At 30.3% G+C, this 64326-nt stretch overlaps 2 protein-coding genes across 6 annotated transcripts; both read left to right on the top strand.

Annotated features, from left to right (window-relative positions):
- The first annotated feature begins 41018 nt into the window (after positions 1-41018).
- Positions 41019-45835, top strand: LOC129304566 (external alternative NAD(P)H-ubiquinone oxidoreductase B2, mitochondrial-like). The gene is made up of 10 exons (XM_054944265.1): positions 41019-41293; positions 41951-42230; positions 42695-42901; positions 43180-43430; positions 43657-43879; positions 44007-44111; positions 44413-44685; positions 44899-45020; positions 45145-45264; positions 45369-45835. Exons 1-10 carry the CDS (start codon positions 41205-41207, stop codon positions 45454-45456), a joined length of 1758 nt encoding a protein of 585 aa, XP_054800240.1. The 5' UTR covers positions 41019-41204; the 3' UTR covers positions 45457-45835.
- Positions 45836-56211: 10376 nt separating this feature from the next.
- Positions 56212-62321, top strand: LOC129306191 (transport inhibitor response 1-like protein Os04g0395600). Of its 5 annotated transcripts, none has more exons than XR_008592172.1 (5): positions 56215-57398; positions 59746-60238; positions 60594-61387; positions 61748-61933; positions 62103-62321. XR_008592172.1 is itself a non-coding variant. In XM_054946642.1 (5 exons), the coding sequence occupies exons 2-4, from the start codon at positions 56896-56898 to the stop codon at positions 61347-61349; spliced, it is 1752 nt and encodes a 583-aa protein (XP_054802617.1). In that variant the 5' UTR covers positions 56215-56669; positions 56804-56895; the 3' UTR covers positions 61350-61387; positions 61748-62321. The 5 variants fall into 5 exon arrangements, 4 of the variants coding, with proteins under 4 accessions (XP_054802618.1, XP_054802617.1, XP_054802616.1 ...); XM_054946642.1 differs by having other exon boundaries at positions 56215-56669; positions 56804-57398; positions 61748-62321; XM_054946641.1 differs by having other exon boundaries at positions 56215-56669; positions 56801-57398; positions 61748-62321.
- The last annotated feature ends 2005 nt before the right edge of the window (positions 62322-64326 follow it).

The raw sequence follows: 64326 nt of genomic DNA, 5'->3' as shown, positions 1-64326 counted from the left end.
ATACAAGTTTAGTTAAACTTATTAAACTCATTAATTTTTTTAGTTAAGGAAGTTAAGTATATATTATAAAAAAACTTAAAATGTAAAAACTAATATTAATAAAAATGAAAACAAAAAATACCAAAAATAAGTTTCCTATTTTAAATTTTATATTTTTTATATATGATAATTTATCAATGTAAATGAATTTAATTCCAATGATTTATATTTTAAATATATTTAAATTAAATTATAATTATATTTTAATAGTTATTTATTAATGGGGGTAAACTCTTATGAGTTTACAATCCGAGTTAGCGATTCAAATTTATACTCCTATCATGAGTTTACTTAAACTCATGAATTTAACAATTTTGATCCCAATTCCACAAATCACTTGAAAAATATGGCTAGTAAATATAAAATAATTTAGGAAAACAAATTGACTATGATATTTCAAGTTTAAAAATTTATAACTAATTAAATGTTGATTAAAAAACCTATTCGAGAATGCCAAAATTTTATCTTCGCAATCAAATGACAAAGGAGATAAATTTTGGAGGTATAATTTATTAAATTTATTTTATAAACTTATTAAAAAAATTAAAAAGTGAAAAGGTTAAAATGCTCCTATAGTAAAACTACTCCATTGATTGGAAAGTAAGTTTATCTAGTAAATTAGGTGAGGTTCCAGGAAGCTTAAAAATAAATTATGTACAGTATAACTTTTAAAAAAATTAACTTATATTGATTGATATCAATAATTTATTTTATCATGCATATTAATTAATTAATTTCTTTGAAAAAAATTGATTAATTAATTTATAATTAATGTGAACACTATCATGTTGATGAAATGTAAAATATCAGTTGGGTAGAGCATAACTCATAAATAAATAAATTAGGTATTCTTATTTACCAAAAAAAAAAAAAAAGGTATTCTTAGTTGGGCTCCGTTACATGACATGACACATGTGGCCATGAGGTACTTTAGATATTAAGCACACAAATTGTAGATGGCATGTTGACATTGGAGAAAAAGTGACGGTGAGGAGGGGAGAGGCTATCCCATGAAAGATATGTAGGTTGTCCCCGAAAAAAAGAAGAAGATATTTCTTGTTAATGTACTCCTTCCGATTCCATTTTAAAGTTATGTTGTAAAAAATTTATTTAATTTTATTTATAAATTATGTATATCTTTTTAAATAATATTTAAAAATATTTTTAAAATTACCCTACAACAAATTAAAAAAAAATAATATAGCATTACTTTGTAAATTTATTATATAGAGGCATATTTAAAACTCTGCACACTTTTATTTTTTATACTTTTTTGTATTGATATTGATGAGGTTGGTAGAAATAACTTATAAAGATAACCGAAAGAGTATAAAACAATAATATATGAAATATTATTTTTATTATTCTAATCAATTAAAATATTATTATAATCTATCTAGAAAATTTTCATTTTATTTTCATAGTATATTATAAATAAACCAGTCAACAAATAAATAAATAAATAAAGAGGAATGTGATTGGCAAAGAGGCATGAATAAACAAGGTGGTTGAAAAGTTGGAAAGGAAAGAGACTGAACACTTGAAAGGCAGAGACCACACCCTACCACGAGCTAAAGGACCATTTTATTGAGTCCAACCCCAATGACACTGCTCTTCACTTCACTTTTATCATCACATTCCAACAATCTTTAACAACACATTCAATGAATAGTTATTACATTTGATTGCTAATTTTAATTGTTTTTTAATCATATTTCAAATCAACTAGGCTTGCAGCTTTCAAATAGAACCAAACATGTTAATTAATATATCATATAGAGTTAGATAAACGAGTCTTGCTGCATTTTGTAGGTTTATAGGTTTAAAATAGTTACCAATCTTGCCATAAGTTTTAATAGATGGGAGAAAATTCAATAAGGTGTGGTAGGAGAGAATTCGTTTCCAAACACAACATGCCTCTTATTTGATGTATTAAGATAGGCTAACAAGCAAGTCATGAGCAACTACTTATCCACCTAAGAGGCTAAGACAGTCTCTAGCTTGAATGATATTATAGGGTTGTTTTTCTTGATATATTTCTAAATTAAGTTGTTGATATTTTTTTAATATTTCACTGTTTTGATTTTGTTTAAAATTTCAAATTGATTCTTAACTTAATATCATGTAAAATAATGTATAATTATTCATCATTCTTACTTTTTTTAAAAATATATTTTTATCATAAAATTATTATTCAGATAAATGTATTTTGATTGAAGGCAAAATATATCGTTGTTAATAAGAATTGATTTTATGTATTTTTAATTGTTTTTGTTAAGCCCTTTCTATATCAGTCTAAGGCCCAGGTAGACCCAAGTGTTCACGGGCTTGGGCCAGGCACCGGCGGCAGACGAGCAACCCAACTCATGTGAATTTGAATGCTTCTTTTGAATTTTGGAGAAATTTGAGGTATCTAGCTGTTATGTTCTGCCAATTATGGCATATGACTAGTAAAGTTTTTTTCGGGTATATTTTATATATATATTTATTTATGTTTTATGTTGATATTGATGACCAATTAGTAATTAGCCACTGCATCATGCTTGCAATAATTTATAATATGATCTCCTGGCAAATGTGTGTTTGTGTGTGTGTAATAAGACTTAAATCCTCTGAATAAACACATCTGCTTGAACAATATATTGTAAATAATCAAAACCAGAAATAATGTTGTAATCGTAGTATAAAAGAAACTATTCTGTTATGTATATTTTTTTCAACTAGAAGATTATTCAGTTCGTACTCTCATTGTAGTTTATTTTTATAATTGATTGATATATGCACAAATAGTTGTAAATTTCACACAATAATTTATTTTCTTATTCCCTTAATTCCTTTCTTTTTTCCCCTTTTCTACTAATAACAAGATGTTCACAGATCAAGGAACACTAATTCTACCTAATTTGGATCAAATTAAAGAAGAAATAGTATTATGTTCTTCAGAATCAATGTTTGAACATTTTAATTAATTTATTTTAAATTATTATTAAAATTAATTAAGTCTTAAGCACCTTGATTTATCAACAGGGAAATGCCTCAGAAATCAAAATTATAAGCTTCGTAAGGGAGTTATTCTTAATTCTTGCGTATAAAAAAAGTTACATAGGAAGGAATTGTTTTTTATTTTTAATATTCGAATGGAGATTGAATTTATAATATACTTATTGTCCATATATGAAAAACCAAAAAGAAGAAGTTAAGTCATTTGATATTAATTCTTATAACATTTTTTAAGAAACTATAACATTATTTTAAGTTGTGAATGGCCTTGTCAAAGTACAAAATCTAATACTGGTAAAAAAAAAAAAGGTACAAACTCTAATTTCCAACTAATTTTTAAGTCGATTATTGTATTTATATTGATAGAAAAATCTATCGTATATGTGGATATAAGTTTTGAAGTTCGGTCTCTTTCTCTCTCTAAATTTCTTCTTTTGAGAAATTTGACCAATTCAAAGGATGAATTCAAATTTAATTTCAAGAAAAATTTAAAAGTCAATCTTCGTATTTTCCACGTAAATGCATTAAAATTTATCTCAAGTAAAATTTAAAGATTCAATGTTGTTATTTTCCAAGTAGCTGTTTTAGTCAAAAGATGGACCAGTAATATTGACATTGGCACGTAAATAACACTCCGTCTAATTTTTATTATAGGATATCTTTTGAAATGTAATTTAAATTTTAAATTTTTATTTAAATATAAATAAAATTAAAAAATCATTCTATTTTTAAACTGAGTTAATAACTTAATTATTTTTCTTTGATTTCAATGTGGTAATTAAAGTTATATTATAATAAGGACCGGACAAACATAAAATGAGAAAAATAAGCAAGTGATTTTTGTTTGGTGAACTAATGTGATTAACTACAAGCATTTAAAATGGTTATGATTCATGTCTTCTATATTTATTTGCATCAATCCCTCGAATTTGAACCTCTTCTTTGGCAAGATTTGAACCTACAATCTTATAGGTTATAAATCAAATTTTTATTAACTGAATCAATTGTTGACAATGTTTGAATTATCCACTCATTTAAGGAGAATTAAGTTTTTTCCACCTGATTTAATCATTGTTCGTAAAACAAACAAGCGTGAATTCTATTTGAATTAGATTTAGTCATTTTGAGCATGACAAAAGTTAAAAATGTATGCATTTAAACAACTTTGTTGGTAAATATGTATTTAAAATATTATTAAATAATATTGTTTAAATTATGCAGGGCTGCATTGGTTAAGAAAAAGGTGAAAATTAATTATTTTATCCTCATAATTTTAACTTAATTATAACTTAATTCTTGAACTTGACTCAGTATAACTCTGTTTTTTTTTATAATTTTAATTTAATTTAATTTAATCGTTTAACTTTGACTGACTACAACTTAATTGTTATAGTTTTAACTATTTAAAATGTTAGTCTTTATATCTTGAAATAAAATTCTAAAAATTCAAAATTATATTGATATTTAGAGACTAATTTAAATTAATAAAAATTTTAATTTGATAAAGATTATAAAGATTAATATTTTAAAATAATTTTAATTTTTCTATTTTTATTTTCTAAAATATAAAATTTAATATTTTAAATGATTAAAATTATAAAAACTGAATTGGAACGAATTAAAGTTTAAAAATTAAGTTACAATTGAATTAAAACTTTAAAAAATAAATTATAATAAGTTAAAGTTTAGAGATTGTATTATAACTAAATTAAAACTACATAACTAAATTATTAATTTTTTCAAAAAAAAAAAGTTAAATTGGAGACCATTAAATTAAAGGCATTCAAAGTTGGCAATGAAGAATTATGCTAAGGAGCAATTGCATGTGAGAAAGGCTAGGTATCAGTGTTTTAGTTTTAGATAATAATAATAATAATAATAATAACAATAAAAAAAAATAAACCCACTAACCACGGTCTCTAGAAGTTTAGAAGGAATTACGCTGTGGACCTTCTTTCTCCGAATTTATTAATTTATTGCAGTCCCTTCACCGCCTGATGAGGTCAATCTAGGAACTCAGAAGTTGATACATGGAGACTAAAAATGAAATATGACAATAAAGTAGGGGACTAAAATTAATTCTTTTTTTTTTTACTGAAAATATGCAATTCATTAATTAAAAGTGATTACAAAAAAATCTTTTCAACTATAATATAAGGCATTTTTTAAAAACCTTACCTTATTCAAAATATAATGCATTAGAATTTATACAACTTTTATATTTGTTTTACTTATACTCTTATTTCATTTATTACTCTTTTTGAAAAAATTATGTATTGAAATTTTAATTACTATTACTAAAACTTTTATGTAGAATATTTAATAAGAGTATAAATAAAAATATATAGATATTTTTAACAATTTAATATTTCAGATTTCAATTAACATTGCACTTAATCTCCATCATCTGGTTAGGTCAATCTACACTTTGTTTTCAATGTCTAGAGAGAATCAGAGAAATTAATGAAGTTTGCAGTGAAAAATACTCCTTGTTCACATGATAACAAAGCATTATTGAAATTGTTCAAAATATTTATTACATTTATGTATATGAATTCTTAAAAGTTATAAATATAAAATTGGCAGTATATCTATTAAATTAAATTAAAATATACTTCTTTTGATTTTATTTATAAGGCACAGATAATTTTTTTAAAAAAACACTATTTTTGATCCCACACTTTGCTTAAGTTTTGATATAGGTCCATACACTTTTTTTTTTGTGTTTTAAGTCCTTACTTTTTTTCCTTCTACAACGTTGATCCCTACATTTTTATAAGGATGTTGATGTGGCACAAATAGTGTTAACAATGCTAACATATCAATAAACATTGTTAATTTTGTACTTACTTGTCAAATTGATACTAGCATGAATTTTTTAATGAGTTAAAAAAAACCTACATCAAATTAAATAAAAAGGCTGATCTGGACTATTAAATTTTAGCTTATTAAAAATCTATGTCAACATCTTTATCTTATCTAATGTTGGTTTTTTTAAAAATTTTTACTTATTAAAAAATCCATGTCAACATTTTTATTTCATTTGATATAGGCTTTTTTTTTTTTGCTTATTAAGAAATCCATGTCAGCATCAGTTTGACACGTAAATACAAAGTTAAAGGTGTTAATTGAACATTATTAATACTGTTTGTGCCATGTCAACGTCTCTATAAAAATGTAGGGACCAACATTGTAGAAATAGAAAGTGTAGGAACTTGAAATATCGAGAAAAAAGTATAGGAATCTATATCAAAATTTGAGCAAAATGTCAGATCAAAAGTAATATTTTTCTTTTTTCTTTACCTCAATTAAATGTTAGAAAGAGAAAAATGTGTTGTTAAATATTTATATTTAATAGGGATAAAATTAAGAACTTATTAAATTTTGGGAAAATACATCTATGAGTTCTCATAGTTTGCATCAATTTTTAATCAAGCCCTTATAGTTTTATTTATTGAAATTAGACCTTTATAGTTTTACATGTTAAGTCCATTAGCCCCTAGGCCATTAACACTATTTAAAAAGTTTGATTTGGATAATAGAGTGCTTAATCACCATCATCTATGTGGATTAGTAATGCCATGTAGATCAATTTTGCCTAGCTAGATTCTTGAAAAAGTTTAGTTGACTTTGCACTCATCCTCGTCTAGGGGATATCGCATCGTTGTTTTATTGAGTGTGGTCGTCTTTGTAATATTACATGATTAACTCAACTAACTTAATTGACTGCGATGGTTACCTCGTTTAAGTTATAATTTCTTCAATTATTTCAAACCTTTGAGAATTCAAAAGTTACCCCCTAATACTTGCTCCCCAAGCTCACAATGAGCTCAACAACTGTGTGACTAAGTTAATTTACAATTAACAACAACCAATATAACTAATAAATCAATAAAAACACCAATTTCCACTCCTAAACTCACACTTTCACTATCAACGATCCCAACCACAAGTTCAACTTCAATTTTAATCAGTTTATTAGCTATTATTAGCTTCATTTAGCTTTTAACAACTTAAATAACAATAATTATAACTCCTTATAATCCAATTTCTTCCTCAAAGAGCCTAAGGTTTGACAAATCATATAAATCCAAATCCAATGACCAAATCATCAGTACCCATTGTTTTAGGAACATAATCTAACTTCCAAAAACTCTATTTAACCTCATTAATTCAGCCATAACTATCAAAAATTTAAAAAAAAAATTCAAAGATTGAAATGAAGAGAAAACTAGGAACCTTAACCTTAAAATAGAGCTAAAAGGGAAGAGGAAGGATAGGGGAACTTACCTTAAGTGATTCCTAGCTCAAAGATGCCCCAAAACACTAAAGAATTCAAGCCCTATCAAAGCTCCACCTTCTCCTCTACCTCCCTCTTTTTTCTCTTTGTTTTCTGCGTTTTTCAAACTTTTATAATGCAAAACTAATGTTTCAACTAAGGATGATTGTGCTTGTTATAATCATGACCAGTCATGGTCAAAGCTACTAATCCAAATTTGCTCCCTCTATCTATGACTACGAATGGTTATCTCCAATGAAAGACTTAACTATAGACAATTATGAATAGAGAGCTCTCTCCTCTTTTAGGGACGCACATCCACATGCAGTAGTCACCTATTGGGTTATAATTGCGGATGGTTGTATACAAAGACCCAAATTCCTCCTTAAATTTACTTTTAAGCCCCCAAATCTTACTTCACTTTACTCCTAACCCATTCTTACTTTGTTTTATGTCCTTAATTGACCTTGATTAATTAACTAAACCTAAAAATTAAAATTTAATATGTTACAATCTTGTTCATGCTTTCTAGTTTGTGTGTTCTTTCTCTCTGTCTATTTTTTTGATTATCATCTTCTTTGCACTTGCTAAGTCCATTTGCTTTTGTGCATTCTCTATTCAAGTGTTTTTTTTTTAAATTTCTGTATGGTTTTTTGTTATGTAGTGGTGTTATAATCTATTAATGTTTGTTGGCTACCACGTGTCTCTTCTATTATCTTACCCTTTTTCTCTTTCACCTTCCTTTATTCTTTTGGTTTTGTTTGTTTTCAAGGTCATACCACTGTTTAACAATTTATTTATATCAATTTTTAATTTTCCTACCATTGATTTAATTCTAGTTGTGAATACTACATTCTGTTGATAACTCATATACTTATTATTGGTCCATCTATTTTTGTAGCTTCAATTATAGTGGTTTTTTTTCCTCCTTCCTTATTTTGATTGAATCCTCCTTCTTTTGGCTTTTGATTTTGACATGTGGCTTTGAAGGTGTAGACACATATACTCATGCCTGCATATTTTTCCTTTAATAAGGAAACATTATATATTTGAACTTGGGTTTTTCAATGAGAAACAAGAATTCATAAAATTCATTGTGATAATTATATATCTTATACTTTAGATCTTATAAAATTTATTGTAATCAAATCAAAGCTCTCATATTACATAATTTACAAAATATATGTTATGTTTACTTTTTTTACCCAATGTATCCTAGTTGTTTCATGGTTGACTAAGTTATATTCAAGATATTTAAAGAGGAAGTTATTGAAAGCAATGGCTAGTTTTTAAGTTTGAGCCATACCTAAGGACATTGTTCTTAAGAGCTACTTCGCCACATTAGTTTATTGTATGAAAGCTTTTTAGGATTAAACAAATTCATCTTGCAAAGTAAGGATACAAAATAACAAAAGCTAACAAAAATAAACCCAGACAGTATACCACAACATGAAAGAGGAGGAGAGAATTGACTTAAAAACTCAAGAGTCAGGCATTGGTCTCATAAGGCTCTTTGGTATTTATAGACACAAATCAATTGCACTCCCAATTAGCCTTAACACACAATTAAGGAGCAGTTGTAGAAACAAAAAGCCACATTTTATAAATTAATTTTTCAATCTTGAAAAAAAAAACATGGTAAAAAGAACCTAATGCCTTTTTAACTTGAGTGCAAAGGATGAATAAGTTTTTTTCAACTACAATTACCCTACATAGGCTTATCTCATGCATGTGAGTCCATTTCTCCTTCAAGTCTATTTACTTACCTATTTTATTTCTTAGCATATATACATTAAGAGCTCTCCTCATATGAGCGTTATGAGACTTCTCTTTTTGACACTTTTATACAACAATTACAATAATTCCCTACATATGTCAAAAGGATCATTGTTATCTGAATTATTTACATGGAATATGATCATTTATAATCTAGTGTCTTTTGACTATGAACTAGACCTAGACTAATACAACTTAGTACATAGAAATGTTAGTGAAACCATGTTTCTATGAACCAACAAATCTTAGGCATATACTAGAAGCCTTATTAGTTGGGTTATAACCTTACAATCTCGCATGTTAACAATAGTTTTGCACATGATTAGCTATGCACACTCCTGATTTTAACAAATGTTCTAGAGGTTTCACCATAATCTCATAGAAGCAGCCCCACTTCACATTTATATAAGTGTTTTCATCTAGTGTACCTATAATAAATACACCATCTATAAGGACTATGAAAATCATTAAGAGCTTTTGCTCAACCTCTAATCAATGCATTCTAACACTTTACTAAGTCTCAGGAAGGGACAGAAAATTTAGTGTTAACAAAACTAACAAGTGATCTTTTCTTACCCATTGAACTTTCTTCATGGTATCTCCAATTACAAAGGTTGGGTTTTCATCACCATTAATTTTAAATAGGCTTAAGTTTCATTCCCTTATATGTTTCAATAATAAATTTCTTTCCCATGGACTTAGTTAATAGATCAACCAGGTTTAACCCTGATCTTATATAATCGATTGAGATAACCACATCTTTAAGTAGCTTCTTTATAATATTATGTTGCAATCGAATATGCCTACCCTTACTGTTAAAGGTTTTATTTTTTTTAGTCGTTGTTATCATAGATTGGCTATCATGGTGTAGAAACACTGAGGTATAGGCTTTTTACTTATTAGAATACCTGCTAAGAAGTTTTTCAACAAGTCAGCGTTAGTTCTAACTAGTTTTATAGCAATAAATTTAGAATCCCTCAAGGATTTTGTATTAATTGTCTGTTTTATAAACTTTTAGGTTACTACAACAAGACTAAGAATTAATATATAACCATTAGTGAATTTTCTCTCTTCTGAATCTAAGATTCAATTAGCATCATTGTATCTTTTCAACACATAGGGAAATCTACTATAGAATATACCATAATTTATGGTACCTTTCAAATATCTCAAAACTCTCACTAGAGCGTCTTAATGTTTATTGCCTGAATAGTAGGTATATACGCTCAACCTGCCTATAGCATAAGCTATATCAAGCTTGCTAAAATTGATCAAATACAACAGGCTCCTGATAATCTATACATATTCAAATTGAGCAACTAGGTCACTCTTATGCCTTTTTAATTGCACACTTGAATTATAGGGAGTACTCAGAAGAGCATTTTCAAGATGTTTAAACTTTTTGATAATTTTCTTAAAAAAATGTTCTTGAAAAAGTAAAATCCCATTATTATTCCTTATGACCTTCACACCCATAATCACTTTGGTTTCACCCATATCTTTCATATCAAAATTTGAAGAAAAAAACCTTTTAGTCTCATTTATAACATTCATATTAGAGCCAAATATTAGCATGTTATTCACATATAGCATATAATTACATAATCATTATTTACAAGCTTTATATAAACATATCTTTCTACTTCAACAATAGAAATGACCATTTGTCAAAATTTGATCTAGTTTTTCATGCCATTGTTTAGATGCTTATTTTAATCTAGACAAAGATTTAACTAGTTTACAAACTTTATTTTCTCACCCAGGGACCACACATTTCTCAAGTTACACCATATAAATCTTTTCTTCTAAATTACCATTCAAAACTGCTATTTTCAACATCCATTTAGTGAACTAAAAAGCTTGTAAATAGAAGCCAAAGCAATAAAAATTCTTATAGAAGAAAGTTTAGTTATTGGATAAAAGGTATTAAAATAACTAATATTTTCCTTTTGCGTAAAACCCTTAGCCATAGACTTGCTTTATATTTATTAATTGAACCACTTGGAAAATACTTTTTTCTTAAAAATCCATTAATGCCCAATTGCCTTTGCTCCTTGAAGCAAATATGCCAAAACTCAAGTTCTATTCTTCCTTAGGAAATCAATTTCAATATCAATTGCTTCTTTTCAAAACTTAACATTAGGAGAAGAAATAACTTTATGAAAATTCAATGGTTCATCTTGCACCAAATAAGTATAAAAATTATCTTCAAAATTTGTTTCTTTTCTTTGCTTTTTACTTTTTTTTAAAACCAAATCCTCATTCAAATTTTATTCACAAGCATAATTCCCAATTTTTAAAGGAAAAATTGTTTAAAAAAATTCAACATCTTTAATCTCAACAACTGTGTTATGATCTAAAACATCACTCTCTGCATAGCTAATAAACATGCAATTAGAATTTTTAGAATCAATTTTTCTCTTTTGAGAATCAAGTAATAAAACTTTTACAAAATACCTCACACTTTCAAATATTTCAAATTTAGGGTAAAACTTTTTCACAATTCATAAGGTTTTTTCCTTAATTTCTTGTAGTGTATCTTGTTTTGTAAAAAAACAAACAGACAAAATAGCTTTACTCCACAAATTATCAGGTATAGAAGAACTCACAAGTAAAGCATTCATAATTTCTTTCAAAGTCTTGTTTTTCCTTTTTACAATACCATTAGACTCATGTGAGTACAAAGAAGTTACCTCATGAATAATTGTCTCTTTCTCACAAAAATCATTTAACAAAACATATTCTCCCTTCTATTAGATATGACTCTTTTTATCTTTTTATTCAATTGATTTTCAACCTCTGCCTTATAGAAAAGGAATTTTTCAAAAGTCTCATCTGTATTTCTTAACAAATATACCTTGGTATATCTTAAAAAGTCATCAATAAAAGTGATATAATATATTTTACCACCTCTAGTCATGTTTTGTTTCAAATCACCTAAATTAGTGTGAGTCAAGGAAAGCACGTCAGTTTCTCTTTGAACAAAAAAAAGAGTATTTTTTATTTTGTTTAGTTTTTGCACACACTTCACATTTTCCAAAAATATCATTTTTAATTTTAAAAAATTAGGCCAAGGCTTTGCATTCTTTTTGTATAACCCTTATTAACATGACATAATCTAACATGCCACAAATCAAAAGAATCAATCATGAAAATAGGTATATGCTTAGAAGACACATTGTTATTCATTTCATCAACATTCAAAACAAAAAATCCTTGATTACAATACCCTTTTCCTACAAACAAATAATTCCTTAACATTACAATCTTGTTAGATTTAAATGACATTTTAACCCTAACTTTTCCTAACAGAGCAACTAAAATCAGGATTGCTTTAACTTCAAGCACATGTGTAACATCCTAAATTTATAATTTAGAAACTTATTTCTTATTAGAAGTAAATTATTAAAGTAGTAGATTAATTGAATAATTAAGATTTTTGGATGGTGGATTAATATTTTAGCTTGTTATGCTATTAAATGACATTACAAAAAAAGGTAGTAATAGTGACGAATTATTGCCATGGTTTTTCTTAAACCATGGTTAATTTAATATTTAAAAGCAAAAAATAGCGGGTAATGGGCAATGACATCAGTAAAAGCCATGTTTTTATAAAAAACGTGACTCAGAGCCACCTTTTTTAGTCATAAAAACATAGTTTTGAGCCACATGTTTGCAGAAAAATGTGGTTGGACCACGTTTGTGTCAGAAAATCCAACCACGATTTTTGACATAAATGTGGCTCAGAGCCATGGTTTTCTAGAAACCATGGTTGAGAGCCACGGTTTTTCTAAATTCTCTTGCCCCCCTCTGAGAATTTCATATTCATGCGCAATGCCTTAGAAGTCACCTCTTTGTATTTTTTTTGTTTTTTCTTGTTCATTTTATATATATTTTTATATTTATTATATTTTATTATATATTTTCAGGGATTTGAAAAAGTTCTTTAAGTCATCAATTTGACATTTCACTCCTCATTTTTGCTGTTCTATTCACTTTTGCTGCTCTGCTCACTTGAGGTAATTTATTTTTTATTTTTTAGTATATTTCATTTTTTAATTATATAAAATTTTATGGATGATATTTATTAGTTTATTTTTATTCTGCATTTGATAACTATAAATTGAATAAATTAAATTTTATGGATGAAATATGACATGAATTTATGTAGTAATATTTTGTTAGGTTTAAATTTTTATTTTCTATATAGAATGATTTAAATGTTATATTAATGTTTAAATTAAATTTATTTAATGTGGTTAAATTTATGATATGCATGTTGAAATTTTTATTTACATTATTTATATTTATTTAACTAATAAAAAGTATGTTGAAGCTTTATGTAATTATTTTATTATTTTATATAGAAAATGGATAAATCTTGGATATCTAAACTTCACACCACAAGAGAATATATGAATGGTTTGAAAGGATTTTTAAATTTTGCTTTTGCAAATAGTGGTATTAAGGGTAAAATTATTTGTTCTTGTCCTGAGTTTAACTTTAAAAAATGGAATGTTTGACAGGAGGTTTGAAACCATTTAATTGCTAAACCATTCCCTTCTAGATATATATGTTGGGTTTTACATGGTGAAAAATGTAAATTCAGAAGAACTACTTCCAGTGGTCCAGTTAACATAGAAAATAGAGAACAAGAAAATGAGACGAGTAATCATATTCATGAATTAGTTTGTGATACATTTGGGGTGCAACAAGAAAGTGAAACTTCAATTCCAATTAAAGAGTCATCATAAAATCAAAATCAAAGGATGAATGAAGAGATGAAAGAATTTTTTGAATTGATACAAGATGGGCAAGAGCAATTATATGATGGGTGTGAGAAATATTCAAAATTATCCTTTTTAATTAGATTGTACCATATTAAATGTTTGTGTGATATAAGCAACAAAGCTTTATAAATGATTTTGAAATTATTAGCAAAAGCCTTTCTATTTGATAAAATTTTCTCTTCATTTTATGAAGCAAAAAAGACTATTATCAAATTAGGATTGGAGCACACAAAAATTGATGTTTGTCTAAATAATTGTATGTTATATTGGAAAGAAGATGACAAAAGAGAAACCTACAAAACATGCAATACATCAATATGGAAATTGATATCCAAAAAGAAAAAACAAGTGAAAAACTTGTAAAAATTTTGAGATACTTTCCATTAAAGCCATGATTGCAACAACTGTTTATGTCATCTAAAACTGCAAAGCATATGAGGTGGCATGTAGATGAAAAGAATGTTGATGGTTTGATGAGGTATCCAAGGGATTCTGAAGCATGGAAAAATTTTGACATGACTTATCCAAATTTTGCTTTAAAACCTCAAAACGTGCAACTGGCATTAGCTATTAATAGTTTCAATCCTTTTAGAACTTTGAGTAGTACTTATAGTATCTGGCCAGTGGTTTTTATGCCTTATAATCTTCCCCTATTGATGTGTATGAAGCAAGGCTTATTCATACTTTCAATGATAATTCTCGAACGAAAAGCTCTAGGAAATGACATTGATATGTATTTGCAATCCTTAGTTCAAAAACTTTTAATTTGTGGAATGTTGCAGCGGAAACATATGATTCTTACTCCAATAAAATGTTTAGGATGTGTGCAGCACTTATGTGGACAATTAGTGATTTTCTTAGTCTTGGGACATTGTCTGAATGGAATGTTCATATAGGATTAGCATGTCCGACTTGCAATTTTGATTGCTCATTATTTCAACTATCTAATCGTCAAAAATGGTATTTTATAGGTCATCAATGCTTTTTGAATGGTACACACAAATTTAAGTTGACTCGTGCTTGATTTGATAGAAAATCAGAGTTGAGAATGCCACTTGAGGTTTAGTCAGGGCGAGAAATTTTAAACTAAGTTGAAAGTATTAATATGATATTTGGCAAGGGTAATGAAGAAAGATCTAAAAAAAGGGCTCAAAATTTAAGTGGTAAGGACTCTCAATAGTGGCATAAGAGAAGTATATTTTTTGATTTACCTTATTGGTCAAATAACATGCTTTGCCATTGTCTTGATGTGATGCATATTAAGAAGAATGTTTGTGATAATATTTTTTTCACATTATTGAATGAGCCTGGTATTAAAAGATCATTTACAAGCATGAAAAGATTTGAAAGAAATAGGCATTAGACTAGATTTGTGTCTAGATGATAATGGAAAATTTCGTCCAGCCAAGTTTAGATTGAGCAAGTCTAATAAAGATGTCTTTCTTAGGACATTAAAAAATATCACCGTTCTATATGGATATTTGAGTAACATTTCTAGATGCGTTGATTTGAGACAACAGAAGATTGGGGGGCTAAAAAGTCATAACTCTCATGTTTTGATGCAGCAATTGCTTCTATTAGCAATGAAAAATACTCTTCCAAAAGAAGTATCAACTGTGCTAACTGATTTGTGTTTTATTTTTAGAAAATTGCGTGAAAAGGTTGTGAATGTGAATGATCTTGACGAGCTTCAAAGTCAAGTTGTCATCACTTTATGTCATCTAGAAATGATTTTTTTCCTCTTTCTTCACTATCATGGTCCATTTAATTGTGCACCTTGTTGAAGAAGTCAAGCTTGGAAGTCTTGTGCAATATTGATGGATGTATCCTGTAGAGAGGTAAGTGAAAAATATGTTTGTTTGGATATCTAAAAAATATGTTTCTCTTCACAATACAACTATACATTTATATTAAAGTTATAAATTATTTGTAGGTTATTGGGAAAATTTAAATCATATGTTCAAAATAAAGCTTGGCTAGAAAGTTCAATTGCAGAAGGTTATGTAAGTGAAGAAATATTATTATTTTGTTCTAGATATTTAGAGGAAGTTGAGATAGTTTTCAATCGCCCTCATCAAGTCGATGATGAACCTATTGTTAGTTCTTCTGCACCTACTATATTCCCTTTGGTTGAAAAATATGTGGGGGGATTTGAATATTTTACTCTCACTCCAAAGAGAGATTACAAGCACATTGGCACGTGCTTACAAATTGTCGAGAAGTGGATTTGTTTGTTAAGTAAGTATTTGATGATAATGTTTTTTTAGTGAGTTTATTATTTTAGAAAACAATATTAAGTTATTCTTAATACAAGGAATTTTGAAGAGTTGTAAAAGGAAATTGCTAAATAGAACTCGATCATCTCTTGAAGTTGATAAGAGAGTTCATAGAGAATTTGTCGATTGATTTTCTCATATAGTAAGTTTATATTTGAATTGTTTTATTTAATTTTTCTTTAACTTTGTGGATCAACTAAGTAGACGTTTATGTTATTAGATATAGAACAATTTGTTTGGTTCATACTCTGTTGATTTAAAATTTCTTGCTGCTAGGCCCCTTGATTCTGCATGAAGATTTACTACTTATAATGTAAATGGATTCAAATTTCGCACGCTTCAACGTGAACAAGGACTTGCAACACAAAATTATGACGTGTTTGGAACATTTGACACAATAAGTTATCTAAGTAGCAGTGGTGGTGATATGCGCTTTAGTAGTGTAGCTTATTATGGAAAGTTAGTTGATATAATTGAACTCAATTATTAAGAAAGATTTACAGTGACATTATTCAAATGCAAGTAGGCCAACACTTCCGATCGTCGAGGGATCATTACTGATGAATTGGGGATCACGTTAGGTGATTTTTCTCGATTAATACACATGGGTGATCATAAGGATAATGAGCCGTATATTTTAGCATCGGAGGCCCAACAAGTTTATTATGTTGAAAAACTGGAATATAGTTGTACACTTGAAACCAAGAGATATATATGACATGGGAGATGATGAAAATAATTGCCATGATTCTGAACCTTTTCATCCTTGAAACCTAGAAGAGTTATTTCCTTGTAGTGAAGCTCATATGAATTTATCTAGGTATATTTTAAAATATATAAATTTATTTATTTCATATTTTTATTTATTTAATACATTTTAAATTCTTTCTTTGTAGGGAAGAAGAAGATGAACAGGTAGAGAACATGAGTTAATATGTGTGACAGTACCTCCGATCTTGACTACCACCCTATGCCAGCTCATGATGTTAGCCAATCATTTGGTATTTTTGCTGGTGACCAGACCATGTATGGTAATATGCCTTTTAACCTGCTGTCACCCACAGATGATAGATTCATGCTTGATGCTCTTAATGACTATTTAAATCGAAGCCAAGAAGGGACACCCATCTAACAAGAGGAGGTATTTGTGCATCAAGAGGAGCTTAAGGAACAAGAATCTATGCAGAGACAAAGGCGTACTCATTGTGGACAAGGTTCCTAAAGAAGAGGATTTTAAGTAACGGTTATAGGTATTTAAAGTCAATATTTTTATGTACATTTTCTTGTTTTTTTCTAATAATTTATTTTTAGAGGAAAGTGGAAACACTTCCACTCAATGTTTGAAAGCAAAAGATGTGTTTTTGCTTAAAATGGTGAAAGAATTCACGTAGAGTGGAACACACTTAATCAACCAATTGGAGATGCTAGCGGGCTCTTGACAAGTGTTTTAGGAATTCTTGTGATTAATTACAATAATTTTTCATTAAGATATCCTGATTGGCGCAAGGTTCCTTATACAATGAAAGATCATGTTTATGAAAATATTGTCAAGGTAATTAGAAGAAGAATGATGTTTCTTTTTGTAATTATCATTAATTAATATATTTTATATATCTTATGTAGGCTTATTTTTTGGTTGATGATTTCAGGCACAAAAGTTTATTTTAAAAGTAATGGGAAAAAAGTGAAAAAATCAAATATGATTTGTAGAAAAAAATCAAGATGGTACTAAATCAATAGAAGAATTGAAGAATGTTGTGCCGAGTGGTGTCTCTAAAGAAGATTGGGCAATATTTGTTGATCATCGTGCAAATCCCAACACTGAAGTAAGATTTTATTTTTAAATAATTTTTTCTCAAAATAAAATATATTTATTAATAATAATTATTTTCTATAGATGATTTCACATAAAAATATTGTAAGTAGGGATCATTTGAAAATTCACCATACGAGTAGAACTCTCAGTTTTGCAAGAAGAAGGGGTTATATGGTATTTTTTTTAATTTGTCATATCGAACATTTATATAATATATATATATATTTATTCAATAATAGAGATATTATTTTTATAGAAAGAAGAAGATGAACGACAAGTGAACTTTGTAAAGCTTTACAAAGCAAATCATTTTAATAAAGAGGGCAATCTTTTCAATGAAGAAACAACTGCAACCATTGTTAGATAATAATTATTTGATTAACAATTAATAATTCAAAGTTTTTCTAATTTTTTTTTTTTAATTAGGAAAAATAAAGAATATGAAAGTCAGCATTCATCAAATTCTAGTGTTGGTAATGATATTTTACTATAAGGTTTAGGCCTAAATCATTATGGACGTGTGAGGGAATTGGGATTAGGTCCAACAGCGACACAGGTATTCGTACATTCTTGATCAAGTCAAGGTACATTAGGCCCTTTTCCAGAAAATGAATTTGATCAAATGAGAGTAAGGATATCACAAGTTGAGGAGCAAAATAAAAGATTATAAGAAGAGTTGGCTTTAGAAGAGAAAGGATGGGTTTGGAAAGAGAAAGAGAAAGGAAAATGGAAAGAGAAAGGGAGGAACGATTTTTAAACATGCAAAAGGAAATGAAAGAAAGATTCATACGATCGATGGAAGAAATGAAATGCAAATGCAACACTTTAATTTAGTAATTATGCTTAACTTGTTTTATTTATACTTTCTTTATCTTATATTTTCTAATGCTACCTATTTGTTCTTATTTGCAGAATTCATCTTCCAATGCTAGTCCAAACAATAAATTAAATATGATTTTGAACAATTCTTCAGACTCTTTTCATGGATGAATTTTCTTCTTAAAATAATTATTTGTAAAGAATTAATAAATATTTATTTCTTTTATTTTCTTTATGTTTAACTTTGTTAAAACTTTGATGAAGAATGTTTTTATTAAATCATTTTTTCAGTTATAATATTCTCCTTATAGGTATGATAGCATATCAATAATAATATAAATTATTTTTTTGTCAGGAATAATATATAAATTGTTTGTATTAATATTAACAACATAACTTTCACAATCTTATACTTAAATTTTGTTTAAAAAATAATTTTTTTATTAAAAATATAAGATATTTATTATTATATAAATATTGTTTGGTTAAAATTACTATTATAAAAAATTAGCTTAACAAATATATAAAAATCATATAATGATGATTATGTTAGAGTAATTTAATCACAATCATTACTTCTGTACAGTATAAAATAAATAATTTTTTAATAATTAAGACTAATTAATTTGTTAGAAATTAATTAATGAGTTATATTAATATTATAAATTTTATTAACTTAAATTTACAATTAAACTATATAACAACACTTAATAATATAATAATTTTTGTTGGGAAATTTAATTATTTTTAATTATTAATAAAGATATTTTATTTTATTGATATAAACTAAAGAATAAAACAATTAAATTAAATTATTTTTTAAAATTAATATAAAAACGTGGCTCAAAGCCACATTTCCATAAAAAAACATGGCTTATAAATCCACGTTTTTTACGAAAAATGTGGCTTTATTTGTTTTTATATATACGCCCGTCTGTTTTCATTTGTGCTCGCCTTTTATTTATTTCTTATCATGTCTCATCTTCTCGGGTTCTTGATATCCTCCGACTCTCTCTCTGTTTTTTTTTTTTTTTTTCATGTAAGTTATTTATGATTGTATTAAGTTTCTTTATTTCGTTTCTTACTTTATTTTGTAAGTAAATTTTTTATTTTATCTATTTTTTATTCTATCTATCGTTTTCATTTTTTTCATTTGTTTTAAATTTTCTAATTATATTTTTTTTCTATTTTACAGGTTGGGAAATCTTATATATTAATAAGATATTTAAAATATTGATTAAAAATATTTTATAAGTAGAAACAAAAATATATACATCAACCAGTAACAAAAATAATTTAAATAATTTGTATTAATAACCTAATCAAAAATAATTAAAATTTAATTATCAAAAACAATTTGAAATTAAGTTGTGTGAAATAATTTTTTCAAAATATTACAAAAAAATAATAATATAATATAATAGTGTGTAGTATTTAAATAGTTCAAAAGCTTGTGAAAAAGATTTAAATTTTTGAAAAAAAAGTTATGAAATTTTATTTAATGAATAAGTCAGTAGCCACGTTGAACGTGGCTTTAATATAATAATACGTAATATTTAAATTTTTAAAATTTTTTTAAAATATATAATTTGCTGCTAAAAATGTTATTAATTTTTTCAAATAAAAGCAATTAGCCACGTTTTTCCACATTTTTTGGAAAACACGACTGACGTCTGACAATAAATAAAGTTAACAATAGCCACTTTTTTTTTTAACAAAAAAAGCATGGCTTTAAGCCACGTTTTTTTTTTTTTTAAATTGTGGCTTGTTTCTTGCTACCATTAAAATTAAAATAGTCACATTTATTTTCAATTGTTGGTATGAAACTTTGCCATGTTTAAAAAACGTGGCTACTAAACAAATGAAACCATGGCTAAATATTGGCTTGGTTGTAGTGTGAGTAGGATCGAGTGAAAGAATTGTGATTTGAAGTGATTCGTTTGAGTAGTGGTGAGATTTCCTTCACTATGTCATAGGTTGCGGTATACATAGCACATACCATGGCATATGGTACAAAAATTTAACTTTAAGGATGTGGATCAGATCATGGAAGAAGAGGAAAAAGGGAACAAATGTACAAGAGAGGAAGAGAAGGAGATAGTCTTTACTAGGGCATGAGATTTTGGAGCACTAGGAGATATTTTCTACTTGTCAGTTACTGAGTAAGTTTCATACCATCCTATGCTTCCATTATACTATAATTTCTCTCAGTTTATTATATAGATAAATTAAATTGAAAAGTTTTGAAGGGTTATTTTTTATCCTTTATAATAAAAAGATTCTTGAGAATTAAACTAATATTTTGTGATTGGTTTGAGAATTAGGGTTAAACTTTGAAGTTATAACCTTAGTTTAACTTAAATTGCTAAATTGAAAAAGGGTGAAAGTTTGGTGTGAAATATATTGAAGCTATTAGAAGTGACAAAGGCTTAAAGAGAATGATTAGGATATTATATGGTTAAGTGGGAATGATTAAGAAATTAATTGTGATAATTAGTACTTGTGAATAATATGATAATTGACTAATAATGCTCATTTGTGTAGATTGACATGCTTATGGGTGACTCGAGTTAGTGGAAGCTAATTGCTTAACAAAATACCATAGGTAACCCTTTTTAAAAACAAAAGGGTTAAGATAACATAATAATTTATCATATTTATTAGCTAATTTAACTGTTTATAAGTGAATGTGTAGTATCATTTACATGATTTGTAATCATTTACATGATTTGAAAACTTGCATGACCTTACATTGAAATTGATTTGAATTACACAGTATGTTACTAAAGAATTATTTGAGAAGTTAAAAAGAGATAAATGATTTTTATGTTATATAGGTGGGTGTGTGGATATAATCGAGAATTGTATATAAAAATGTGTAAAAAGGCATGATCATTATAGAGGTAAAAGTTCACCCTTATGTGAGAATAGTGTGAAATATCATATGATATTTAATTTTCTTAGTTCCCGACGGAGTGCAGTGTTGGAGAATTTTTCTCCTTAGTGTCTATAGGGGCATAATGTTGAAGACTCTCTCTCCTTAGTACCAATTGTAACACTGTAAAGATTTTTTTTAAAATAATTAACTCACTATGGTAAAAAAGTGTCTACCATGATAAACAAAAGTTAACTAATCTTTTTTTTTTTTAACAATTCTATAACTTAAAACACTATGATAGTTGCATAGTAGAAAAAGATAAAATATAGTTTTAATTCACTTTTTAAAATAACTACCATAATAGAAAATAGGAACTACCATGATAGAAAGAGTTAAGATAAATAAGTAAGTCTATTATGGTAAATAGAATTAAACTCTTTAAATTGTCATTTTCAAAATTTGAAATTCAAAGCAATTAAAAATAAAATAAGTGTGAAAGACCTAAAAGATTCCTTTTAAAATTAAAAATATGATAAACATAATAGAATAGGAAAATAGAAATACTTATGTATTTTACAATCTTATGACCACCTATCAATACTTTCAAATAACATAAAAATAATTTTTAATACTACTAATATACATTTACAATTATAGTTGAGTTACAGCTACCCAATACATTTTACATCAATAAATTCAATATAAAAGTATTTAATAATTGACTTAGGTTTGCACAACACAACATCTCAAATAACTTTTTAACCTCTGACATGCCATTAAGCCAAAATCACATTTTTCCAACCGTATACTCTCGACAAGTGCAAACCACAAACCAATAATCAAAATAGACAATTTAATCAATTTTCAAAACAAATCATTTATATGGCCTCATAATCATGTCATTGCAAACCATCCAAAATAAACTAGATATCAAAATTACAATCATCCAAGGTTTACCAAAAGTAAAAATAATTTGAAAGGCATGATTATATTATTACATTCATATAATGGTTAATAAACAAAAAGTCCTAGCATTGACAATATAACATCATTAAAATCATAAATCAAATTACCTAGAAAAGATAGCGGATCTACACCACTACGTCTCAGGGGCTTCTCCACATGCTACTTATGGCTCCTCTCCTAAAAATTGTTAATCACATAATAACACTCAAAAGTCTCAGTAACCAATGCCAACTCATGATAATATATGCAAATAGTTATATGTGTGCTTGCTAAGTGGAGAAACAACAATTATATAATTCCAACAAAAGTGTAATAGATATTGTAATGCATGACAAACAACTATTCTTATTTCCCTCCATTAACCTCAAGCCAAAACCCTCACTCAGTGTCAGATTACCAAGCTAAAGTTATATAAATCCTAACCCTTACAAGCCACCTATTGAGCCTCCAATAAGGGTGTATCACTTGGCACAAAAATATAACAACAACAAGTCTCTTAACATCTCCCACAAGAATCAAAGAATTACATATGAACAATGTATAATTATACAACATTACAATTTTTATAATTTTTTCATTGTCAATAATATTACAACATGACATCTCACTTGACAAAAATAATTCAAAATATATATTCACAATTTCACAATTTTTTCATAAATATAAGAAATAATTTCTTAAAAATAATTTATAATTTTCTCAATAACCATACAATTAACATGAAGTAATGCTAATAACAAATTAAAGCATGATTACCTTGTGACTTTTTTAATAAATTATTCCTTACAAATTTTTTTCTACCATAACCTTCACTAACAATACAATCTACACAAAACATATTATTTATAAATATTAGTTTTAATTATTAAAATCAATAAAACAACTCTAATCATAGAGTTAGAGATTATAATATAATTCACAATCCCATTATAATATAATTCACAATCCCATTAGTAATACTAGTCTAGAGTTAGTACCCTCAAGTAAAAGTCTAACTCATTTAATCGTCAATAAACACTAATAAGTTAAAATTAACATTTTAACCAATTTTTATTATCAAAATTCTATTTGTTTATTTTATAAATTCACACTTAAAAATACTCAAAAATTGCAAACTTGGTCTCAAGCCTTAATCATTATTCTATAGTCTTAATAATTAGTTTCTCATCTTAAATAATTATCTAAACATACACAAATTAACTTATATTTTCATATTTAATAAAAATCTACCTATACAAGTTTAGGGTTTAACTCATAAGCTTCAAATTTAAATTCCATCAACAAATTAATACCCTATAACATTTATTATACTACAAACAACCTTAATGATTATATTTATTTATCATAAATTCATCATTCTTTCAAATCTTAAATTTATCACCATCACAAAATCAAAAATTAAAGATGATAGATGACTAAAAAATTTTTTTAAAATACGTATATAATTTAAAAATATTTAAAATGTCACTCAAAATATTTTACTACGGAGCCTTAAATCAAACCCCTCTCACCGTATCGCGCAAGCCCTAATGTTTTTTTTTTTTTTTTGTTCTTCTTTGTTAGAAAATGCCGAAGAAAGGAGAAGGAGATAAAGAATAAGAGGTGTGCGGGAATTTTAAATGGCATGGGCCCCATATCACCCCCCCCCCCCTCTCTTTCTTTTTTTTTAATGCATATGTACACCTTACACACACAGACAACGAGGATATATATATATATATACACACACGTCCCCCACCCCCTTTTTTCCCCTTTTTTATTTATATTTCCTTTTTTTATTTCCTAATAATAATAATAATAATAATATCTAAAAATCTTAACTTAAAATTATATTTCAAATTAGATCCAATTATCATTTTCTAACTAATTTACTTATCTCTAAATATTTTTTAAAATTTCTATTAATCCAAATTAACTATTAAAATTTAAATTAGGATGTTAAACTTATACGGGTGCAGTGTTGGAGACTTACACTACTTAGTATCTGTGAGATGCGATGTTGGAATAACAACACCCCGATTGTGTGTGTGTGTGTGTGTGTAGGGGAAATCTAAAGTCTGGAAGTGGGATAGAACACACTTGGCCAAGTGATTATACCATTGAAGGTGTGCTTGCATTAATGTGTACATGATTGGTTTAGTAGAGCTTATGGGTTTAGTTGGGGGTGATACGAATGCTTGGATGGATAGGATAGTCATGTGTCTGAAAATGGTTTTATGAAATAAATATATTGATACACACACTGTTTTGAATATGATGATGATAATGATGATGATGATAATAATGTTTTGTTTGCTTGTCTATAGTTATTCCTATTAATAGATAGATGTAAATTATTTTGGTTATTAGGACCTTATCACACCCCGTGTTTATTATTTTATAAGTTCTCATAGTGAGAGGACGAAGGGAAAAGATTCATGCTAGGTGTAGTGGTGCTACTACTTAGTTATTGGAGTTTGTGTAATAAACTTGTTGGATTGTAAATATTAAATAATATAAGTTGCTATAGAAATGCATTAGCATATTTTGATGCACTTATGTGAATGTTGTGAGTGTATCTTAACCCTATGATGTGAAAATGTGTGAAATGATGTAAAACGTGACAAGGAGAGCTAAGATACAAATACAAGTGTATGATTGTGTGTTTGATGTAACATCCTGATTTTTTATATAATAAAGAAATTGTGGAATTTAGGTTTCGAGGAAAAAAAATGATAATAATAGGAATTTATATTATTTGAGGTTATTTAGAAATAATATTATGGTTAGGTATTTAATTATGAATTTAAAAATTTAAATTTAAAACCACATAAGCAATATTTAGTTAAGATATAATACATAAATAATTTTTTTTATGTGTGTGTTTAAAAAAAAAAAGAGAAGGTAGAAGGAACAAAAAAAAGGGGTGGAAGGTTGTTGTTTCTAAGTCCCACATTGGTTAGATGAGGAAAGAGAAGAGGTGCCTTCATGTATAAAAAGGAGGGGGTGTGTGCATTAGGAAGCATGAGAGGCTAAGATGCAATTTAGAGAAAATTGCAACTTTTGGCCCAAAGGTTTGAATAATTAAATTCAAACCTATAGTTTTTTTTAATATAATTTTGGGACTCACAATCCCATTTTTATATTATTTTTCTCTCTTCCTCTCACGTTGCTCGGCGTTTTCTCGCAAGGGAGGATTATTTTCTTTTTCTTCAGGTATGTTCTAACTTTCCTGTTTAGATTAGCATTTAAAAATTTATTTAATTACAAAATTAATTTTATAGTTATTTTCTAAATAATATTAGCTTTCTACTGATATGATTATTTTGTAGGATAGAGTAAATATTTTGATTAGGATTTTTTTATAGGATAGTTAATCTGATGATATGATAGATTAAAATATAGGTTAAAACTCTTAGGGATATAATAAATATTATAGAATATTTTCTTGAGGTTGAAACTCATGTTTAAGAATTTTTGAGTTAAAATCTAGATCTATATGGTTGAATTTATGTGGAATCTGAGATGTAGGGATAAATCTCTGATTATTAAATATTTATTTAAGTATGAATAGGTATTTTTGAGGTTATAGAAAGGTGATTTGAGGTTTCAGGATAATTCTAAAATTTTTAATTTATTTTTGAACGAATTTTTAGAATATAGAATGATGAAATTGTGATACTAGAAGTGATTTGAGGATAAAAAAAAATAGTTTATTAGGGTACGAGAATTTTAGAAAAGAATTTAGAAAGTTAAATGAGGCATAAATTTTAAATTAGTATTAATATGGATTATAGATCTAAGACTTTCTGACTCTTTAAATTAGAGTTATTTATTTTAATGTAAAATTAATATATAGTATTGTGAAATAATTATGTAGATTATATTGACAAAGATAGTGGTGAAAAAGGAGTTGTGAAGGGGAACTTGTTATTCAAGACACAAGGTAACCATTATTAATGTGTTGTGATGAGTGTGTTTGTGAATGGTTATGTGTTGTTTTGTTGTTTGGAAAAATTATGAATTATTGAAAATAAATACTGTATATACTTGTTTGAAATTATTGCCAAGTGGGTTAAAAATTTATTTTTTATTTATCATGATGAGATATTAGTGTTCGGATATATTCCTGTTTGGATATTTGAATGATGCATGACTTGTCAGGGTATTTTAATGTATGGTGTTAATGGGAATTTCTGTTCGGTTAATTATTACCACGTGGTAAGCCCTCATTGGACCCAATGAGTGGCGTGTCGCTTGGTCCAACTCACCTTTGGCCGGGTGATTTGGCGTCCGAGCATGGTGAAAGGAGGAGATAAGGTGCAGTCATGCAATTAAATACTTGTTCGGTTTGTTTGAAAATATTGTTTGGTTAAATGTTTTGTGTGCCCACTTAGCAATCGCATGATTAGTTACATCCGCATGCATCATTACATATTAATTTTTGGTTACTGGGACTTTTAAGTCTCATTCCCCGTGGTTAATATTTTTACAGGAGCGAATCCAGCCGAGAAAGCACCAGAGGTGTAATTATGGTGTATGAGACACCATCTTTTACGTTGCCTCTTATTTTGGATTATACAATGTATCTTGTGCCAACTTAGGACATATCTTGTCTATGGAGCATGTAAACTCTAATCCTTTTTATTAAATGCATTTATATGTCCAAGAGGATTATGTCTGTCCCTTTTGATTCATGACCTAATTTAAATAACATGCTATGAGGATCATGTCTGTCCCTCATGGTTCTAATTGCTTTTTGAGATATTTTAAGACCTGTGGTATATTGTCTTGGATGTATCATGGTAGAAATTTTTCTACCATGATAAGGGTATGATAAGGGTTCAATGAAAAATAATGATTTGTTGAATTAATAATTTGTGAAAAATTGGTTTGTAAATTTGAGGGTGTTACATTTGAAGTGCTTGAATGCTGGAAAGTTGGCTATATAGATGATTTTGTGAAAATAGGCCTTGGTGTGTGTGAAAAAGTGCGATTGGATGGCCAAATTAGTATATGCATGTGATCTTGATGATATGATTAATTAATCAAGTGTTAAATGTCTCATTGGATGTTGTTAAGGCTTTAAAAGGGGCTAATGATATATAATTTGGATTTGCGATGCTCGAGTGATTGAAAATGACATAAAGTAATCATTTTGCACCCAGATGTTCAATTTTCAAATAGATTATCAGATTGAAATGAAACCTTTGTTATTAATTAGATTATCAAATAAGTTTCATGTGGACATTTGAATTATTATAATTGGACATCGTATGTAAAAATGGTGCATGTTGGAAGTTTGCATTTGTCAAACTATTATGACAACAAAATCTATCATGTGTGTTGCGGCATATGGTCCATTTCACCTAAAACTACTGTTTTCTCAAATGTAGTATTTATGCATTTTTAAATGCCTTTATTATGCATAAATATGTATATTTGGATGGTTTGAATTGTTTTCAAAAGATTTTTAGGATCATAACTATTTTAAAATAACTATTTTTATATTTTTAAAATTTGAGATTTATGGTAAATTAGAGGTTTGAAGACTTCTAATTACCTTGGAATGGTATGAGTAGATAAGTTTAGTAATATTAGGAGGACATTACAACATGCAGAACATCATTCAAAGCCAGAGTCTTTCCTGATATGAGGTTTAAGATTATTTTCCCTTTTCTTTGAACTTTGACAGTATGGGAATCAATGAGGTAAAATGGTCTCCCCCTTTCCTTTACAGAATTGTAGGAGGTAAACATCTCCTAATTAGTACATATATTCCTAGTAGCATTAGAGTTTACCACCCATTTCTTCACATCAGAGATTAAGAGAGCTTAAGACACCACCGCAACAATGATGTTATCATCACTGTTATCATCTCTTTAAACCAAATTTGTATTTAGCTTAGGAGGATTATCACGATTTGCTCTCCTTTTGCATTGTGCTGCATAATGTCCTAGCTTGCCATAGACAAAACAATCTCCTTTGTTCTTGAAAAAGAGGTTAGAAGAATTGGGTTTATAATCATATTTTTTATTCTTTTTCTTATCTTTATTTTTAAGAGTCATCCCTCTTGCTGTGAGGCTTTGTCTCCACTAGATTATCTTTGGATGTCATTTCATTGCTTCTAACTGTATGAATAGCCTCAATTGGTGTCTTCGATTATGATATGAGTAATCAGGTCAGTCAAAGACAACATGATTCTATTTGTGTTTTGGTTATTGCTTGTAGTCATTCCACAATTTTGGCAGCTTCTCAATAAGGATCTGAGTAACAAACTCATAGATTAAATTGATATTCTCAACATAAAGTTCCTCTAGTAGCTTATGATACTCATATATCTGCTCCTTCACATCTTTGTTTTTGGTCATCTCTCATTTATAAAAATTTCCCATGACAAACTTTGCTTCATAGCATCCTCAATAGTATACTTTATTATTAGCGACTCCCATATCTCATTGACTTCCTTATAGATACAATAGACATCGAACAAATTATTAGATAAAGTGGTAATGATAGTGTGTTAGCATACCTTATTTTCACATATCCTACTAGACTTTATGTTTCTGAATAATGATAATACTCCTATATCTTTTTAAATGTTGGCACAAAGAAGGTTAGCGAGAATGAAAGTTTGAAGGCCAAGGATGATAGTCTAGTAGGCACACAAATTGAGGATAGTGATGAAGTGGAGTTGAATGATGATTACTTTAATCAATTATTGATATTGATATAGTTGAGCATGTGGGAAAAAGGTAGTGAGAATGCTTCTAATATGGTAGATTTTTAGCATGTACAATATAATATTGTACTTTTATTTGAGTTGCCCAACGAGAACATCCTAAATATGCTTTTTAATTTAGAGGATGATGAGGTTTATGAAAAGTATGTCAAAAATGATGAGAATAATAAGCTAATAACAATGAGCGGAGTTTGAATTTAAGTTGGGAATGGAGTTTACATCGATCAAGCAATTTTAAAAGGCTCTTAGGGAGTATTGTTTACTGTATGGGTATAATGTTACATTCATAAAAAATGAAAGGAAAAGATGTCGAGTTAAGTGCAAGAAAAAGTATGGGTGATTGATACTTGTAAGCAAAGATAGGGGCTTTATGACCTTTGGGATAAAAATGCTTGGACCAAAGCATACTTGTAGGGTAACATTTAATTCAAGATTGGCTATATCACAGTGGGTTTTAGACAATATAGTTGATCACATGAAGTTGAATAAGAATTTGAAGTTAGGTGATGTGGTTTAGATTATATAATTCAACCTTCAATCAATAAAGCATTTTGAGCTAGAAAGATTGTAAAGAAAACAATTAATGAGGGAGATCACAAAGAAGAATACAACAAGTTGATAGACTTTTGTAATGGATTCAAAAAGAAAAACCTAAAATCTACTTGTGCTCTTGTCACTTATAATTCATACGTTGACCACCCACATGTCTTTGAAAGATTGTATGTGTGTTTAGAGCTAGTAAAAAAAGTTTCATGAAAAGTATGTAGGCTAATTATTGGATTGGATGGTTGCTTCCACAAGGGCACAAATGGAGGTGTTTTTTGGTGGCTATAACCTATGATTCCAATTATCATTATTTTCCTCTAATTGTAGCAATTATTAAGACTATAAGTAAGGATTCTTAGACGCAGTTCCTAAAAAAATTATTTGATGATATTGGAAGTATGATCGAAAAGAAATGGATTTTTATCTCAAACCAATATAAAGTAATATTTTTAGTTAATTGTTTAAGTGCAAAGTGTGTTGTAATAGAATGTTACTAATGAAAATGTTTTAATTTCGAGGATTAGTTCAAGCCTTTAGAGATTTGCTTGAAGAAGTCAAACATAGATTTTGTGTAAGACACTTATATGCCAACATTAAGTCAAGGTATGGTAGTGGAACAATGATTAGGGATTTAGTAATATGAGCAATGAAAGCCACTTACCCCCTACTTGGAAAGAACTTATGAAATAATTGCATAATGTGTCAAAGGAAGTGCACGATCACTTGATGACATTTCCTCCTTTTTGTTGGATGAAATCCCATTTTTTTACGTATTCAACATGTGATATGATAATGAATAATATATCAAAGTCTTTCAATAGTTGATTATTAGAAGCAAGAGAATTTCCTATTGTTGGTCTTCTTGATTTGATTTAAATATGTTAGATGGATAGATTTGCAGAGAATCAAATCAAAGCTATAAATTATCACGGAAAAGAAATTGTATACCCTTGACCCCATAAAAGGATTGATAAGGAAGTTGAAGAGGTAGAAAATGGATACCAAGATGGGCAAAAAATGATAAATTTGAAGTTCAATATAACAATAAAAGGTATATTGTGGATCTAAAAAAGAAGACTTCTGAATGTCAATAGGGGCAATTATCTGGAATTTCCAGTAGGTTTTTGAATAAATTATCTTTTTTAAAAAAAATTGGTTGATCTAAAAAATCAAATTTATATCATTTTTCCTATGTTGTAGGTATGCTATCATTTACATATATGAGAAGCGTGAGGTAGGGGTGTTCAATCTGGACCTGTCCCGATTGGCCCGGTATCGTCCCGATCATATCAGGACGGGTCTTGTCCTGGCCCGAAAATAATTGAGATGGGACTTTACGGGACGGGACAGGAAAGGGGTTCGGGAAGGGACAGGACACGGGATTACCATCGGGACGTCCTGTCCCATCCCGAATATTATATATATTATTTTTTATTTTAAATATATTAATTATATTAATATAATTTATACTTATATTAATTATATCAATTATAATTTTAATACTTACAATTCTTATTTAAAACTAAAGTGTTTTTATATTGATAATTTTAATGGCATGGAGTAAACATAGCGATATCTTTTTTATAATATATAAATTATATTAATATAATTTATTCTTATATCTATCTATATAATAACTTTTATTTATAACATATTTCTTGCTTATTTTTAGAAGAGTAATTAGCTTAGTACATCTTCACTAAAGTAGAAGAACAATTATTTGATATTGTGTTTAACTTGCCTGTTGTTGCTAATCTTATAGCATAAAGACCACTTGTATTTTTTATTATAATATGTAGTTGTGATTAATATAATTCAATAATTGATTTTAAATTATTGTTATTTATGTACTTATGTTATTTTAATTTTAAACTTAATAAATTATATAATTTAAAATTTTAATGAACATTATTATCTAGATCTTTTTTCGATATTATTTCATTTATCGAGACGACGGGACGTCTCAATCTTGTCCCAGTCCCGTCCTGACTCTTAATGGGACGAGACGACTTTCGAGACGGGACGGGACACGGGACTAAAATTCAGTCCCGATCTTTTTTCGGGACGGGTCTCTTCCCATCCCGTCCCGTGAACACCCTTAGCATGAGGATCCACATGAATGTATGAATGAATATCTTACTTTAAAAAAATATGAAGAATGTTATAGTCCTATTATACAACCTATCAATAAGAGATGTGGGATGGAATTGAACTGGAACCTATTGATCCTCCAACATTTCATAAGCACCCTAGTAGACCTAAAAAGTGATGGAATAAGGAGAAAGGTGAGCTAGCACATCCACACAAAATTAGGAGAGAAAATATAAGCCTTAGGTGTCAAGTTAGTGGGAATTATGGTCATAGTTGAAGAACATGCAAGCAACCATAACTACAACTTTTTTCAAGTAGTTAACATCCACAATAAAAGCAAAAAAACAAGCTCTTGCTACAAGCAACTAACCTCCAAACCAAAAAAAAAAAAGCAAACAAGCCTCCACTAAGCAACTAACCTTAGACTCTTTTACATATGTAGCATGCTCTTTTGAAACTTTAAACTCTTTTAAATATGTAGTGGAGCCAGTACATCCACACAAAATCAGGAGAGAAAATACAAGCCTTAGGTGTCAAGCTTATGAGAATTATGGTCACAATTGAAGAACATGCAAGCAACCATACCAATAACCTTCTTCAAGTAGTCAACATCCACAATAAAAGCATAAAAACAAGCCCTTGCTACAAGCAACCAACCTCCAAACCAAAAGAAAAAAAGCAAACAAGCCTCTACCAAGCAACCAACCGTAGACTCTTTTAAATATGTAGCCTGTTCTTTTGAAACTTTAAACTCTTTTAAATATATAGCGAGCTCTTTTAGAAATTTAGACATTTTTTAAATATGGCTATGCATGCCAAGCAATAGCTAATTTAGACTTTTTAGTACAATTAATGTGAAGTTAAATATTTTATAATATCTTTTTTATGAATTAATGGTGTTATTCTAATTTTTAAGAGCTTCATGTAGACTTATATATATTTCTTTAGTTAAATCTAAATAATCGTTGAAGTATCCCTTATTGATATATATTAGTTATAATTTTCTCACCTACACATTTTATTTGAAAAAATAATTTAGCTTTTATTGAAATTCTACATAACCATATATAATGAATTTTTTTAATACATGAATGGAATTGCAGCACTAAAAGCATACTAGCATTATTTGAATTGGTTATTGGATTTCAATGACAAAGAGAAGAGACTATGGTGAAATCTACAAGTTAATAATTCATGACATGATTTGTATACACATAGATAGATACACACACACACACACAATTGATAGACAATATTAGTCCTTTCTTCATAACATTGATATGAGTATTTTTTTTCCCTTTGTGTCAGAGGCTCCATTCTGTCCATGATCATTCTTTTCAATGTCTTATAATATTACCATATGTTTTTTTTTTGGCTAAAAATTGCTTGGTAAGTTTGCTTTACTAGAATAGGAAGAAATGGAAAAGAAAAAAAGCATTCAAAATCCATACACCTCTCTTTGATTTGCTTGAAATACAATCATTGCACTATTTGTAGAAGTCATTCAACTTTGAGATTCCATGATTCATATACAATAATTTAATGAGTATATTAATACACTCAACTCATTATCCAATGTATTCATAGGCACTAGCTTGTAAGCTAGGCAATCTTCTCATTCTCATAGTATCTGCAAATTAAATGCATAAATCTTAAGCTAATAGAATTAAGTTGCTACAACTGTAATATCCTTCTTCTTCTAAACCATGATTAACTTTAAATCCCAAGTAATTAAAAAATTGAATTAAGATAGATAACATTATATCAAATTACCAATGGGTGAAAAAGTTGGGATCTCAAGTTTAAAAAATTAAAACTATTATCAAGGTATTTCAAATAGACAAATTAGAGTTCACAAATATGCAAAAGCATGGGATCGTTTTAAATATGAGTGCACTTACTAAAGAATTTGAAAATAAGATAATTTTAAAAAATTCTTAGGTGTGCCCATAGCTCGTGGCACCATATGCCGTGGTGCAATTGCACAATTTTTTATAATAAATTCTACTATCAATTTGACAGCTTTTGAGAAAACTTTCAATGTGCCTTAATTCTCCGTTAGACGTCTGATTGACGTGAATTAGGTGTCTATATAAAGCTCTTTTTAAGCTCTAACCAATGGCTTTGGTTTCATAATTAAATTATTACTCAATTAAAATTTGAACACTCATTTCAAAACTTGTACTTTTTCAATAATTTTTGCAAAACTAAGTGTCTAATTCATTTACCAAAAGCTAATAACCATTGACACTCATTTGATCACATGAAAAACATTAAAACTAACTCGTGCAATATACCATATCACTATAAACACTTATAGATCACAAGTTTATTACTTAACCCCTTAACCTCAAAAACATACAAAGGAGAGTTTAAGCACATTTTCATCAAGTAATCCATAATCAACACATAATATGCTTAACTCTCATTTATATTAGTATTTTGGCCCTTTCACATATAACACATATCATCAAATTACTCTTTAGGGCCCAAAATACACTTACAACTCACAAACACATAATGCAAGTAAGAACAAAAAATGGATAAAACCTAGTTGGCAATTTAAATTGTCAAATACACATAACTAGCTCAAAATAAAGAGGTATACTAAAATAGGATCGCAATCTTAAGTCTCTAAGTGCTTTCTTCTATTTGATCCTCTTGAGCTATTCTCTGTAATATTGAAAATAGTGGGGTGAGTACAACCACTTAGTAACAAAGGTTTAACTAACTCATACTAATGCATTTCAATTAGTTTAAATATAAGTGACAAATAATATCAATTCTCCAAACCATGTAAAACATTTGAGAGTATAATAAATTCACACTTCCAAGCATAATAGCACATACTTGGAAAATAATACTTTTTAACAATTTTCATATCAAAGAAAATTTGTCACATGTTTCATTGACAGATACTCGAAAGCAATTAAAACTCAACTCATGATTATTATCATTAGGATCACAATACAGACAATCATGTGCCCTTACTCACTATATGCATGATCACACCTTCCTTAAATCCTCCTTATTCCTCTGACATAAAACTATAGGCTATAACACAATGGCATAGCCTACAATCCATGACTTCCTTAACCTAAACACTTGTGAGGGGATTACTGACTAAGGCACACTCAACTCACTTATGAAACATGGTTTTCTCCATTTCTCACACTATAGGGTGTCATACACCCTAAACTAGCTTTCTCATTGAACCAATGGATAGCTAGTTAGGTTTGAGTTCCTTGTTGAACTAGTGGGACAATTTCTCGATGAACAAGTGGGATAATATGAGTATAATCAATCTGGGCAAGCCATCACTCGGATGGAGCCCCTACCACATGAATTTAATTCTCTACTCCTCTTCTTAGGCAAACTCCTGCCTCTCATGATCATGCAATGCATATATTATGTAATAATTTGAGGTATGTAATTACTCATTGTCACGAATGCACAAACACATCATTATACACATCTCATACATGAAAATCACATATAATTCAATCATTAGACTCCTCATATTCATCGAACTCCTCAATTTAACTTTTCATTGAACTCTACATTACATAAATCATTGAACTTCTCAAATTCACAATTTTTGTACTTTACCCACTCACAATCATTGTACTCCAAACTCTCAATCAATCATGGAACTATACTATTTTACACATTATTGAACTCCTTATAAACACGTTTTCATTAAACTTTACAATACATAAATAATTGAACTTCTCAAATTAACAATCTTTGAACTAAATTAAATCACTACTTCATAATGGGCTTTTCAAACTAAACAAGCCACATTTTCATTTTAAACAATTTCACACAATTCAATCATTAAATGTTATTCAACAAACTAATTAATACATAAAAGTACATGATAGAATTCTTCCAATTATCTCAAACTTTTGAGAGGTCAAAGATCTTACCCCTCAAATACTTACTCCCAAAGCTTCCAAGAAGCTTGAATGGTGCCAACGATAGTTACTCTATAAGTATTTATAATTTAAATCATCAATATTTACATTTGAGCTAATTTTCACCAATACTTCAACACTTTTTAATGTTCAAAATTCATTCTTGCCTTATTCTTAGCTTCCTATAACTCTCATTAATATCATTAATCTCTTTAATAATTATTAATAAGACCACATTGTTCCTAACCATCACATTTATGAAAATTTTGGGACATTTAATGTCCTTCAACCACCAATCAGCATATAATCCTTAATACTAAGTTTACTTAGCTCAATCTACTCTCATTAACTCTATTTAAATCAATGGGTTCAGACTTATAGCTTCTTTGGACCAAAAAACACCATTATCAATCAAACCTTAACTTCTACCATTAAGAAAATAGAAGAAGTGAGAAAGATTTAAGTAAGAAAGCTTACCTTATTTAGGAGCTCTAATACTCAATTTCTCCAAGTCCTAGCACTGCTCTTTCGCCTCTCTCCCAACTTCCTTTGTTTCTACTTTGTTTTCTACTTCATTTTGTGATTTATAATAGCAGGAAAGTGATCATGCACTGTGGCGAATGCACAATGCACTGTGGCACATGGTACAGAGAGCCTTTTTTCCTAGGCATGTTGTCGTACATGCATCATGGCAGCTTATCCACCAGCCGCGGCACGTGGCACAGAATCTCCCTCTTTAGAATTTCTTCCTCATTCATTTCTAAGTGACCCGATTCTCCTTCAAACTCGTGTTTAGAGCTGAAATTGAAACCAAACATGCTCATTAGGCCCTCTAGCCATACACATTGCTAATATACTTAATTAATTTAATTACTTATTATATCTGATTTAAAAATTGAGGATGTTACAACAATAAATTCAGCATACCAACAGAAATTATTTCAAGTAAACCAATCCAAAGACCATTGCAAATTTGCAATCCAATAGGGAAAAAAAATCTTAAAAATGCTCCTACTATTGCTGCTGCCATTACTAAGTGCATGAACATATGGAGACTAATCTCTTTTAAAACATTTAAGGAAGGTTAGAGATAACCAGAATGGAAAGTCAAAAAGAGAGAACAGACATGAACATATAGTCGAAAAGGTTGAAAACGAATGGACATAGCTAGCATGAAGAAGACAATAGTCAAAAAGCAAATAGAGAGAAAGAACGCTCAATCCAAAAAGCACGAACAAGATGATTAGCGAAAATAGCACAAAGGTTGCTCTCCTCTCTTCCTCCACATTCAATAACACAATGACGTGATTTACCTTATAAGAGGATAGGTGTAAAGTCAATCAAACTTTTTCAAGGATCCAGTTGGGCAAAGTTGATCTACTTGGCATCACTAATCCATATAGATGGCGGCGATAAAGTACTACGTTATCTAGATCAGACTTTCTTAATGGTGTTAACGGGCTAAAAGCTATTAGACTTGGACTTAACATGGAAAGCTATAAGGGCCCATTTGGCATAATGAAAATGGAAATAAAGATGGAGATAGAAATATGAATGGAAATAGACATGAAAATAAGTTTATGAGACATGTTTGGTATTCATATGGAATTCATATATTATTTTTATTTGATATTTATCTATATAATATGAAATTACTAATATGCCCTCATCTAAAAAAACCTTAACCTTAACACAAATATCCAAGCCACCGTAAAAAATTATAGCTGCCACTGGAGAATCAATCAAACTAGATCCAATGAAGCTATCAAATATATGCTAGAAATTAAAGCTACAGCCACCATTATTAGAAACCAAAGAATTAAAAGATTTGTTTAGCGAAGTTGTTTGGTTCGACACTGTCGTTGATGTGTTTATAGAAGATGTCGAGTTTGAATTTGATTTGATTAAGGGTTAGGATGTAGAGGTCATCTTGACAAATAAAGAAAAGTAAAGGTGATTTTGGTTTAGGCTAGTAGATGTGGAAAGTTCCATTCAGAATTGTCATAGTCTTTAGCGCAAAAGATGAACTGGGAGAAGATGAGTCGACCTGGATGAGTTTCTAGTGCAAATTTTGTTAAGTTTGAGATCCACAAAGAGGATGAGGTGCCATCATGCTACTATCATTGCCGTCACCACATCTTAGCTGTTGCTATCACTAGTGCTGTCATCCTCATCACACTCTCTATTGTCTCCACTAGTACCAACTGTCGAGGGTAATGTTGGTCTAAGAGTTGGTGGAAATGGACTTCCATGCTCCCCTCAAATGGAAGCCAATTCCATCAATTTTGGTGCATTTGGCTTCCACAAGGAAGTCCAATTTAGTCAAATTTTATTTAACCAAACATACAAAATTTTAAATTTCATATCAATATCCATTTACATCCTCTCAATTTCAACATATTAAACGGGGCATAAAGGTCCAATTCCAAAAAATAAAATTATAAGGACTTGATTAAAAAATTGATACAAACTATAAGATTTTGCAAATGTGTTTTCTTTTAAATTTTTATATATAGTTAATAAATTTTACTTTTTTAAATTTTGATAAAATATGTTGAAAGCAATTAAATTTATAAATGGGATAAAAATGCTGCTGTGGCTCAGAAACAAAATTAAAGTGGAAAAATGAATAGATGAAAATTAGAGCCGGTAATTCAGGCGAGCTGGGCTTGTTTGGGTCGGGCTTAATTCGGGCCAGGCTTATTCAGATCGGACTTAAAGAATCCTACTCTTTTTAAAAAACCCATATAGCCACTTGGGCTTCGAGCTTATTGGGGTCGGCCCGAATGCCCGAAACTTTTTTAAAAATAGTTTTTTAATCAATTTTAATTTTTAAATAATTTTATTAAGCATAACATATTATTTTAACTTGAAAGGAATACAAAAAATAATAACTTATTAACTTTGTAGTTAAGTATTTAAGTAACTTTGTTACTGTTTTGTTGTATTATGTGCAATTTATTCATGAATGTTTCATTTACTTATAAATTAATGTCTTATTTATTTAAATATTACCTTTATCATGGTTATATAAAAATATTTATATATTTTAATTGAATCATATTATTTTAATTATGATCAAGTTAATCTCAATTCAACTACGGTTAGATCACTAATTTAAAATTATTATCCTAATTAGTTCAAAGTTTTTTATAACTATTGGATGAACTTTACTTTTTATTTTTAAGAATATGAGAAAAATAATCATCATTATATTATATAAAACAAAATTATTTAATTATGGGTAAAATACTATTTTTTTAAATTTTTTTCTTTAACCTTTTATATTGTTTAAGTCCTATATACAAAGGGTATTTGTTTTAATTTATTCTTAATTTTTAACTAAGTCTGGCGTGGATGATAATCAAATAATTATCTAAAAATATTATTTTATTTATTATGTTTGTTTAGTAGTAGAGCCAGAAATTCGTACATGCTTGAATTTTATTTTTAAAATTATTTTTAATTTAAAATTAATTATCTTATTTTATAATAAATATAAAATATAATTTTTTGGACAAGAAAATGGTGTATATGACTCAATTTTTTTCAAAAAAAATTGAGTCTTAAAATATAAAAATTAATATTAAAATATATTTTATTTATTATTTTGAGATATTTTATTTGATTAAAAATAATAAAAATGAAAAAATATAAATATTTTTATTTTTTTTAAAATAACTATAGTAATACACTCAAATATATATTATTTTAAAATAAAATGATGTAAAACTTGAAAAATAATTAATATTTATTATATTATATATATTTTTAAAATTTTTTCTATTCGGGTATTCGGGCTAAGTCCGAACCCGATCGAGTTTGGCCTGAATTTTCTTGAGCCTACTTAGACCGCTCGAATAGATCCAAATAATAAAAAATTATTTTTTTGAACTCAAATCTAAATTTTTTGAATAAATTTAAATTGACTCGTTGAATTTGATTTAAATTATTAGCTCTAATAAAAATGCAGCTGTGGCATAGAAATAGAATGCAGAACTCATAATTGTGGGAACGTAAAATTGGAAAGCACAAATGTACAATGTCACCAAAAAAAAAAAGTACAATGTCACAGTGCAGGCCAACTCATGCAAATTGCGTGCGAGACTTTGTGACCCCACAACAAATATTTGGCAGCACAAAGCGAATGTGGAAAGCAACACCCACCAAGACCATTCAAAATTTTCTTTTTATTTCAATTATTATTATTATTTTGAGTTTTGTTTGAGACACGTGCAATCAGATCCCGAAGTTACCAAGCGAGCGGCGCCTTATTCTCAGGGTCAAGGTCAGGAGAGGTAGCCAGAGGACCAGCAGAGCCTGGTGGCCCCACCTCTTCCACGTGTCCAATTCCTAACCGCAAGGAAAAAGCATATACTTTCATAATTCGAATAAATTTCCCTTCAACCTAGAGTAGTATATTTCATTATACTTTTATCAAAGTTTTGTTGAGCCATCCCAGTATTATTAATATTAATTTGACTAACCATGTTTTAAATTGAATTGACTTGTTTGGCCAAAAAATTGAATTGAATTTTCACGAATGGTTTAATATAAATTAAATAATAAGAATAGATTATCTAATGTTTCTGTGTTATTATTCTTTTACGAATCTAATCATTTAATTTGATTTCAACATTACAGTCCAATTTTTATTTTATTTCGATGCCTCTGGTTAAAAGAATTGACTTCAATGCTTTATTTCCATTGTCTCATACGATCTGAGCCGGATTGCATTATTTGTAATAATAAAAAATTTTATATTGATATAATGAAATCATATATGATTAAAACATTTATAAATAAAAATAGCATTTGTGGACAATACAAATTTGGATAGTTTAAATCCATTAAAATAATTATCTGACATCATTAAGCAATTTTCGTAATGATGTAATATCAAATTATAAAACATTAAAAGTAAGGAAAATAATTAATTACTAAATAACTAAAACAATTTTATTCCAAATAAAACAGTAGTAACAAAAGAGAGAGAGACTTGGTATGAAGACATGTCCCTACTTTGACACGTGAAGCTCTTTTCTTGGTCGCCAAGTCAAAAAAAAAGGGCAATCAGAACAATTGTTCACACCTTCCCACCGTCATTCCAAACGTTTCTCTCTCCCACCTTTCCGGATTCTCTTGCGTCTCTATTTGTGCCGCTCTTCAACGCCAACCCCGGTAGACCCCTCCTTTTTCCTTCAATTTCTCTCTGTTTTCTCTCCCAGATTATTGGACTCCGATCTCTTTTGCTCCAATCTCGGACTACGTATCACCGTCTCACTGCACAATGCGGGCTTTCACTTTCTATGAACGAGTTTCTAGAGCTTTCCATGACTCCTCCTCCCTCTCCAAGCTTCTTGTGCTCTTCACCGTCAGGTATTCATTCTCTTTCTTTATGTTACTCTGATCTGCACGATCCGATCCTCGCATCTCTTCCTCTCCAATCTTATTTTCATTTCCTTGTAACATTTTTGTGGCTTGTTCCTTCTAATGCTCTTTTTAACTTTTCTCGCAAAATGACATTTATGATTTATTGGTTTGCCTTCTCACATCCCCGCCGCCTCGGTTTCTTCTTCAGGGACCGTGTTACTGCTTTTTTTTTTTTTTAAGCAAACCTTGTGGCGACTTATATTGATCTTAAAATTAAAAATTAACTATTACTTGCTTCAATATGTTACAATGGGACGGTTCAAACCTTTTTTTTTTTTTATTCGGTCTAGATTTTCTTTGCAATCGATTGATCGATGAACTAAATGTAATTTTCGATCCACAATCTCTCAGAATTATAATCGGGATATTTTTTTGACAAGTGATTGTGAACAGATCATATATTTTTTATGTTCTATTATTTTGTACTGTAGGCTTAATAAAAACGCAACACCTGTGACAATCTTATAGGACAAGCTAATGTTCAAATACAATATGAACTCTGGTGTCTAATACGCGTGTTAGGTTCTATTGCGAAAATGGATGCTTCATTGTTCATTTAGATTTGTGAAGCGTACATGAACACGAACAATTTGTTTGATGCAGTGGTGGGACAGGGGCTCTTGTTGCATATGCAGACGCCAATAGAAGCAATGGAGCGTATATTGATTCATCAGAAGCAGCTCCGGAAAAGAAAAAGGTCGTGGTGCTGGGAACTGGCTGGGCAGGCACAAGTTTCTTGAGGAATATAAACAATCCAAGGTATGAGGTTCAGGTGGTGTCGCCTCGCAACTACTTTGCATTCACTCCTTTGTTGCCTAGCGTCACCAGTGGCACTATCGAAGCTCGCAGCATTGTTGAGCCTGTTCGCAATATTTTTAGGAAGGTATTGATGAAAGCACCATAGTGGTTTTTATGTTTCATTGGAACAAAAAACACAGATTCAAGCACCTTATTAGTTTTTATGTCTCGTTGGAAAATAAAAAACACAGATCATATACATAGTCTTAGAATCATCTAGGTACTTTCCAATATTCTGGGATGGATAACCATCAAATGAGAACTTGTTTTGGGGGTGGAATGACTTCCCTGTAACAAGTAAACGGCACTTTAATAGCAGTTATCAATCTCAGGTCATCCTTCCATGCTTTATAAAATTTATGTAAACTATGCTAATAATCTATATAAACATGGAAGCATGTAACAGACGTTCCATCAAAAAATTCTTAAGAGATGCTTGTGTATATTTTTAAGATTAATATATACCTTTAAGGTTTTCAGACTTAACCACTTGCTTTTGTGTTGGCATATCCTTCACCAATTCTTTATTTTTTTTTGGGTGTGGAGCAGAAAAGGATGGACATTGAATATAGTGAAGCCGAGTGTCTCAAGATTGATGCAGAAAACAAGAAAATTTACTGTCGATCCAACATAAACAACCATTTGAACGGGAAAGAAGAATTCGTAGTGGACTATGATTACTTAGTCATAGCGGTGGGAGCTAATGTCAACACGTTTAACACTCCTGGAGTTGTGGAGCATTGCCATTTCTTAAAGGTAATTTCCACTTCTCTTGTCCTTTTTCTAAATTGATGATGGTGTTACGGTCAGAAATGATCTTGAACTTTGCCCGAAACTTAGTATCATCTCCGAGCAATCTTAAGTACACTAGAGGGATTAAATTAATATCCTGAACAATGTTGAGAATAAGATACGCCAGCTGCTCCCAAGCTAAACACTTTTGATTCATCATGTTCGTTTTTGGCTATGTTATGATGCCTGTACATGTATGCATGATTTTGTTTCTTGATAATCTTGCGGACATTCATGTTCAGGAAGTAGAAGATGCCCAGAAGATTAGAAGAACAGTTATTGATTGCTTTGAGAGAGCAAGCTTGCCAAATGTAAGTGATGAAGAGAAGAAGAGGATTCTTCATTTTGCAATAGTTGGAGGTGGCCCAACGGGGGTGGAGTTTGCAGCCTCCCTTCATGACTTTGTCAATGAGGATTTGGTCAAGTTATATCCTCGAATAAAAGATTTAGTTAAGATCACGCTTCTGGAGGCTGGAGATCATATTCTGAGCATGTAAGTCTCTGAATCTCCCATCTTAAAAGTGGATCAGAGTTTGCAAGTTAAAATGTTAAATATGACAATTTGACACACATTAGAGAGACATGCATGACTATATTCTGAAATCTCCGTGCTTCGATCGATATAAAGTAATTTAAGTTAGTTATTAATGTTGTGATATTTTTAATTATTAAATTAAATACCTTGGAAACTTGATATATTCCTATGCTCTGTTTTGCAGGTTTGACAAGAGAATTACTGCATTTGCTGAAGACAAGTTCAAGAGAGATGGCATTGATGTGAAAACAGGGTCCATGGTTGTGAAGGTGTCGGAGAAAGAAATTTCTACTAAGGAACTGAAAAATGGCGGAGAGATTACTGCAATTCCATATGGAATGGCTGTGTGGTCAACTGGTATAGGCACTCGTCCATTTATCAAAGATTTCATGAAGCAAATTAACCAGGTATGCCTTGAGGAAATCTGACACAAATACAGAAGTACTGATCTATATCAGTTTTCTCTTTTTTCTTTCTATTATGCAAATTTTAATTGGTGTATTGTTGGCTGAAACACTGCTCATTTGATGATAGGCTAACAGGCGCGCCTTGGCCACTGATGAATGGTTGAGAGTTGAAGGGTGTGACAATGTGTATGCTCTTGGTGATTGTGCTACCATAAATCAGCGAAAAGTCATGGTACCTGATTGCTCACGTTACTATATACTATACATGGCCAATAGTTTTGTAGTTTCTTTGTTCTTATTTTCCCCTGTAAAGATAACACACGGTACAGTTAAGTAGACTCGGTCTGAATAACATAAAAAATCAAATAAATCATGAATAAGCATACGAGTCGGGGTAAAATCTATCGAAACACGATATACTGTAACTTTTTTCTGGAGTAATTGTTTTGTTTGATGCTTATTATGCTATTGATTTCAGTTTAGATGATCTCTCTTTTCCTGCTATTAGAATATCGGGTGTTTCGTGTTTTCAGGAAGATATTGCTGCGATTTTTAAGAAGGCAGATAAAGACAACTCAGGAACGCTTACGGTGAAAGAATTTCAAGAGGTGATCGACGATATCTGTGAAAGGTACCCTCAGGTGGAGCTATATCTGAAGAGCAAGCAGATGCGCGGCATTGTTGATCTGTCGAAGGAAGCCAAGGGAGATGTTAAAAAAGAACCAACTGAACTGAACATCGAAGACTTCAAAGCAGCACTGTCCAAAGTGGATTCTCAGATGAAATTTCTTCCGGCTACAGCGCAGGTGCTTGTCATTTTATGAAGAAAGCGTTTAATAAAATTATGAATTGTGAAACAATTTTTTAAAAAAGCATTAGAATTATGATAAGAATGATAGATTGTTTTCATATATCATGATAACAAGCTCTGGAACAAGCTTCACCTTTGGTTCTGCTCTAGTGTTGTTTCTTTTTTAACTATACCATTTGTCTGACGCGTCTCTGGATAAAAATATCAGGTTGCATCTCAGCAGGGCGCATACCTGGCGAAATGTTTTAACCGGATGGAGGAGTGTGAAAAAAATCCAGAGGGTCCTCTCAGATTCAGGGGAGAAGGTCGCCACCGCTTCAAACCCTTTAGGTACCAAATCAAAATGATCTACATGCTCTCTCCTCTATCTATTACTCAATCCTCTTTTTAGTACAATATTACAAAATTGTCACCGAACAACAAATGTAACGAGGTTTTTGCTTTTTGTGTGAAGATACAAGCATTTCGGACAATTCGCTCCGCTGGGAGGAGAGCAGACAGCAGCACAGCTTCCTGGGGATTGGGTATCAATTGGCCACAGTTCCCAGTGGTTATGGTATTCTGTCTATGCAAGGTACCCCTCCTCATTCTTGCTATCTCTCTCTTGCATATCTCTGTGCGTTTTAATGCCATTCATTTCACCAAGTTATAAAGCTTAATTCAATCATCTTTAAACAGCAAGCAAGTAAGCTGGCGTACAAGGGCCTTAGTGGTATCGGACTGGGCGAGACGCTTTGTCTTTGGTAGGGACTCGAGTCGCATCTGAGGGAGCTTTGCATCGGTAACATAGCAGAGCTGAGCCTTATCTTGAATTTTGAAACATGATTTTTTTTAGTTATAATACCCAATTCTTTGAATAAACAACACAAAGCCGACTTTTTCAGATGGGTCTGAGTCTTCCACAGTCACTTCCAAGTTTGAACCCCCTATTGGTTCCCTGGTATTTTTGGCTGATTAAATTTCATTTTTGAAGATGATACTTAGGTAGTGTCAGACTTTCATTCGTGATCATACGCTATGTCATCGAATTCTTTCATGTACCCATTTTTCCGAATTCTTCTCGGGGTAATCATAGAAGTTGAGGATCAATGTTTTATTATTATTTTTTTTAAAAGCAAGTTTATTTTGTTGGAATGGACATATTAGGCTTCAGTGTGTCTTCATGTTATACCAGGCATATGGGCAAATGAAGTTTTGGCGAATAATAAATTCAAATAAAATATTGTTTGGCCAACCCTGACGGCAATAGTTTCTTTCGGTTTGGAAGATAAAGTATCACGAATTACAGATGGGGGATACCTTCTTTTCAAATTTGGTTGTTCCTTCAAATCTATCCTGTTTGATTAATCATGGAAGAAAAGGGGAAATTTTATGTTAATAGGCAATAGCCTACCTTAAAAGCGAAAGCTTCGTTAATGAGAGAATTTCTGTTCAGGAAGGTTGGAATATGGTTTGTGGTTTGTAGTTTGTAGTTCATCTTTGTAGTCTTTCTGTCAAAGTTAAGCTATTCTTGTTCCCCCCTTTTCCCCTGCCTTACTAAAACTGAACAAAGGCACCATGGCATTTGAAACATCAACATTTGACCACAGTGGCTAAAAATACTCATGAACCACTAGAATGGTAGTGTTGTATTTGCGTGGAACAGGATTGTCCTCCACAGTATGACGCACAATGGAATATTGGGCGTTCAAATATGATAAACATGATTACGTTACGTGCCCATAATGAGGATGAGGAAGCCCAGCAAAATCGTCAGAATCCAATGCAAGTGATTGGATCGAAGGCAATCATGGCTTAAAAAAAGTGCAATCAAAGCAATAAGCAATTCCAGGAACGGGTTCCTATTTGATAATCCGGTAGTGTCCCATATTGTATGGAGGGCATGACAAGAAAAGGGCCTGAACAGGAGGATTGAGGATAACTATGAAAGATCGAAACTAAAAAAGCCTGGGCAATTTGGTTAGGTTTGAAGTACATGTGAGACTTTAATTAATGACTGGCAAAGAAAGTGAGCATGACTAAATGCACCAACAATAACATTTGAACTGCCGGCGGTGCCATGGAATTGAACTATGAAATGGACCCCCCCACGAAAACGATCTCAGCATGTTACACTGCTCGGCCGGAGGAAAGCAACTTTTTATTTAGTATTTGACTACTCCAATTTGAATGTGCAAGAATATGCCTAACTCGGATTTACTGGAGTCTGAGGTTTCAATTTTGAATCTATTTTGAAAGAAATGATCACATTTAATATTCAACAGTACTTTAAACAGGATTATCTCCAATAACATAATACCTATGATCTATTTAAAAAAAAATAAGAATGGTGGGAGTAAGGGAGTAGGAGGTGTAAAGGGTTATGAAAGATAAGGTTGAGGGAAGAACATGGGGTTTCCGAGCTTTAGGGAACAGAAGGATGGGGGGGTCCATGTCCCTTTTACTAATGAAATCAGAGGCCTTTAATCTGTTGTGGCCCATCCTCCACCATGTTAGCCTCTCTTCTCTTATCTCTTGCACCAAACTATGAATCTCTTTTCTTTCAATCTCAATTCTCAACCCTCTCCTCTCCCCTCATTCATTTCTAACCTACCAACCTCTTCCCGGACAACTCTTTATATTCATATTCAATAACATTCAATTTTATTCCCTAATTCTTACTTTCACTTCACATGACAATAACATCCAGTCTCATTTCCCAATGGTAAGTTTTCTATCTTTATTTTACAACTCAGCTTGACTTTAACTTTGATAACAAACATCACTTCAAAATTTTTCCAAAAAGCACATCTGAAATATAAAAAGTGCTGTTCAAATGAAAACTAAGTCATTTGAAAATAAACTATTTAAAAAAATATCTAATATCCAATAATGTTAATGGGTGTAAAGGCAGCCCAAGTATTTTAAAGATATCGTTAAAAATAAAATCACGCTAGAAAAGATATTTTAAATATAATTTATGACACTTACATATCAATTATTTTGCATTTAAATCCATGAAAGAAAACTGGTAAGTAAAACTAGCTGGAAGCATGAATGGTGGTGAAATGATAGGGAGGGGCAAGCAATGGAGAGGTGAGGGTGAAAGCACTAAAATGGCAGAGTCTAGTGAGAGAAATAGAAAGAAATATATAAAAATGGTGATGTTGAAGTTTAAAAAAGGGTTAGGGGGAGGCATGTGTTTTCTTTAACCTAACCCCTAAACAATTCAATAAGGGCCCCACTTGAACAGAACAGATAGACTCTTCTTAGTCTTAGATGCCTCCACAACATCTCCCATCCATCCCCAGTCCACATGCCACATTTCCTACATTTTAAATTATAATAATCTCTTTTCTCATCCCATCATATGATTTGTTTAACAAACAAATATTCGAATTATAATTTTAAACATATTATTAGAAATTTCAAGAATTTATTTTTTTATTAAATAAAAGTGATGTTTACATGATTTTAGTAGACTTTAAGGAAGTGTTTGTTGGAATTTTTTTTAATATAACCTCTAACCATAGGATTAATTAAAAAAAGGCTACTTAAGTGTGCAATTCACTCCAAATGCACACAAAAAACAAAACCTCCTAGGATGAGCGGCTTGAAGTTGGAGAAATCTTGAGTTGATGTTTCTTGTTTGATTAAATATTAGGAGGTTGTGTTTGATTTATGGAAAGGGAATTTGAGGGAACAAAGGTGAGGAAATTAAAGTGTTTTTACATGTCAAAATATTTTTTTGGAAAGAGATTTTTCCTATTTTCATTCCCGTAGTTATTCTCTTCATCTAGATTTTACATCAATATGTCTTCAATCACTTTGAGCTTTCTCGTAATTACTGTTTTTTTTATCACTCTACACTAATTTTCGATCGTAAAAAATTTGCAGAAAAAATCCCAAATTATAGAGAAAAAATTACAAAAAAGATTAAGAATTTTTTTTGCCACTGTCAGTAATTTTGAGATTCTTTTTTATATTTTTTTTAACCGTCACTGTCAGTAAATTTTGAGATTCTTTTTTATAATTTTTTTGTCAACTATTGACAATAAAGATAACATTACACTGTTTTTAAAAATTAAAAAAACATTACATGAAAAAAAATTTAGAGTCCTAAGTTATAGTTTCTATTCCAATTTACCATTTAAACCCATTATTTTTATCCACTCTACACTAATTTTGAAACCAAGATAATGTCTTACATATGCATCTAGTGAAATTACTAGTAAAATTTTCTATTTATATTTGATTTGTACATGCATGTTTAGGGATATTTTTTGAATTCGGATCAAAGTATGGTTGATAGTATGATAACACATCACTGTTAACTTGTAATATATGCTTATTTAACTACATTTATTCACATCTTCATAAATAAATAAAAACTAGGAAAGGGCCCTTGAATTGGTGGGGGAATCAATTCTAAACACAGTCCACCACCAAAAAAAAAATTTAAGGAAATGAAATAAACTTATACCACCAAATTATTTTACATCATTATCATATATTTTGATCAATGAGATATAATTCTACCAAAAAAATTAAGATATAATTAAAAAAATGTGATCTTAATGCCAATAAGCATTGGTTATGGTAAAAGGAGTTAAACTCCATTAAGCACAACGACTCAGATGTAAGTCATGTACATTTAGAAGTAATTTTTGGAAGAATTATTTGTATCTAGAGCATAACCTAAATTTATTTGGATTATTTAGAATTTAATGTGACTTAAGATATTCAGTGTTTTACCAAAAAAAAAATTGTCATCTAAATAGTATTATAAGAATATTTTTTTAAATGTTTTGTTTTAAAAATTATCCCATGTGAATATATTTTGTTTCAATTTTAGAAAATACTTTAAATTCCTACCGAAAATGAGTTGAATGGTTAAAAACTATATATATCCTATTCACATCTATTCATAATCATCCCTTCCCTAATCACATGTCCATGATTTTGACGTACACAATACAATTGTATATATTAAAATAAATGTCAATTTTCTCTGAAGCAACAGATCTAGTACTTTAAAAAAAAAAAGTGTTAAAAGGATTCAAAAAATCTCCAAAATGCCAAGTATGGTGAAATTAGCATAATGCAACCTCACCGAAAATCATGCTAAAATGTAACAAGGAGTAGCTCTCATTTTTCTTCTTTATAAAAAATGGGAGGCTTTCATTATTGCGTCTCAATCATGACACTATATAAGTTATAAAAATGTGTATTTATATTTATTATTTATTTTAAGCCCCAAAAAATGGGAGTATGATGGTTCTCTGTGTTTTTCCCCCAGAAAAAAAAAAAGTTTTGTTTACTGTTCAATGATGAGTAATTCATCAAGTGGCATATCTTTGACCATTATTCTAAGTCGGAAATTGAATTGAATTTGGTGAGAACATCGAGTGCATCGCAATCTTCAAAGCAGGTTTCGTAATTCAAGGACACCCCAATTAATTAAACCCTTCAGCATCATCATTAGCCCTTGAAAATTCCCTCCAACTTTGTAAAAATAAATAATTCACCTATTCTTCACATACTAACTATAAACTAACGCTACATTAATATAATTAGTGGATTTTATATTCATTTTGTGCACCATTATACTTACTGCTTCCAAAATTTCGTTCCTAATTTTCAATTATCTTTTGTCCTTGAATATGAGTGTTGATATAGGTTTTAATGCGCAATCAATACTCTTCTGGCTTTATTTATATGATAAAAAGAATATTTATTTTGATCATATATAAACATATATCATCCCTATAAATTTTTTTGTTTATCTTTATTATTTTACCTCTAAAAAGACCTGAGTCATACAAGCCTTTTAAAGAAACTAAAATATGAGTATGAATACACTTTAGGTCATTTTATCCTAAAAAGCATACAATTGCAACCAAATCATATCAATGACTATAGACAACTTAGATTATTCCAGAAGTAATTCAAAATGTTTGAGAGTTTAGAATGTTTATAATTTTGGTTTTTGGTGCAAGCAAACAAAAGGAAAGTGTGTAAACTCAACCAAGCATTCAAAGTAGCTTTTCAAGGTTAGATTCCACTACTTATATCTTTGCCCTTTCTTGCCTTTGTTTGAATTCAATTGTCTTCTTTAAGTGGTGTGTGAAGATGTCCTAATTACCATTAGGACTAGGTGTGAGTGGTTAGACCAATGCACAAACCCTAAAAGCTACACCAATTTGTGATTAAAGTTTTAATACTAGTCCTATCTCTTACCTTGATCATGTTTAATTACTTTAAATCAATCATGATTATAGTATTGGCTGTAGCTTAAGACCTCAACCAAGTCAATATTCATAGCCAAGTACAACAAGAGATTGAAATGAAAATGCATTTATACATCAAGACATTGAAGCATAAACACAAACATTTATGTATAGCTACATAATACAAGAATCAAATGTACATCATTTCCTTCTCTAAATAAGAATTTTGGCCATGATGATGGATCTATGACCTATAATCAATCATTATAAACACAAGTCACGAAACATAAAAAGAAGAAAAGAAGAATTCAATGCAATTGAAAGCAAGAAAAAATGTTTAAAAAAACTCAATTGGTGGCTTCTTCATCCTTAGAAAGCTTGAAGAATCTAGCCTTTCATGGTGGTTTTCTCCTTCAATTGAGTTGAGTTTTTTTTTTTTTTTCAATTGATGGCTTCCATGGCTTCAAGTCTTGATTAAGAAGAGGAGATTGTGGCTTGAAAGTGAGAGAAAATGGGGAAGTGCCCAGAAGAATGATGCTAAAAAATGAAAGAATTGAGAGAGTGAGATGGCAAACCAATGTGTAGAATGAGGAATAGTTGAATGAGTCTTGGCCAAAACATTTCCAATGATGTGGTGGTATGTCAAATTGATAAAATAATATAATTTTTAGGTGATCAAAACCATAGAAAAATTTGAAACAATTAACAAACTTGATTAGGAAATTCAAAAATGAATGTGGACACCACATATTCTAGCTAGGTTAACTTGGTTGCACTTATAACTCTTGTAGGATGCTTACATTTGATTAAAACTCACTAAATGCTTCTAAAAAGATGATCAAAGGGTGATTATTTAGTTGCTTGGTCAAAATCTTCTATGCTTAGAGTCCTTAAAAGACTTTTAGATCAAATCGTGCACACATGTTACTCTAGGTTCTTCTTGCTTTGTACTTTATCGTTGTAATCCAATCTTTTGGCCATTTAATCCTTTTTTAATTCCTTGTTTGCACCTACAATTATTTACACAAGAGTATCAAAGCATGTGTGCAAAATCTCAAATGATAATTCAAGCTCAATTGTAAGATCCAATGCCATTTTTAATGTTATAGGTTACAAAACATGACAATTTAGTATTAATGAATTTTTTAAGAATATTCTATAACTTATATTTTTGATGTCTTTTTTCAATTTATAATGAATTAGAAGATCAAATTTGTTTCATTGTACTTAAGAAAACAAAAGACACAAACTAGGCTAATGTTTTGAAATGTCCCAAAAATGGCCAAAATGATCAAAAATACCCAAAGCTAAGAATGGACCCTAATTGATTCTAAAGGTCTAGAAATGTCTAATTACGCAAGAATTGAATCCCCAAGAATGCAATAATACAAGAAAATCATTATAAAATGTATGTAAATAATGCAATATGCTATCCTTTTATTAAGTATTGGGAAAATTATTAGATGTTGAAGTATTTTATTTTTAAAGCATGCATATTTAATAGAGATAAAGTTAAAAACTTATTAAATTTTTGATGATGAAATTTAATGTTTTTTGGGTTATAATGAAATATGTTTGAAGTGACTAATTATAAATAGGACATGAGGAAATATATTTTTTTAAAAACATCCTAAGAAGAAATCTAAATTATCTATCTCACTCTTGATACATAAAAATATACTCTTACTTATGTCAATTAAATAGGGATAACGTACAATTGGAGAAAAAAATTAATTTTTTCATATCACATAAATTTTAGTAGTACTACTTTAATGCATGTTTTTTGTAAATTAAGACCTATATTTAGGGGTATTCATGAATGGAACAAAATTAAGATAGCCTGTCTCGTGTCTTGTCTTGAAAATTAAATAAGACTATTCTTTTGTCTCATGTCTCATCTTGTCTTGTTTAGAATTGAAACGAGAGAGACTAGGATGTCTCATTAAAACATACAAAACATGAAAGGAAATTGAGACAATGATATTTATTAGATCATATAACATGTAAGTCTAAAACCAAAAAATAAGAGTAAATAAATTCAATTTTTGAGCTAGAGCAACTACTTTTTTCAATTCAAAATATAAGTGATTTTTTAAAAAAATTCACATACCAATAAAGTACCAATTTCCATAAAAAAATATATAGTATTGTTCCTTTTTATCCATAATCCCAATTATCAATACATATGATGATAATAAGAGACACTTATATAAAGATTTAAGTTATAAATACAATGGTTAAAATAATTTTTTTTACATATACTAGATTGTTGACATTTTAAACCAAAATTAGTTAATAAGTTTTTATATTTTAGATTGAAGGAAGTACAATTTAAAGTAAAATAACACAATCACAATTCACAGCAACCACAACAGTCAAGTACAAATGAACTTCTACAATAATAATAATATAATCATAGAGTTACATCACTTAAATGAGCATGTGGTTATCTAAAAAGAAAGTAAAATAATAATACACACACATACTACAACTATAAATGAAGAAATAAAGTTTCAAATATTAATAAAAGAAAACTAATTAAAAAATATAATAATATATTTAGAAAGGGACATTTTATTGTAATTTTGTGTCCCATCTCAATTTAAAAATATTTTTATATTTTTTTTTTCAGGGGTCGGGACAAACCAAAAAAAGAAAAGAAAAGAAAACAAATCAACAGCACGTCGCTTTCTCGACCATGGTAGAAGAGTTTAATGTTTGGTTGCTATATATTAATCATTTTAAGATTCTTGTCGAGAAGTGTAACTATCGCTTAAAATGAAATCTCAATGACTCATTTTTCTTAATATATAAAACTCAATAACTCTTATTATCTCAATCTGATAATTCAATGTCCTCTTGCATAGTTTGTCTAAATTACTGAGCATGATACGATGTACTTCATTTTCTTTTTTAAATTTAAAAACATTAAAAATTATATAATAAAAATAATTTCTGAAAAGAAAGAATAATTTCACCAAATAAAAATTTTCATTTCATGACACAGTAATATATTAATAAAATATACTTTATCAAAATGAAATTGATTGATTTAAGATAACAAAATAATTTAGAATGATATGGTTGAATATTTTAAACATTAAGATAAATTTGGAATCAAATAAAATTTCAGTACATTTTTAGCAAGCCATATTTGTAATTTTATATCATTATTTTTCACATAATTAAAGCGGGCCCGAATAACCTAACAATACTTAAATTTAAATTAAGCTGTAGTACCAGGAAGTTTTACGCAGAAAAAAAAAACCTTTATATTTACATAAAACTTAAATTTTTTTTAATGAAAATGTAGATTCAAAACCGTTAATCAATGTGAGTATTTTATTAATAAGTAATATGAAAATATCTTTGCACTGGTCACTATCCCATGCCTTTTCAGTTTTTCTTGTAATTATTTAATTGTGGAAAAATATTTATATATCATTTCTAAAACCATCCATATCATCCCAACTTAATATCCCATTAAAATCAATAAAAAAAAGATTAACCCGAACTTCTCACAAAATAGTTTTCATATATCCTAGCTTAAAAAAAAAGCCTCAATGCCAAAAATCCTCTTAAATAATATCTAACAAAAAAAAAATCCTAAAAACATGATTCTGCATCTGTTAAACCAATATTAAAGAATTCAGTAAAATCTGTTGGCTAGGAAAGTTCAGTAAAAAGACAATCTTACCCTAAAAAGCAAGAGAATAAGATACGCGGTTCATCGATATCGTTACTTATACAACAGTAACACTTGTGCAATCCCTTTTTTCCAAAAAAATTAAAATAAAATAAAATAAATAAAAACATTTCTGATTATTTCACCAAAATAAAAAACAAGTAATTAATTTATTAAATTTATCAAAAAAATATATTAAACTCTCAATTTCACTCCTATTTAAATAAAAAATTAAATTTTTATTACATTATTTTTTATCGATAATAAAATTAAATAGAAATAATTTAAACTATAATTAATATCCATCAAGACATAACATTAAAAAATAAAAAAAATTTCTGGAAAATACACTATCATTTGAACAGGATGGAGTAATTTATTTGCCTGAATTAATTAAAAACAAGTTTTTTTTAGCCAAAGAATTTCCATAAATTGATTCAAGTGTTCATCCTAGTTAATTTTTTATTATTTATTTATATTTTTTTATTAGAGACAATCACGTTTAATATATAGTTATACATTTAAATTCAGTAAGTAACTTAAGTATGCTTACTCAACAAATATCTCATGTGATACAATATTAATGATTTGATTTATTTAACCTAATGACAGTCAATAATTTTATCATATACTCCATATAGTCTCATTTATAAGTCATATCTTAAAAGATTCATTTGATCTCATTTATAAATCACGTTGTGACTTTTTAGGTAATATTTAAAAAGTATTTTTAAAATTAATCTTCATGAAATTACTTTAAATTTATTACATAAGGATATGTTTGAAGTTCTACTCACTTTTACTCCTTATATTTTTTTTTTGCATTGATATTGATAAGATTGATAGAAATGATTTATAAAGAGGATTGAAAGAATAACATTTAAAAAATATTAAATCTCAAATTTTTTTCCAAAATTATTATAAATAAGGAGAATTTTGATCATATAAATTATTTTAATTTTTTTTACAAAATATATTTTAATAATTTTTAAATATTAATAAATTTTAATGATCGCAAATGAAACCCATATTTTTTTTAATGAGTGTACTCCTCCGATCCAGTATATAAGTCACTTTCTAGAAGCATAATCTGATACATTTTATAAATTATTTATTGATGAGATTGTTTTGTTTTAAATTAAAATTCTCAAATTATCCTTAAAAAGTAAGATGAAGAAAAATAAAAAAATAATATTATATTATTGACTTACTTTTTACTTTTTACTTAAAAATTATGTTTGAAATTTACTTATTTTTATTCTTTATATTTTTATTATATTAATATTAATAAAATTAATAAAAATAATTTATAAATATGATCAAAAGTATATTTATTTATGACACTAAATGTTAGCACATTTTTGGAGAATCAAATCACGGTTCGTCATTGTACAAGAGACTAGTTCTTCTACTATATCTAGGCCCGATTAATCTCATTAATGCACAGGATTTCACTTTTCTAGGAACGAATATGCGGTATGTATGTGAGGGATTTGTGTACGTGGCGAAAGCTGAGGGCTTGTGCGCATGGCGCACAAAGGCTCAAGCTAGTGGGGGTGGCTGCGATTTCCTCATTTCCTCACTCTCATTATTGTCGTTATCTTGATAGCCAGCCATGTCTGTGCGCAGTATCGGCTTAGCATAGGTGGAGAGCTGACAACAGATAATACTTTCAAATAAATAATTGCAATAATTAATCCGCTTCGTTAAAAATTCTCTCTTCTGTTCTGCTTTTGCTATGCTACGCTTCAGGGTTGTGCCAATTACTTACCAGTGCCTTCCTCGTTCCCTAGCCTTCCTCATCGAGTAAAACTGATGGCAGATTGTTTCATGCAAAAGATCCTATTTTTTAGTGACCCAAATCGTCAGTTATTTATGCCAACACATTAAATTTATGTGTTAGATCTTCTGGGCCTTACTATTCAGCGGATCTCAGATTCGGTTTTGGGATTCTTCTCCAAATTTGTTTTCTTTCTGAATTGTTTCTGGAAGCTGATAAAGTCTGGTTTTAAGTTTTCAACGAGAGAACTCAAGGAAAGCGCGTATTTTCTGTGTTCAGGAAATTATCAGCTTGAAAAAGTGGAAGCAAGTACTTCGTACATTGCTTTATTTATGTTGATTGATTGCTTTTGATTTTATGGGTTAGGAATTTTTTCTTTTGGTTATTTGCTTTTCTCCTCATACCCTCATCCTGTCGATTGTTGCTTTTACTTCAGCAGCTGTTTTAGCTTGATTGGAAGTCATAAACTAGGAACATCTCTCCCAGCCTAGCTCTGAAACTTTTTGGTTCTTTGAGCTTCTGGGTGGGAATATGGAGGGCAAGAGGAAGAAGGAATGGCCAGAGTCAAACGATTCAAATCGAGCAACAACTTTTCCTGACGAGGTTCTGGAACGGCTTTTAAGTCTGCTAAAATCACACAAAGATCGAAGCTCTGTTTCCTTGGTTTGTAAAGACTGGTATAACGCTGAACGATGGTCTAGAAGTCATGTGTTCATTGGAAACTGTTATTCTGTGTCTCCTGAGATCTTGACCCGGCGGTTCCCAAACATACGTTGTGTGACATTAAAAGGGAAGCCTCGTTTCTCGGATTTCAACTTGGTTCCTCCTAATTGGGGAGCTGATATTCATTCATGGCTCATGGTGTTTGCGAAGAAATATCCATTGCTTCAGGAGTTGAGGCTCAAGAGGATGGCTGTGACTGATGAGAGCCTGGAGTTTCTGTCTCTCTCCTTTCCCAATTTCAAAGCTCTTTCACTTCTGAGTTGTGATGGATTCAGCACTGATGGATTGGCTGCGATTGCCACTAATTGCAAGTAAGAATTACTTCCAAGTCCTTGTTCTGAAAATATAAATTTTGCGATTCATTTCTGAAACCTTTGTCTTCATTGACATATTGCTTTTGCCTCGTTTGTTATTCATTTCCTTTGAACAGTTTAACGCTGTGAAATTCAAGAATCACACAGTATTAATAAATCACTGTTTCATTTGATGCGCGCTTAACTTTTCTTGTTTTTCATTAATCTGGTGATATTATTGTTTCATATGAAATCTTTTCTTATCATATGGAGAAAGGGAGCGGGCTTTCCTGCTTACAGTTGTGGATATGCAGATATCAGTTACACTATTTTGTAACATGCCCCCTTGTTCAGTTTCTTTATTGATGAGACGTTTTGCCTGTAATGCAATATTTGATGGACATTTTTATCTCGATACACCCATCACTTTCCCCCACTTTTTTTTTTTTTTTTCGGGGAAGATGAAACAATAAAATGTTCAAATCTATATGTTTTGGGCTTGCTTATGATTTACATTACTGTCGAAGTTGTGAGTCTCTTCTAGAGTCTCAGATATTTTGTCATAGATATCAGTGCTCCGTGCTCTCATGAATAGTTAGAGCACTATATGAGATTATAAAGTACAGATTATGCGAATCTTATGGTTTGCATCTTATTGTGACACAAATAGAGTCCAATCAACTATCATAGATTTTTAAGCTTTGACAAAATTTCAGTGTGTTTGCTTAAAATCGAATTGAAGTTTTTCCACTGGTTTGCTGAATATCTCTGCTATTGTTTAGTGCTGTTGTCATGAATCCAGTAAACCAACAAGGCGACATATTGGTGTGCATATTCTTTATGTTTTATATGTTTATATGTTCTCCTTATCTTGTGCCTTTTTGTAACATCAACAGTATATTAAGGAATATCATCCATGCAAACAAAATTCAAGTCCCTCTGTGCATGTGCGTGCGTGCGTGTATTATATTCCTTTTCTTTTCCAAATTTTGAAGTGGTCAACTCACTTATATTTGATAGAAGTTTCTGTTTAATGTGGTTTTAGGACAAAAAGGTTGGAAGTCAGTTGTGTGAATTCTTGTTTAGGATTTTGGTGGCACATGTAACTTCATATTATATCATATGCTTCATTTCCCCTTCCTTTTTTAGATGAAGGAAGGCTAGTTTTGTTGTATGCGTTTGATTATGGGGTTTACTTACATTCTTCTGATGGAAACCTCTATCAGCTTAGAAAATTACCATTTTGGAACTAATGCTTTTGGATAGTGCACCAGCGTGAATTGATGCCCCTACTGTTCAAGAATTGAACCTTTTTTAATCCATGTTTGCATTTCATGTTCCAATAAAATTTCATAATGTAGTATATGTTGGTTTGCAGATTTTTCTCCATAATTTATTTATTTATTTATTTATGAGATTCTCTTTTAGAGCTTGATGTTTGATTGCCATGATGGTGCTTAAATATCATTTCCTATTGGTGTAATCTTTATGCATCAACTTTGGTAGTGGAAACAGAATCCCTCTGTAAAGCTTTTCCCTTTAGATATGCTGATGAAAAAGAAAAAAGGTTTTTTTTTTTTTTTGGGGGGGGGGTCCTTTTCTGTATGATGTAATTTGACGATTGGGAATAAACTGAGTGGCAACATGGTAATATTCCTTATCTATGCCCACAAAAACTGTAGCTAAGACCCAGGGAATCAACTAACATTTATTCTTCTAGAAAGCGATGTGAATAGGCTTAGTTGATTCAAATTGTATGACTGAGGATCTGGTCATTTAGCAGGTGGAGTAAAGTTGGCATCACTCTTACATTATGGTTAATTCTATAGATCAATAAGTGAAAAGGAAAAAACTCATCAGTTTAAAGATCAATTGGTTGGAATGCATTTAGATTAGGGAATCTATGGAATGTTCTGCAGAACTTTGCAATCCTAGCAATTACAATCTCAAATTGCATAATCTCTCTGTAAATTGCATAATAATATATGCAAGCACCTATCTGATTTGGCCTGGGGTTTATGCAAATTTGTCAACCTCTAACATGGCCATATATATAGGCATTCTCCCCAGACAATGTTAGATGTAGCTGTATATCTGTTAATATGCGGTTGGATTAACTACGTTATGGCTATGCATATTAAGCCTGATATAAATAGGTATTGTGCAATTTGCTTGTAAATGTCTAATCATAAAGGTATGCTTTGACATGACACCTTGTATAGGCCAAATAATTTTTTTTTTTAAGTTCGCAGTACTGGGTGAAACTTTAAGGATTCATTTACACTTCTTTCTACAAGCCTTTTAATGTACGGACCCATTGCTGCATTTGACTCATGATAATCTTCTGCATTCTACTTGGTTGCAGGAACTTAGCAGAGCTTGACATACAGGAGAATGGCATTGAAGATAGAAATGGTAATTGGCTGAGTTGCTTCCCTGAGAGCTTCACATCACTGGAAGTACTTAACTTTGCCAACCTGCACAGCGACGTAAATTTCGATGCACTTGAGAGACTTGTCAGTAGGTGCAAATCATTGAAGACGTTGAAAGTTAACAAAAGCATAACATTGGAGCAGTTACAGAAGTTACTAGTTCATGCTCCTCAATTAGTAGAGCTCGGTACTGGCACATTTTCACAGGAGCTGACTGCGCAGCAGTACTCTGGGCTGGAAAATGCATTCAGCAATTGTAAAAATATTCACACCCTTTCTGGTTTATGGGCAGCTCCAACGCAATATCTCCCAGTTCTCTACCCTGCTTGCACAAATCTCATTTTCTTGAATTTGAGTTATTCTACCTTTGATGGTGATGACCTTGCTAAACTACTTGTCCACTGTCCAAATCTTAGGCGCCTCTGGGTATGTGATTTGATCTGTCTTCTTTCACATATAGTTTCATTTTTTACAGAACTTTCAGAAATAGAAATCAGCATGCCTTCTCTCTCTTTTGTTATTAATTAATGTTTTATTCATTCCATTTGAGAAATCTAGATTGATAAAATAATTAAACAGTGAAATGTTTAACCCCTTAGAGTAGTTGTACCGTTCGCCATGTAAGTTAACAAATCTTCACAGATAGCTCCAGGCATGTTCATTGTCATGTGTTTCTGTTTTCCCCTATCAGTATAGCAGTGTCCTCTCTCTCTTTTACACACACTTGTGCGCGCACACTGGCCTAGGAACAACTACCTTCCTGATTAAATATCTGAAACAGGTCTTGGACACAGTGGAAGACAAGGGGCTGGAAGCTGTTGGATCGTACTGTCCTTTGCTTGAGGAACTACGTGTTTTTCCTGCAGATCCCTTTGATGAAGGCATTGTCCATGGCGTTACTGAAGGAGGGTTTATTGCTGTGTCTAGGGGATGTCCGAGACTGCATTATGTCCTCTACTTTTGCCGTCAAATGACTAACGCTGCTGTAGCAACTGTTGTTCAAAACTGCCCAGACTTCACACATTTTCGTCTCTGTATAATGAACCCACGTCAGCCAGATTACCTAACAGATGAGCCTATGGATGAGGCTTTTGGGGCAGTTGTAAAGACTTGCACAAAACTCCAGAGGCTTGCAGTATCAGGTTTGTTGACTGACCTGACATTTGAGTACATAGGGAAGCATGCCAAAAACTTGGAAACACTTTCAGTGGCATTTGCTGGAAGCAGTGATTGGGGTATGCAATGTGTGATGGAAGGCTGTCCAAAGCTGAGAAAGCTGGAGATAAGGGATAGTCCTTTTGGCAACGCAGCACTTCTATCGGGTTTGGAGAAGTATGAATCCATGAGGTCATTGTGGATGTCAGACTGCAACGTGACAATGAATGGCGCTAGATTGTTGGCCAAAGAAATGCCTAGGTTGAATGTTGAAGTGATAAAGGAAGAAGGAGTTGATAATAGTAAAGCTGATAAAGTTTATGTTTATCGTTCCGTTGCTGGTCCAAGAAGGGATGCCCCTCCCTTTGTTCTCACCCTCTGAATGATACAAGTACGCCTATGAAGATCATGAAGTGCTCGGTAATCTCTCTTTACTGCTTAGACACACAACGGATGCACAGTCATTAGTACACTAACTACCCCATTCACTGGAATTAAAGTGACACGGTGTTAATCCTTGATTTCAATTCACCTATTTCCTTTTGAGTTAATGAACTAGGTATAGTTTAAACCTAATTCAATATAGACATGTATAAATGTTTATTCTACTATAGTACTAATTTAATGTTCATGCAGGCTAGAGTAAGTGTTAGTGAGAGCCGAATTGGTATTTGAAACCCTCCTCAGAATGCTCTTCCAAGTTTTAAGATTCAATCTACTTATTCAAAAGTTCTAGTTCTTGTTTCAATTAATTCCATTTGCAAAAAACTTGTTTTGCAGCCTGTGGAAAATTCTGGCGGCACAGCCCACATGCAGACACCAGCATTGATGATCATGCCACAATGGTATCTTTATGACATGTGAATGTCCTTCGATTGCTTACAGACAACAATGTCAAGTCCTGAGGATTAGAGAAGAAGGAATTTGAAGGAGGCTTATGTGATGGTGCTTGGTTGTCTCGTTGAGGTCAATAATATCTCTAGGCTGTGCTGCACAGTGAAGACACATTTTCAACCCTTCTTTTTAATTACCTGAGACTAAATTCTTTTCTTGAGCAGTATTAAGGATTTTATGTATCTAGGATTGTACTCCGTAAATGAAGACACTTGGTTGACAGATTAACATCTCAATGCAGAGAACATCAACTTTTTCCTTCTGGTCAGCTGCAAAAATCAGAGAGTGAGAGAGAGAAATAAGGTGATTGATTGATCAGAAGGTGCCATGGAGAAAAAGTTGATCTCGTGGGACTTCATGGTTGATCAGAATGTACTCTAATACTCTAGACAACTTGAAGAGCATGTCATGTGAGAAATAATTCTTATTTATATTATATATAAAAGAAATGTTGAATAAATTCTCTGGTGGCTGTCAAAGTTGTACAATTTTTCTTTGCTTTATATGCCCTAATGTGATTTTAAGGCCTTGTGTGGTGTAAAGTATTGAATTTTGTGGGATTGGTAATGGGATTGGATCTGAAAATAAGGATTTAAATTCATGTTTGGTATGTGGGATTAAAAAAAAATAATAGGCAACAAAAACTAGCTAAAGACCTAACTACCCTTATCTTCCTTCTTATTGGCTTCAACTTATGTTTGCTCCATCTTCCTCATCTTCTTCCTTCTTAGCTTCATTCCTCACGCCCACAGTCTCTCTCACACCCACGTTTGCGCTCGGCACCACTGCAATTGTCTTCACTCGAGTCTCTGCGTTGTCGATGGTGGCCAATGAGCAATCCAGATTTGGGTGAATGATTCAGGCTCGCGACTTTGTATCTTCAGATTTGCTAGTTCTAGCGTCGCCTTTGTTCTTCATCTTCCTAGTTCTAGCATCGTCGTTGTGCCTATGTGTGGTTGTGGGAAGCACGATGAAGGAGGTCGACAGATGGTAGTGGCAGAGATATGAGAGGCGAGGGGTGGGGGGTAGAGGGAGAGACGATAGAGGTGAGAGAGATGGAGGGTATTTTTGTCAAAAAATAATCAATCCATGATTGATTTTTTAGTACCAAGAGGTGGGTGATATTGGGTAATCCCACTTAGATGGGTTTGGGCTTGGGATTAAAATTCTTATTCCCTTATACCAAACATAAAAACTTGACATTAGTCAATGTCAATACCAATCCCACTCCCTCATTCCTTTGTCCCAAACAGGGCCTAAGGTCCTTGCGTTTGGTTGCATGCTTGCATCCATCCATCTTATGGAATTCAAAACTAACCTATGAAACATTGCGCTTTCACATCATTCATAATTTGAGCTGCTCAAAGCTATGAGAGTCTTCGTTGACACAAGTGCCTAGCACAACTCATTCATGGTTTGTGCTACAAATCTCTTGTTAGGTTGGAAAAATTACACACACACACACGAAGCTGTAGATGTAAAAAGTGCAGCTTCTCATAGATTCATTAGGTGCGAGGAGTTATAATTTCTACATGCATAGATAAAAATTTCATAATAAAATTTTATTAGTACAAGTTTAAAAGGAAAGCCTATTTAAATGATTAACTTGTTAGATGAGAGAACTCCTCACATTTATAAATCGAACCCCACTTATGAGATTTCTTGATGTAGGACTCATGACATTATCACCCCCTTTGAGAACCTGATGTCTTAGGTGGCTTCATTCCATGGCACTTCCCTTAAAATCCTACTTGTTAAAACCTTATATGAGTAGCCCTTTCTATAACATTAGTCTTAATGAAAGCACTAATGTTATGATTACAAATTTAAAGGAAAAGCCCATATAAAAAAAAAACTAGTGTGTTAGGTGGGGGATTGTAATATCCCTAAAATTAGGATGCAAAAATAATTAAGACTAATTAGATTGGGATACACAAAACGACACATCTTTAGAGAAACCCCTATAATGAGCCTATTACCACAATCCTACCTCAAGGAATCCTTTACCATACTAGAACTAAAGCCTATCACAACAAAAGGGGCTTCCACCATAGTAAACAAAATATAACAATCCCATTATAAATAAAAATATACTATGAACACTTGGCCAGAAAACCTCATATATAGGAGTACAATTGAAAGACCTTATGTCTAAGTCAAACTAGTCTCACCTTTAAGTGTAGAAAGCAAGTTATAGCTTTCACTTGAAAAATGTTAGAATGAGGGGTGGGGTATGAAATCTCAATAACCAAAGAGGAATCCTAATCTAAATAGGTATACTATAAGACAATATATTTTCATACAAAGAGATACATGCCCAAAAGCATCACATACAAAACCATTCCAAATTAAGGTTCTCAACTTTTAACAAAAGTGTAACCATTTTAAAAGAGTTTTCAATCACTACTAAATCCATTATTTGTCACACAATCATGACATATAATTAACGTCAAATTCCATCTCTA

Source organism: Prosopis cineraria, unplaced genomic scaffold (assembly GCF_029017545.1).
Source record: "Prosopis cineraria cultivar Desert tree isolate PC_DT_omini unplaced genomic scaffold, ASM2901754v1 PC3, whole genome shotgun sequence".
NCBI classification, from domain to species: Eukaryota; Viridiplantae; Streptophyta; class Magnoliopsida; order Fabales; family Fabaceae; genus Prosopis; species Prosopis cineraria.
This window is presented reverse-complemented; position numbering and strand designations above follow the sequence as displayed.

Excerpts from the sequence above, each read along its gene's own strand:
- LOC129304566 (XM_054944265.1), top strand. The coding sequence starts at position 41,205 with ATGCGGGCTTTCACTTTCTATGAACGAGTTTCTAGAGCTTTCCATGAC. Across the intron at positions 42,231-42,694 it reads TTCGCAATATTTTTAGGAAG|AAAAGGATGGACATTGAATA; the intron begins GTATTGATGAAA and ends GGTGTGGAGCAG. Across the intron at positions 44,686-44,898 it reads TTCTTCCGGCTACAGCGCAG|GTTGCATCTCAGCAGGGCGC; the intron begins GTGCTTGTCATT and ends TAAAAATATCAG.
- LOC129306191 (XM_054946643.1), top strand. The coding sequence starts at position 56,896 with ATGGAGGGCAAGAGGAAGAAGGAATGGCCAGAGTCAAACGATTCAAAT. Across the intron at positions 57,399-59,745 it reads GCGATTGCCACTAATTGCAA|GAACTTAGCAGAGCTTGACA; the intron begins GTAAGAATTACT and ends ACTTGGTTGCAG. Across the intron at positions 60,239-60,593 it reads CAAATCTTAGGCGCCTCTGG|GTCTTGGACACAGTGGAAGA; the intron begins GTATGTGATTTG and ends TATCTGAAACAG.